The sequence below is a fragment of the Nicotiana tabacum genome, chromosome 1, assembly GCF_000715075.1.
Source record: "Nicotiana tabacum cultivar K326 chromosome 1, ASM71507v2, whole genome shotgun sequence".
NCBI lineage: Eukaryota > Viridiplantae > Streptophyta > Magnoliopsida > Solanales > Solanaceae > Nicotiana > Nicotiana tabacum.
In genome coordinates, this window is record NC_134080.1 from 160127870 (window position 1) to 160199958 (window position 72089).

The following is a 72089-nucleotide window of genomic DNA, read 5'->3' on the forward strand; positions in this document are numbered from 1 at the left end:
TAGTCAAGGGTCTCAAAACTCGGATGAACCCCCCAAATTTAGGGTTCTTGCCATTAACCGAGTGCAGAGATGAAAGGGCAAGTGATTAAGGGAAAAAATACTAATTGAAATAGGTTCAGAGGTCTCAGAAAGGAACTGAGACCTTTAACATGCTCTTTTAGTTGTAGGAACTCATGATAGGCATAGTAAAAGAACAACATGCAAAACCAATAGAAGAACTAGTAGAAGAAACAAATAAGAACATGGTGAAAAAAAACTTAACAAGAACACACTAGGAGAAAACAAGGTAGACAAAACACACAAAGAACATAGTAGAAGCAACATAGTGGAAGAAACACACAAAGAAAAAGAAAATCAGAGAAACATACAAGAGAAAAAAAGAAAATCAGAAAAACATAACTCAAAAACCCTAGATCGGAAGAAATAAAGGTTTTGAAAGCATAGTTTTAAAAGAAATCGTTTTAAAATTTTAGGGAAAAACATGGATCTAGAATAGATCTAAGGAAATCAGGAGAACTTCAAAAGCTAGGGTTTCAGAGGAACCCAAACGGTGAGAAAGACTTGGATCGTCATTGATCTAAATAGGAGGAGTCGAGGCCAGGCTCGAACAGACATGGCTTGCTGGAGATAGCCATGTAACTCGAATCAAACAAGGTCTGGACCCAGGTTCTTCGTGGTCAAGTCATGAGTCTTTAGTAACCAAGCTTGTAGGAACCATAGCAGGCTGGTAGGTGGTTAGACCACCATGGATTTAGGCCAGGAGGTGGCCAGAGAAGGTGAGTAGAGCTCATCGAAGCGGAGGGGAAGGGGGAAGGTTCTAGAGAGAACCAGAGATAGAGAGAGAGAGAAGATAGTCAGTTGAGTGAGGAATGAGAGGGGTTTGGGGGGTCGTTTGGGTTTAATTTAGTAAGAGTAAATCTGGGTCGTTGATCAAATTTGATCAACGGCCAAGATTTAATCCAGTTTGGGTCGGGTAGATTTAGGGATTGGGCTTGGGTCTTGGGGCTGGTTTAATTTGGGTTGGGGTCTAGTGTAATTTAGGCTAGATTATAACTAGTTATAAGTTAAATAGCCCTATTTCCCCATTTAATTTATAAAAATAGTAAATGAATTTCTAAAAACAAATTGAAAGTGCTAAAATGGTTTATAATATAAAGCTAATAATTTAAAAATATAAGACCCAATTTTATAAACATAAGATGAATTTAAACCTAAAAATGGCTACTATTGCAATTATGCAATTTTATCCTTAAAATACCAAATAAATTTGTAAAAAAATATATAAAAAATATATTATCCATATTTCAGTGTAAACATAAGACTCCAATAAATGAATCACCAAAAACATAATTTTAGGGATAATTATTGGGTTTTTCTTGATAAAATAAGGCAGTAAATTTATTTAAAAATCCTTGAAAAATTAGGAAAAAATAATTGGACCTTGGGACATACCTATATATGCATATACATGCTATTTTGAAAGGTATCTTGTTCATAAAAATATAATAAAAAATTGGGTATCAACATCCTTCATTCAATGGTTTGGCTTCAGAGAGCGCACAGGGTTTTATAGAGGAGTGCCATCACATTCTCCACACTATGGGTATTGTTGAGACGAGTGGGGTTGTTTTTACTACGTTTCAGCTTAGGGGAGCGGCTTATCAATGGTGGCGGGCATATAAGTAACGTAGCCCGACCGATGCAGCTTTATTTACATGGGGTCAGTTTTCAGATATATTTTTGAGAGAGAGTTTTCACCTCAGTCCCTGATGCATAGTGGGTGGAATTTGAGCAGCCGCACCATGACACTATGTCAGTATTAGAGTATGCCGTCAGATTTAGTGATTTGGCCAGACATGCAACTGCCTTGGGCGCTACAGTTAGAGAGCGAGTCTATAGATTCATTGAGGGACTCATGCATGATATTCAGCTCAGCATGACTCAGGAGTTGGAGTAAGATGTTTCGTTTCAGTAGGTGGTAGGGATCGCTCGCCGGTTAGAGGGCATGTGGGACCGGTAGCGAGAGGATAGATGAGATCAGGAGAGAGAGTTCGGGGAGCGAGGAGGCCTCGTAGATCGTAGAGATCTGCTAGTCTTTATTTTGGAGGTAGGGTGCGACATGGTGGAGGTTTCGTGGGTCAGCCAGTTCAATTCACTTCAGGCTTCGCACTGTGATTCAGGTGTTCATGGGTCTCATACCATCCGTACCGCACAGTTTCCACAGCCACATTAGCAGCGAGGTTTTTTGAATGTGGAGATACTAGCCACATGGTGAGATATTGTCCCAGACATCAGACAGATGCATCGCAGCAGTGTATTCAAGCGAGTAGAGGGTGCCCAAGAGGGGAAGGCCCGACCCGTTGATGTATTTCATATAGTAAGCTTAAGGCCGCTATGCCAGATGATGTCATTCAGGTATGATTTTGGTTCGTTATACAGGAGCACCATCCGTAGTTCATTACAGTTCTGTTTATCGGGGCGAGTTCCCCTATTTGTTGCTCCACTTATGGGTGTGTTTCATGACTAGCACTCTATTTATGTGTTACCCTGTTGGGAGGTTCTATGAGTGATAGCTGTATCTATCGTCTATTGCTAGTCATTGTTGAGAGTTATGAGACTAGTAGTAAATTCTTGTTGTCCATTTCGGTAGGTTTAAAGTGATTACTGAGTTTTTTTTGCTACGAGCTGTGATTTTTTTTTGTGCTCCTCCGATGTAGGATCCAGCACTAGTTGTAAATTGTGATGGAATTGATCTAGTGAGAGGTTCTAGCTGGTTTGATGTATACCCTACTTGTGATTCAGAGTTGAGGGCGGGACCCTCGTGATTTCATGTGATTTGATGTGTTTGAACTGGACTGTGTACCGCGATGGAAGTTATATCAATACGAGATCCTTGTGATTTGTTCATATGCTTTGATTATTTTCATGTTATATTGTTTTTTAGGTTAGTACTGATAGAAAATTATGCATTTCGAGCTTGTTTGATAGTTCACTTATGTGTTTCTCTTTCAATATTCAGTCATTTTCGTTCTGTGCTTCTTAATTCTTAACTTACGGGGTGTGTACCCATTTATGTTAGTTGTGGCTTGTAGATTAGAGTGTTAGTTATGAGGTTTTCATAGTTCTTGTATCATCGTCAGTATTGTGGAGGTTTGAAATGGGTTCCTATTAAACATGAGGCTTATGGTCGGTGTATGATCAGAAATGTTACTGTCGGCCTATGTGTGATGTGTCATGTTGTGTTGTTGTCCTCTATGGGTATCGGTATGAGTTAATGCAGCCGGTTGAGACTGATACCAGTTATGGATTTAGAAACAGGTCTTTTGAAAATGAATGGAAGGTGAGAATTCTGGATCTAAGGCTTATTTGTATTGGTAAAAAGGCTAAATTTCAATTGAGATGGTGTTGTCGGACTTTTGTGGATTGGGGCGACGTGGGATCACCCGCGGGTGTATGTTAGAAGTGTGCATTCAGTGATTTGAGGACTTTGAGGCAAAAGTTAGCACGTTCGAGGACGAACGTCTGTTTTAAGAGGGGGAGGATGTAATAACCCGGCCGGTCGTTTTGAGAATTTAAGCTTTGTTCGGTGGCGTAAGGTCTTGAACAGCTTCATATTATGTGTGGGATCCGCTCAAGGACCTACTGGTTTAGGTAAATATCTAATGCATTCCCCGAATTGCATGCATGGTTGATATTCAGTAAATGTTAGGCTTACCTAGTCCCTAAGACTAGGTGCCATCATGAAACCCAATGGAAGGGAAAATGGGTCGTGACAATAAGAATTCCAAAGTATTAGATGAGATTAGGCCATCATTCTTAAGATAAACAGTAATGAGGAAGAACTAAAGGACAGATTTATACATATAGGAGAAGCAGCGAGAGAGTAACCTGAAGTTGGGGAGCAAACCTCGGTAATAATAAATTGAAGTAAGTGTTATGGTATAGTATAACGTACCTAGATGTAGTAAAGCCATAAGGATAGATATACAAGGCTACAAAACAAGATATAGAAAAAGTTGTAAGTTCGACAAATTACCGAGCGAAGAACTTCAGTACACCTATATATACCGGGAGAAACAACTTGTTATAATTCTGTATATGTTCCCAAAGTGAGGCCTAGAGATTGGATAAAAGCTGGAGGAAAAAGAACAAAAGAGTCGTATAGGCGCATATACAAGGACAAAGTCATACAGGCTGCATGACAGAAGGTCACAACAGTTACAAGATTGGAAGAATTCTAACAACAAGTCGTGGGGTAAGAAAGAGGCATAAAGGGGGGAATGCCCTGGCCTTCGGATTTATTCACAGGACAGTTTCCTAGATGGAAAGGATAGTATTAGATATTCATAACAGCTATGGGATATGAGACTGATAAGCACATCAACCAACATTCGAGGACGAATGTTCCAAAGGGGAGAATGATGTTACACCCCCTATTTTCGTATGTAAGAGTACGTCTTAAGTCAATTGATGTAAGCTCATAAATGAGATTATCATTGAAAGTACATAAAGTAAGTTAATAATATTACCATGGATGTTACAAATATTTAAGATCATGAATACCAAGTACCAAGAGGGTTGGAAGGCTTCGAAGCTAAAGGAATTGAAGAAAATAAGTTTCATCGAAAGTCGACAAGTTGGAAATGTTATAACATGTACTTTTGGGGTGAGAATAGGATGTTTAAAATTATAAGGAGATTATGTTATGAGTTACTTTAGTCGTATGTTATGATTTAAAGTTAAGCGAGTCGGGGAACAAAAGTTGAAAAAGGTCATCACAAGTTACATTCATAAATGTGTTGAAACTTAGATCAGATGTAGATGAACTTTTCTCCCAATATACCTGGAATTAGGGTATGATTTAACTACTAAATTGAATATATAAAAGTATATTTTTTAACACATTAAACCATTCATTGATACGACATAGGAGGAGAGAAATATTTGCAGTTTCGCGAGACTGCGCAGACTTCATAGGTGACAAGTAGGTGTGTCACTACAGCTTTTTGAGCAGACACTTTCGTGTGATATGTGAGGTATTTTTGGGACATATTATATACCAAATTAAAGTTCTTGTAATTTAATTTCCAACACTCTCAATCGTTCATACATACGACATATGGATAAAAAGATATAAGCGTCTGAAGATAGGCCAATGAAAGGGTGCCAAGCTAGCACCTCCTTGACTTTTCAAAAGTTGGTATATAATACCTATCTCGTTTTTTCTCTTCATTTATCAATTGAACACGACCAGAGAACACCTCTAAACTTAACTTAAGCTCTCTTCAAGGGTTTTAAAGAGGATTATCATCCCGGGTACAAAATCAAGAAGCGATAACACTAGAACAATCCCTACGACGTAAGTATCATTATACCGCCTCTCTTTTTTCTTTGTAGTTCGATTTTTGGAAGGTACTTCAAAGTTAAGAAAAGTCTAATCTATGTATTTAAGTGTTTAAATATCAAGTAATATTGATAAATTTGTTTGCTAATAGTTAGAACTCACGGGACGGTTATCGAAAGCCGTGAGCTCGAGTTATTTGACTTGTAGTGGACTATTTGTGAGTTGTTTTGTGTTGGCATCTTGTGCTGATTTTTTATGGAGTTTGGAGGAGAAAAGGTGTGGTTAAATAACACATAATGACGGAATGGTAGGCTGGTTGTTCGTCGTTACTTTTTTTAGGTTGTTTGGCACTACTTTCGTTGTCGTTTTATGTATGAAGTTATTAGGGTATGTGGGCTATTTTGTGGTATATTGTGATGGAGATATGGTTAAAAAATGATTCATACATGTTTTTATTGTTGTGTTCTTGTTGTTGTTGGTATATGGTATTGGAGGAGGGCCTTCTTTACTAGTTTAAGTTTCGAACTTAGCTTTGACTCAGCACTAATTTTGAATCTCCTTATGCTGTGGCAGATTGAGCTGAGTTGTTTGAAGAATTTCTAGGAAGGTATCAAGGACTCAAGAGAGTTAAGATATATTAAGGCTAAGCCTTTCTTTCATTTTGGCATGATCCAGTAACTCCATGTGTTTGATAACGAGACATAAAGAGAAGTTCATAATCCTGATTTATGTACAGTGTTTTAGTCTCATAAGTTACAACATTGTTCCTTATTGGGACATCATATTTACTTTAGTTTTATCTTCTGTCAGGCAAGAGAGTAGAGAGTCTATACATATACAGTATTACAGTATTTTCACCACTATCGAGTTATAATTGATGGGCAGACTCTTATTGGGCAACCTTTGATCAGATGGTGAGTTATATACCGAGCCTACTATGGTCGAACGTCTATGAGTGAGCCCAGATGGCCGAGATACAGAGCCTAGTATGGTCGAGCGCCTATGAGCGAGCCTACTACGGTAGAGCGGTTACACATACCGAGCTTTATAAGGCTGGGCAACTATTTTACTTACTATATTGAGAGAGTTGAGTAAGTATCAGCAGGTAAACGTATCTTCAGATTATCTTAGACTCCCAGCTACTTTCGATTATTATATTATCAGTTCAGTTTCAGTTTAAGTTGCCTTACATACTCGGTATATTATGACTTTCTACATCAAGAACAATATTATTTTGTTATGGGTTCCACGAAAATAGAGAGACGTCACCATATATTAAGCATTGATACTTCCCCAATGATAATAAAAATAATAATTAAAGGATGAATACCAACAAAAATAGAAATATTTAAATAGATCGGTTTCACCAATCAGTAAAGCAACATATATGGTTTTTCAAAAAAGCTATCAAATTAATACAGTTGAATAAATAAATGCTTATAACCCAAATGAAAACATTGCAAGGAAAAGAATATTGTTAACACAACAAAAAATAACATGACTCTAAAGAATATCCCCTTGAATTACAGTTTCATAGTCAAGATGTCAAGGAAAGAGGAGTTATAAGTACATTTTGTTTTTGTGATGTAATAACGTTGGGGAAGAACCTTCTAAGAATTGAGATTTTGGAAAGATACAATGTTATAATATAGATATTTGACCTTTTGTTAGCAAATTACACGCATTTAATAGTGACCTTAAATGGGAAGGGATAAAGAACCAAATTGGTTTGGGCTCTATTGTCCTTGGAACCAAACCATCATCATTAAGCTTCTGGAAAACAATGTCCTATACAAACCTCAAAATCAAACTAAATGCAATTTGGCAACTCAACAAAAACATCAATTTAATTAATCTAGGATATGACTACTACCTAATCAAATTTCAACAAACAGAAAATTTTAATAAAATTCTTCAACATGGACCTTGGTTCATTGGCTCACAATATTTTACTATCCGCCATTAGGAACCCAAATTTAACCCCGCTTTAGCTCACACAAACTATACTACTATGTGTAACCGACTACAAGAACTTCTTACTAAATACTATGATTTACAAATCCTTTAGAAAATAGCAGCGTTTATTGGCACCCTAATTAAAATAGACACATTCAACGTGTACACTTCTAGAGGCCACTACGCGAGACTTTGCATATTAGCACTATTAGTGGAAAATTTACCTACTAAAATTCTAGTTGGTATACATACTCAACTCAATCATTACGAAGATTCCTCAATAATGTGGTTGTTTAGGTCATACTATTCATTACGGCACAACCATCACCAATGCTTCTACCTCAACACAAGCCCAAAATATCCCAACCCAATCTACAAGTGATCTAAATGATCCAAGCCCATGGAAAATAGTAAGTTACCCCAAAAAAAATAGTTATGGTAAAAATGTCGTGCCTACTAATCAGTATTTTAACCTTACACCACAAATACACTCAAACACTCCAAATATCACCGTTTCAAACCTAAAGTCTCTAATACCTCCCATATCGCCGTCACTCCTAACACTACTATTCCTCTACATAACAAATTTACATTCTCTGAAAATGAACCAATGCAGGACCCACAACCCATCATCATAAACCCCCTGCATGCCAACCATACTAACCCTACTATCCACTCCATTAACCCTATTTCCACCATTCTCCATCAGTTATCATCACCTTCCAACACCCCAACACCCACACACACTATTGCACACCATGAGGCCATGACATGCCTCATGGAAACCACCCTCCTCCCTTAAATCCATTAATCCATAAAACACTACACAAACGCCTTCCACAAAAACCATACATTCCCATACCATCCTCTAACGTAGTTGCCAATCATGACACTACCCCATCAGATCTTCCTAATACTACAGCTACTCTAAATACAGCCACAACAACTGATGCACATTCACAATACCTTATAACACAACACCAAATCAGCACCATGCCTACACAGTCACAACCAACAACGGATATGCACCTTCTGCCCCATAAATCTCCTAGATTTTTCACAAATTCTAAAACAGCTACTCCGATGACATAACCCTCTGTTCCTAACATTTTTACTCCATTAGCAACATCCCGCAGTAGCCATACAGTCACTCCTTCTTCTGATCCACTCTTGGTTATCGCAGAAGCACAGCACGACACTCAAGCTAATTATAATGAACATCGAAAAACTACCACCGATACATCTCCTAACACCCACGCGCAAGCCATTACTTCAAATAAAACTCCATTACACCATTTTCTCCATACCAATACCACTACTTTCATTTCCCTCAAAATACCAACAACATCAAAAATGTATCGTCCACACCCTCCACGACAGCACCACCATCACTACAGAAAATGCCGCTACAACAACAATGTCCACATTAACCATTACCATCACCAACCTCTACCACAGCTCCTCATTCAACACCGACCACCTCAATTTGAGCATTGGCCAGTGCTGCTACCTGTTCAACACACCATGCAGCTACAACCAATTATTCTACTACCACCACCCCATCCTATGCAGCAACGTCCCTACATGGATCTACAACTGTTGCAAAAACATGTCACTCTGCTACTAGAAACCTCGGAGGAGATGGCCTTCGCACCACAAGAGGGCATTCCAACTGTGACAACCCTGCCCGTCGTCACGTGAGTTACTGCCTCGTTTCCCCCATTTTATGCTTCTTCATGTTTCTTTATCGGTATTCGGTGTGTTATAGTTAAATCGGATTGGTTTTGATAGGAAATGAGACACTTAGTCTCTTTAAGGAAGGCTTATTTTGGAAAAGTCAACCGGATATTGACTATTGAGTTAGAGGGCTTGGATGTGATTTCAGGTGATTCAGTTAGCTTCGGGGGTTGATATGTGGCTTAGGAGTGTGATCGGAATTGATTTTGGAGGTCCGGAGTAGAATTAGGCTTGAATTGACGAAGTTAGTATTTTGGCAAATTCCGGTTGGTAGGTGAGATTTTTATACGGGGGTTGGAATGGAATTCCGAGAGTTGCAGTAGCTTCGTTAGGTTATTTTGGATGTGCATGCAAAATTTTAGATCATTCGGAGGTGTTTTGGTCGGGTTTTTGATCAAATGCGTATTTAGGAAGTTTTTAAGAAATTTAGGCTTGAATCCGATGTAATTTGATGGTTTTGGTGTTGTTTGTGGTGTTTTGATGATTGAAACAAGTTTGAATGATGTTTTAGGATGGGTTGGCACTTTTGGTGGAGGTCCTGGGGGTCTCGGGGTGATTTCGGATGGTCAAACGGACCAATTCTAACCTTTGAAGTTGCAGATTTTTCAGCTGAAGTGTTGCAGACATTTGTTCTATGCGATCGCATAGAAGCATTTTTGAAAGGATGTTTGGTTGTTCAATGCGATCGCATAGGGAGGCATGCGATCGCACAGTGTAAAGTTAATCCGGGATTTTCGTGGAAATTTGTTCAATGCGATCGCAGGAGCAGATGTGCGATCGCATAGGCTAAGGTCATTGTGCTATGCGGTCGCAGAGTATAGGATGCGATCGCATAGGGTTAATTCTGGAGCTGTAGATTTTTATGCTATGCGATCGCAGAGTATTGGGCCGCGATCGCATAGAGTTAGCTACAGTGATCTGGGCAGAATGTTAAAAAACATTTCATCCGCGAACCCAAACCTATTTCCTCAATTTTTGAGTAACCTTGAGAACTTTTGACGAGGATTAAAGAGGGTTTTGACTGGGAATCGATTGGAGGTGAGTCCTATGGCCTAGAAACATCATTTAATTGTGGATTCAACACTTAAATTCATGGAAATTTGATTAAAAGGGGAAGAATTAGGGCTTGACTTTTTGAATGTAAATTTGGGGTTTGAGGGAGCATTTGAGCTCGGATTTTGGTAAATTTGATATGTATAGACTCGTGGCGAGATAAGGAATCTGGTGATATGAATTTTCTGATTTTTCAAGAAGTGGGCCCGGGGCTCGGGTTTTGCCAACTTCGTGATTTCGATACTTTTCGAGTCTTTTCGATTGGGTTGTATTACATTAGCCTATTGTAACATATTACTTGTGGTTTTGATCAGATTCGACGCTCGAGGAGGTTGATTTGCGAGGCAAGGGAGTAGCGAGCTAGGATTTCGGCCTGCTTGAGGTGAGTAATGGTTATAAATGATATTCTGAGGGTTTGAAACCCCGGATCACAACGTGGTGCTATGTTGAGATGAGACACACGCTGTATGATGAGTGTGGGGTCTGTTACTACTGGGGATTTGGACTCGGTCCATCCCGTTTGATGACTCTACTGTACTTTTGACTGAGACTTAATTAATATCATTATATTATGGGCTAGTTGCCATGTTTGGGGCCTTGTGCCGATCTTTAGAACCCTTAGGGGGAATTTGTATTGGTTGACCTCACTTTTCTTGTCGAAATCATACCCTCAGTCATGTTCTTAACTGATAAACATAATATGAACCAGCTTTAGAAATTGTTAAATCCTAGTGAGAGTAACGTGCGGGTTGAGAACCCCGTCTTATCTTAGTGTGCCCGAGAGGCCAAGTCTATATTGACTGAGAGGGGTCGAGAACCCCATTGTGAGGGTATTTGATATGCTATGGATCGGGCTGCACGTCGTAGTAGTATATATATTTATGCGGATCGGACTGCACGCCGCAGTAGTATATTATATGGATTAGACTGCATGTCGCAGTAGTATATTATATGGATCGCACTGCACGCCGCAATAGTATATTATATGGGTCGGATTGCCCGCCACAGTAGTTTAGCGCTTGGGCTGAAGGAGCCCCTCCGGAGTCTGCACACCCCCAGTGAGCGCAGTCGACTATTCTTGGATCGGGCTGCACGCCGCAGCAGTATATATATATATATATATATATATATATATATATATATATATATATATATATATATATATATATATATATATATGGATCGGGCTGCGCGCCGCAGCAGTATACTATATGGATCGGGCTGCACGCCGCAGCAGTACAAATATGAATTCGGTTATCGTGAGGAGTAAATGAAATGAATACTGGCTTAAAGGACCTTTAACTAACTTCTTCATTCAGTTGTTGTCTTTGATATTCTCACCGTTTTAATATAGAACTGTGTAGTGTTTTTACGAGTTTTCTTTCCATCAATCATTATTTATTACTATTACTCACTGAGTTGGAGTACTCACTTTACTTCCTACACCATGTGTGCAGATACAGGTATCCCGGAGGCATAGTTTGAGCTTTTTGCTGTTGTTCAGCTTATTCCGGAGTCATCGAGGTAGTTGCCGATTTCTCCCCTTATCCTCTTTATTTTCCGCATTCTAGACAACTCTATGTATAGGTTGCTACATAGACTTGTATTAGAGGCTCTTGGCTCGTGACACTAGATCGGTGGGATTTATATTGGTATTTTATGGATTTTCCGTACTATTTATCTATTGCTACAGAGTTATAATTAGGTTAATTTGGCATTAAATCCTATTAATTGGTAATGAATTCTACATAAGGGATTGTGAGTGACAAATTGGTCGGGCTTGCCTAGAATAGTGTTGGGCGCCATCACGACCGGGGATTGGGATCGTAACAAGTTGGTATCAGAGACTAGGTTACTAGGTCTCGCGAGTCTTGAGCCGGTTTAGTAGAGTCTCGCGGATCGGTACGGAGACGTCTGTACTTATCCTCGGGAGGCAGTAAAACCTGTTAGGAAAATTCCACATTCTTGAAATTCTTGTCGTGCGAACTCGTTGATTCAAATACTAAATTTCTCTTTATTCCATTCTCTCACAGATGGTGAGGACTCGAGCTACCGGACGCGCTGGACGACCACCAGTACCACCTACTGAGGCTACTAAAGGCCATGGACGCGGTCGTGGTCATGGTTGAGGTAGAGCAGCAGGGACAGCACCTGTGGATCCTTTAGTTGCCCCAGCTCAAGACCAGGCTCCAGCAGCACCAGTGAAGGCACCAGCTGTGCCCATTGTGATACCGGGTCTCCAGGAGGCCTTTGCACAGATCTTGACAATTTGCATAGGCCTGGCTCAGGCAGTTTCGGCCACCATAGCAGCAGCTACTTCACAGGCCGAGGGAGGCAATCAGACCCCCGCTTCTCACACACCTGAGCAGGTAGTGCAGAGACTACAGATGCCAGGGGCACCTCCAACTCAGCTAGTGGTACCCGTTCAGGAGTACAGGGTTCCAATTATGCCAGACGATGAGCAGTGTCGTCTCGAGAGGTTCAGTATACTTCAGCCTCCTTCTTTCAGTGGTGCTCAAGGCGAGGATGCCCATGGTTTTCTCGACAAGTGTCAGCGTATGCTTCGGACAGCAGGGATTCTTGAGTCTAGTGGTGTGGCATTTACTACATTTCAGTTTACTGGAGTGGCCTTCTCTTGGTGTGAGGCGTATGAGCGGCATAGGCCGGAAGGTGCAGCACCTTTGACTTGGCAGGAGTTCTCCACTCTCTTCTTGGAGAAGTGGATACCGTAGTCTCAGAGGGAGGAGCTGCGTAGATAGTTTGAGTGGCTTCGTCAGGGAGATATGACTGTGTCTCAGTATGAGGCGAGCTTTTCTGAGTTGGCTCGTTATGCCTCATAGATAGTTCCGACTAATCGGGAGAGGATTAAGAGGTTTGTGGATGGTCTTAATTACCATCTTCATATTCTGATGACTCGAGAGAGAGTTCTGGGTATTTACTTCGAGGATGCAGTTGATATTTCTCGTGATATTGAGACGGCTCACCTTCAGGAGAGAGAGGAGAGGGAGGCTAAGAGGCCTCGAGGTTCTGGCAATTTCAGTGGCGCTTCTTCAAGGGGCCAGTTCCAACAGGGTCGGGGTCGTTCTTTCAGGCCCGCTCAATCAGCTCGACCTGAGTACCGAGGTGGATCTTCTGGTCGTGGTTATCAGGGTTCTCAGCAGAGTCAGCCATCTCTCAGCTCTCTTCCAGCATAGAGTTTGTCTCATGCTCCATCTGCTCAGGGTTCTTCCAGGCCGAGTGCATCAGCTAGCCACTCTGGCACGAGGGGTTCCCTTCACTCCCAGTTCCCAGCACCCGGAAGTTCCTATGAGTGTGGAGTGTTCGGGCATATGCGGAGGGAGTCTCCTCGTTGTGCTACTAGCTCATCTCAGCAGAGAGGGGTCAGCCCTTGACTTTTGCTCCAGTTATTTCACCACCCGCCCAGCCAGCTAGGGGTGGAGGTCAAGCAACCAGGGGTCGCCCTAGAGGGGGAGGTCGATCATGATGTGGTCAGGCCCATTTCTATGTACTCCCAGGCAGACCCGACGCCATTGCTTCGGATGCTGTCATTACAGGTATTATTTCAGTCTGCCACAGAGATGCCTTTGCATTATTTGATCCCGGTTTCACCTATTCCTATGTGTCTTCATATTTGCTCATCATTTGGGTACGACCCGAGGATGTCTTGCCTTACCTGTTCATGTATCTACCCCGGTGGGTGATACCATTGTTGTAGACCATGTATATCGTTCGTGTTTGGTAACTATTGGGGGTCTGGAGACCCGAGTTGATTTATTGCTGTTGAGCATGGTGGACTATGATGTTATTTTGCGCATAAATTGACTATCTCCGTGTCATGCTATTCTTGACTGTCATGCTAAGACAGTCACTTTGGCTATACCGAGTGTTCCGAGGATCGAGTGGCATGGCGTGACTGACTATGTGCCTAGCAGGGTGATTTCTTTTCTAAAGGTCCAGCGTATGGTTGGGAAAAGGTTGTCTATCATATTTGGCTCTTATGAGGGATGTTGGAGTTGAGACTCCTAGCATTAATTCTGTTCCAATTGTGAGGGAGTTTCTCGATGTGTTTCCTGCAGACCTATCGGGCATGCCACCGAACAGGGACATTGATTTTGGTATTGACCTGGTGCCAGACACTCAGCCCATTTCCATTCCTCCATATCGTATGGCACCGGCAGAGTTGAAAGAACTAAAGGATCAGCTTCAGGAACTCCTGGATAAGGGGTTTATTCGGCCTAGTGTGTCACCGTGGGGTGCACCGGTTCTATTTGTGAAAAAGAAGGATGGCACAATGAGAATGTGCATTGACTACAGGAAATTGAACAAAGTAATAGTGAAGAACAAGTATCCCCTGCCCCGTATCGATGATTTATTTGACCAGCTTTAGAGGGCAAGGGTATTCTCCAAGATTTATCTTCGTTCAGGCTATCATCAATTGAAGATCAGGGATTCAGATATTATGAAGACTGCTTTCAGGACTAGACATGGGCACTATAAGTTTCTTGTTATGTCCTTTGGGCTGACTAATGCCCCAGCCACGTTCATGCATTTGATGAACAGTGTATTTTGGCCATATCTGGATTCATTCGTGATTGTTTTTATTGATGATATATTGGTGTACTTGCGTAGCCAGGAGGAGCAAGCACAACATTTGCGAGTGGTATTACAGAGATTGAGGGAGAAGAAGCTTTATGCAAAGTTCTCCAAGTGTGAGTTTTGGCTTGGGTCAGTGGCTTTCTTTGGACACGTGGTGTCCAGCGAGAGTATTCAGGTTGATCCAAGGAAGATAGAGGCAGTTCAGAGTTGGCCTAGACCATCCTCAGCCACAGAGATTCGTAGCTTTCTTGGGTTAGCAGGCTATTATCGCCGGTTTGTTCAGGGATTTTCATCCATTGCATCGCCCTTGACCAAGTTTACTCAGAAGGGTGCTCCATTTGTATGGTCGGACGAGTGTGAGGAGAGCTTTCAGAAGCTCAAGACAGCCTTGACCACAGCTCCAGTGTTGGTTTTGCCATCAGCTTCGGGTTCATATACTGTGTATTGTGATGCTTCGAGAGTTGGGATTGGTTGTGTGTTGATACAGGAGGGTAGAGTTATTGCTTATTCTTCTCGTCAGTTGAAGCCCCACGAGAAGAACTACCATGTTCATGACTTAGAGTTGGCTGTCATAGTTCATGCTTTCAAGATTTGGAGGCACTATTTATATGGCGTATCTTGTGAGATATTCACAGATCATCGCAGTCTTCAACATTTTTTCAACCAAAAGGATCTTAATTTGAGGCGGCGGAGGTGGCTTGAGTTGTTCAAGGATTATGATATTACCATTTTGTATCACCCCGGGAAGGCCAATGTGGTGGCTGATGCGTTGAGCCGGAAGGCGGTTAGCATGGGGAGTTTGGCGTACATTCCAGTTGGGGAGAGGCCCTTTGTAGTTGATGTTCAAGCTTTGACCAATCGGATGGTGAGATTAGACATTTCAGAGCCTAGTCGGGTGTTGGCTTATGTGGTTTCTCGGTCTTCCTTGTATGACCGCATCAAAGAGCGCCAGTATGATGAAGCGCATTTGCTTGTCCTTAAGGATAGAGTTCAGCATGGTGATGCCAGAGATGTGACCATCGGTAATGATGGTGTGTTGAGGATGCAGGGCCGGATTTGTGTGCCCAATGTGGATGGGCTTAGAGCGTTGATTCTGGAAGAGGCCCATAGCTCGCGGTATTCTATCCATCCGGGTGCCGCGAAGATGTATCAGGATTTGAGGCAGCACTATTGGTGGAGAAGAATGAAGAAAGATATTGTGGGATTTGTAGCTCGGTGTCTCAATTGTCAGCAGGTGAAATATGAGCATTAGAGACCGGGTGGCTTGCTTCAATAGATGGTTATTCCCTAGTGGAAGTGGGAAAGGATCACTATGGACTTTGTGGTTGGGCTTCCTCGGACTTTGAAGAAGTTTGATACTATTTGGGTGATTGTGGATCGGCTGACCAAGTCTGCGCACTTCATCCCTATGTGTACTACCTATTCTTCAAAGCGGTTGGCAGGGATTTATATCCGGGATATTGTTCGGTTGCATGGTGTTCCGGTCTCCATCATCTCAGATAGAGGTACTCAGTTTACTTCGCAGTTTTGGAGAGCCGTACAAAGAGAGTTGGGTACTCAGGTAGAGTTGAGCACAGCGTTTCATCCTCAGACGGACGGACAATCTGAGTGCACCATTCAGATACTGGAGGACATGTTGCGCGCCTGTGTTATTGATTTCGGAGGTTCTTAGGATGAGTTTCTGCCGCTTGCAGAGTTTGCCTACAACAACAGCTATCAGTCCAGCATTCAGATGGCACCATATGAGGCCTTGTATGGGAGACGGTGTAGATCTCCAGTTGGTTGGTTCGAGCCTGGCGAGTCTAGGATGTTGGGAACAAACTTGGTTCAGGATGCCTTAGAGAAAGTGAAGGTGATTCAGGAAAGACTTCGTACAGCTCAGTCACGTCAGAAGGTCTTGCTGAAGGTTTCGCCCATTAAGGGTGTTATGAGGTTTGGGAAGAAAGGCAAATTGAGTCCGCAGTTCATTGGGCCTTTTGAGGTGCTTCGGAGGATTGGGGAGGTGGCTTATGAGCTTGCTTTGCCACCCAGCCTGTCGAGTGTGCATCCGATATTCCATGTTTCTATGCTCCGGAAGTATGTTGGGGACCCGTCTCATGTTTTAGACTTCAGCATGGTCCAGTTGGATGATGATTTGAACTACAATGTGGAGCCAGTGGCTATTTTGGGTCATCAAGTTCAGAGATTGAGATCAAAGGATATCGCTTCGGTGAAGGTGCAGTGGAGAGGTCGGTCTGTGGAGGAGGCTACCTGGGAGACCGAGCAGGAGATGCGGAGCAGATATCCTCACCTGTTTGAGGCTCCAGATATGTTTCTTGACCTGCTCGAGGACGAGCGTTGGTTTCAGTTCGGGAGGATGTGACGACCTGGCCTGTCGTCACGTGAGCTACTGCCCCGTTTCCCCCATTTTATTCTTCTTCATGTTTCGTTATCAGTATTCGGTGTGTTAGAGTTAAATCGGATTGGTTTTGATAGGAAATGAGACACTTAGTCTCTTTAAGGAAGGCTTATTTTGGAAAAGTCAACCGAATGTTGACTATTGAGTTAGAGGGCTTGGATGTGATTTCTGGTGATTCGGTTAGCTTCGGAGGTTGATATGCGGCTTAGGAGTGTGATCGGAATTGATTTTGGAGGTTCGGAGTAGAATTAGGCTTGAATTGGCGAAATTAGTATTTTGGCGAATTCCGGTTGGTAGGTGAGATTTTGATACGGGGGTCGGAATTGAATTCCGAGAGTTGCAGTAGATTCGTTAGGTGATTTTGGATGTGCGTGCAAAATTTCAGATCATTCGGGGGTGTTTTGGTCGGGTTTTCGATCAAATGCGTATTTCGGAAGTTTTTAAGAAATTTAGGCTTGAATCCGATGTAATTTGATGGTTTTGGTGTTGTTTGTTGTGTTTTGATGATTGGAACAAGTTTGAATGATGTTTTAGGATGGGTTGTCACTTTTGGTTGAGGTCCCGGGGGCCTCGGGGTGATTTCGGATGGTCAAACGGACAAATTCTAACCTTTGGAAGTTGCAGATTTTTCAGCTGAAGTGTTGCAGACATTTGTTCTATGCGATCGCGTAGAAGCATTTTGAGGGGTTGTTTGGTTGTTCAATGTGATCACATAGGGAGGCATGCGATCGCACAGTGTAAAGTTAATCCAAGATTTTCGTGAAAATTTGTTCAATGCGATCGCAAGAGCAGGTGTGCGATCGCATAGGCTAAGGTCATTGTGCTATGCGATCGCAAAGGATAGGACGCGATCACATAGGGTTAATTCTGGAGCTGCAGATTTTTATGCTATGCGATCACAGAGTATTGGGCCGTGATCTCATAGAGTTAGCTACAGTGATCCGGGCAGAATGTTAAAAAACATTTCATCCGCGAACCCAAACCCATTTCCTCCATTTTTGAGTAACCTTGAGAGCTTTTGACGAGGATTAAAGAGGGTTTTGACTGGGAATCGATAGAAGGTGAGTCCTATGGCCTAGAAACATCATTTAATTGTGGATTCAACACTTAAATTCATGGAAATTTGATTAAAAAGGGAAGAATTAGAGCTTGACTTTTTGAATGTAAATTTGGGTTTTGAGGGAGCATTTGAGCTCAGATTTTGGTAAATTTGATATTTATAGACTTGTGGCGAGATAAGGAATTCGGTGATGTGAATTTTCTGATTTTTCGAAAAGTGGGCCCGGGGCTCGGGTTTTGCCAACTTCGTAATTTTCAAAACTTTTCGAGTCTTTTCGATTGGGTTGTATTCCCTTAGCCTATTGTAACATATTACTTGTGGTTTTGATCAGATTCGACGCTCGAGGAGGTTGATTTGCGAGGCAAGGGAGTAGCGAGCTAGGATTTCGGCCTGCTTGAGGTGAGTAATGGATATAAATGATGTTCTGAGGGTTTAAAACCCCGGATTTGCACAATGTGGTGCTATGTTGAGATGAGACACACGCTATATGATGAGCGTGGGGTCTGTTACTACTGGGATTTGGACTCGGTCCATCCCGTTTGATGACTCTACTGTAGTTTTGACTGAGACTTAATTAATATCATTATATTACGGGCTAGTTGCCATGTTTGGGGCCTTGTGCCGATCTGTAGAACCCTTAGGGGGAATTTGTATTGGTTGACCTCACTTTTCTTGTCGAAATCATACCCTCAGTCATGTTCTTAACTGATAAACATAATATGAACCAGCTTTAGAAATTGTTAAATCCTAATGAGAGTAACGTGCGGGTTGAGAACCCCGTCTTATCTTAGTGTGCCCGAGAGGCTAAGTCTATATTGACTGAGAGGGGTCGAGAACCCTATTGTGAGGGTATTTGATATGCTATGGATCGGGCTGCACGCCGTAGTAGTATATATATTTATGCTTATCGGACTGCACGCCGCAGTAGTATATTATATGGATCGGACTGCACGCCGCAGTAGTATATTATATGGATCGGACTGCACGCCGCAGTAGTATATTATATGGGTCGGACTGCACGCCGCAGTAGTATAGCGCTTGGGCTGAAGGAGCCCCTCCGGAGTCTGCACACCCCCAGTGAGCGCAGTCGACTATTCTTGGATCGGGTTGCACGCCGCAGTAGTTTATATATATATATATGGATCGGGCTGCGCACCGCAGCAGTATACTATATGGATCGGGCTGCACGCCGCAGCAGTATACTATATGGATCGGGCGACACACCGCAGCAGTACAAATATAAATTCGGTTATCGTGAGGAGTAAATGAAATGAATACTGGCTTAAAGGACCTTTAACTGACTTCTTCATTCAGTTGTTGTCTTTGATATTAATATAGAACTGCGTAGTATTTTTACGAGTTTTCTTTCCGTCAGTCATTATTTATTGCTATTACTCACTGAGTAGGAGTATTCACTTTACTCCCTGCACCATGTGTGTAGATATAGGTATCCCGGAGGCATAGTTTGAGCTTTTTGCTGTTGTTCAGCTCATTCCGGAGTCATCGAGGTAGCTGCATGGCGTCCGCAAGACCCGATTTCTCCCCTTATCCTCTTTATTTTCCGCATTCTAGACAACTCTATGTATAGGTTGCTACACAAACTTGTATTAGAGGCTCTTGGCTCGTGACACCAGATCGGTGGGATTTATATTGGTATTTTATGGATTTTCCGTATTGTTTATCTATTGCTACAGAGTTATAATCAGGTTAATTTGGCATTAAATCCTATTAATTGGTAATGAATTCTACATATGGGATTGTGAGTGACGAATTGGTCGGGCTCGCCTAGCATCGTGTTGGGCGCCATCACGACTGGGGATTGGGGTCGTGACACCAACACAGGCTCATCAAAACCAGGTGATGTACCTAAATCATAAAAAAGATATTACCATCCTCCAGCTATAACACATCATCACTCAGTATCAACAATGGCAGACTCAAATTCTCCATCACCCTACTTATTGGGGTATACCCCAACAAACTAACTTTTGGCCATGGTTAGCACCACAACAACCAGTTGAGGTGCATCAAACTCCATCAACAGGCCCCACACAGCACCAAGTGATCGACATATCACACAACAACTCACCACCTCATTCTCCACAACAGAAGCTTCCACAACATGTAGAAGAAGAGAACGATCTATCGGAGACTTTCATGGAATCAATGGTGCTGAATGATTTTCTGACGATCTCCATGCCAGAAAACATCGGGGAAAAATCTCTCATCTTCATTCCCCACGCTCTTCAGAAAACCTCCTTGAATATACGCCTCGACCCCTACCCCTTGGATGAGAGGTATGTGATTCTTATGATCCCCACTCTTTACGATAATCTTCTCCCAGCAGCACTCTACCTCATCTGTTGTTGCACCTGGAACTCTCACTCCCACATCAAGGGGAAAACCCACAGCTTGAAGGTCTAATGAAGATAATGCTTTGGAACTGTCTGGGAGCTCACAATCAAGAATTCCGTCAGAACCTGCAATTTCTCTTAACATGGAATAACCTGTCAGTTTTATGTCTCACAAAAACAAAAATGGCAGATCACACTGATCTACTCACCGAGAACAACTACATTGACCTAATTCAAGTGGCAGCATAAGGGCAATCAGGTGGCATAGTCCTACTATGGCGTGCTAATGAACTGGCGGTGAATCCAGTTGCAATTACTAGCCAGGAAATCCATGCCTCCGTCCAGGTAAATAAGGCACCTCCTTAGTTGTTTTCATTAATTTATGCAAGTAATTTTTATTGCAATCGACAACACATGTTGCAAAATTTACAAACTGTTCATGTTAACCATAATAATGCAAGTCTAATATGTGGTGATTTCAACGAAGTGTCCAGTTCATCTGAAAAATTCGGAGGAGCTCCTATTAATGTTAAATGATCTTCAACTTTTAATAACTGCCTTAATCTATACTATATTAAAAGCAAGAAGGCCCTTAGCAAAATGTCGTTCGCCTTTGTTACCCTTTAAAAAAGATTTTACATTGGATAAATTTGTAATTTTAAGTTGCTTTCCTAAATTTTAGGACTTTAAAATCAACTAAAATTTGTTTTATTAAATCTTTCCTTATTAAACTAGATAGCAAATCCACTATTTAGCACTTTAAATTATTAACCTTTTTACCTTATATGAATGTCCTTATTTGACGTCTATTAATATTAACGCTTTAAGACCTTATATGAATATCCTTATTTGACGCTATTAATATTAAAGCTTTAAAACTATAAGATTTTCTTATTATTCAAAACTTTAGAAATTATGCGAAATATTTTCTAGAAGTAAAAAAGCACAATAATTCTAGAAGCACAAAAACGAATCAAAATTGACATATTAATGAGCAATGATTTCGGAAGCACTAAAACGAATCAAAACTGACATACTAATGGTTTTTAACTATTTGAAATCAAAAATTCTATTCAACAAAGTTCTAATTATAGTTAAATTTTAAAATTGGGATGAACTAATATTAAGAATTTGATAATAAAAGTTAATTTATTTTCTTTAATGTCGAAAATAAATAATTAAGTTTTTGAATTAACTAATGCAAAAAGAGTTCAAGTTAATATTTTTTAAAATTCATTATATAAGTAAGTTTATTTGTCACGTTGACAACTCTTTAAGGTATATAAATTAATTTTTGTAGGAAGAGCATTAATAGTGAAAGAAATTAAAAAGTCAATTTATGACATAAAATTAAGAGTCAAATTGATAATAATATGAATTTGAAGCAATAAATATGAAATAGTAGATGACCAAATATATTATAAATGAGTTGTCATTTTTTATTCTTTCTTGCATTCGGTTATTCAGTCTTATAGGTGACAATGTCTCGCTATATTTTCTTTTTAAATTAAGTTAGTTGTAGTAAAATATTATTCAACATTAGTTATTTTTTAAACTTTATATTGTCACTATAAATTTTTAGGAGGTATAATGTCAACTTTCATCCTAAATTATTAGAAGACCAAAAGATTTAATTTTAATTTTCAAATTTTCATATAAGTCATTTTTAAATCACAAATAAAGCATCCGAAAAACTTGTATGGTATATGATATCTTTATTTATTGAGCTAGCTAAATGAGAACAATATTTATTATGTTAAAAAAAAAATTTCGAACGTTTATTTTATAATTTTATATAACTCAAATAAATTATATTCAATCACAATTCAAAAAGTAGTAAATCTTTTAAGAAGATATTATTGTCGGAAATACATATATAGCAGCTACATAAAGCTCTAATTCATGGCCAAAAAAAGAAAACTGAATTTAAATTCAATCCACTATTTAACAAGATCTAATGATTTGAATTGATTTCCTTACGAAAATATATTGGTATAATTTTAATTTTTAACATTCGAATGTACTAAATTTTATTTGACAAAAAAGTTGGAAAAAAATACAACAAATACATATTTGATTGCCAGTAGGACTATAATTTGAAGTCAAATTACCTATTGATTTAATATTCAGAAACCTCTTTTTTTTCTCTCTTTTTCGGTCTAAAACTTTCCATTATTTCGACACATATATTGCTATTTTGTTTGTTCCTAAGCTTCCATGGTTAGTTATTAATTGTTGAATAGACTTTTGAAAGTTATTTAGTTCTCTTTCTGATAGGTTTTTACATAAAAGTTCGATTTTCTTCTATTATATTTTTATATTTGATATTTATTTATCTGATGAATATAGTATTCATATGATTTTGGGACGAGTTTAGGAGGAATGAATTTTTTTAGTCTTTTAATTTTTTTTTAATGTGCCATGTATTTCATAGTTTTTGTAAATTTTTTATTGGCATGATAACTTAATCATATTAATTTATGATCTAAGCATTAATTATTAAACTTCATGTCGCTTAGTATTTTTTATGTTCGTCTGTAACTTTATTCACATATTTGATATTTATTTATATATTGTCGCCAGTGTTGGTTGTACAAACATTTATGAGAGACGACTCAAGAAAGGAATAAAATGGTGAGAATAACCCTACATTTTTTAGATGACTATATTCATTTTTCTTATTCCAAAACTCTAATTTTTCATATTGTTTTCTAAATCTTCCCCCTCCCCCCCCTTAAATTACAACAATTGAAAATGTAGTACAAGCTAAGGTTAGTATATATGAAAATTATCACAAATATATCAATGCTAAATTGATAAAAAATATATATAAAATTGGGATGAAGCATTTGTAGTCAAAAATATTATTTTTGTACATATATTTACTTGACGCGAGGTACACGTACAACACACGTACACTAAACTAGTAACCTTAAAATGCTTGACCTAGGTTTCGCAGGACTACGCTGTCACTACTGAAAAATTGGTCTACGGTAACAGTTGAAAAACCTTCCCCACAGACTGCCAAACCGTTGTCGTAGAGATTTTCGAACGGTTTACAGACCGTCACATCAGCCGACGTACCCATAGGTCTATTGGAACGGTTCTTGCAACGGTTTGCATCGCTGTGACAATGATACGTCTATCGCAACGGTTTTCCCTTTCTCTGTTGGAACGGTTATTTTTTTAATTGTTATGGATTTAAATCGTTACTATATTGTTTATACAACGGTTTTTAACTGTTGCCATATTATTTAAAGCAACACTTATGTAAGCTATTGCTACGGTTATGTTGGATATAGCAACGGTTTCTTTAAGCTATCGTAACGGTTACATTTGTATTTGGAATGGTTTGTAGATCATTTTGGAACTGTTTATGGGACCTATTGCAACGGTTTACATTTCCTACCGGAACGCCATTTGTGTCCTATTGCAACGGTTCTGGTAGGCTATTGAATCAGTTCAATTAAAACCAAAATATAGCACCTGTTATAAATAAATATTTATACGTATAATAAATTATAATAACACTAAAATTTAAATACATCATAGAATGAAACTATTAATTATACAAAATTATCCATCAGGCAAATAATATCCATAAAGCAAATGTTTTACCTCATGAGTGCATAAGTTTAGTACATTTCAAGAGTGTAAATAAGTTTCAAAAAATGTTGGTAACAAAAGATTCCTAAAACATTCATCTATAACAACTAAAAATTCATCTCAAGTAAGGTCTAGTTCTTCATCGTTTTCATCATTCATTTCTTGATCTATTCCACCTACAAAAGAGGATAAATAAAGTTATTACCTTTCAAGAGAACCCGATCTAAGAATACTCAAGCATTTAACTATTTTCGTTCTTCTTTTATTAATCCAACTTATTCATCTCAACAAACTATACACAACATTATAACAATCTGATATTATTCCCAAGGACCAAGACTTTCAAACTATCAAGCTATGATGGCAAAGTAAATAATAATGCATAAGAAGAATCACAAACATAACTAAAAAATCAGCACGAACGTTGCTGCATCTATGTTGAAGATAAATGTTTGTTGTGAGTGAAGGAAAAAAAAGTGACCAAAATTGTAAAGATGAAAGTCTTGAAGATAAGTTAAACATATGGCCAAATTAACAGCTACTGTTCTATTTGTTGGGAATGATATATTGATCATCGCACATGCTCGAGAATTGCTTTTACCCCCATCCTAATACACGGAGAAATACAGATCAAGCAACAAGCTAAGTGATTTTCAGATGGAGACAATCTTAAGTGACTGTCTCAAATGGAACATACACTAGTCAGATCATCAAAACGAGGTTACTCTGCTTGAACAGCAAAGGAATTATTACCCCATCTTTTGTTATTCTCATTATTTGATGTCGGTCAACTAACTGCTCAAGCATTTCTAGAATTAGCTCAACATAAGTTATTTGCACCAGATGGAGACCCAAGACCCAAACATAATCTCAAACAAGATCAAATTAAACCAGTGATTTCCCACAAGCTATTGATCTTTTCTAAGTACTGTTACGTTTGATCCAATTAAGTTTAATCGTGACTCATATACATTTTAATCCTTACAAGATCAAATTATTCACGAGCCTCTCTAATTTTCAAAAAATCATTCCCAATTCCTTGGGTTTCCTAAAGAAAACTTCTTATAACTTTTTAAACCCTCAAAGAAGTTTGGTATTTCACCGTAAAAACCAGAACTTTGTAACAAAAGTTTCTGAAGCTTACAAGGTTTAGCAATATCTACAGGAATCTCACTTTCCAAGAATGGATTCTGAGACAAATCAAGAACCAAAAGCTCAGTGAAGTTACCAAGAACCACTGGAACTTCACCTGAGAGCAAATTTCTACCAAAGTTAAGAACTTTAAGCTCTTTTAATAACCCTATGCTTTCTAGGATTCTTCCATCAAGATGGTTTCTACTAAAGTCAATAACTTTGAGTTAACCAAACTGAGAAATCTGTTCAGGAATAGAACCCCAAATGAGATTGTTGCTAAGATTCAGAGTTTCTAATGAACCATACTGTGAGAGATACAGAGGTATAGGCTGGTTAAATAAGTTATTTGCAAGGTTGAGATGAGAACAATTGGGAAGTTGACATATAGAAGGTGAGATTTCACCAGAAAGATTGAAACTTTGGAGGTTAATAGTAGAGATGGAAGATGTACAAGTGATACCAGTCCAACTAAAGCTCTAAGAAGAAATAGAAGAAGATGTATAACATTTGTGTCACGATCCCAAATACTCGGTCGTGATGCCGCCTATCTCATTACTAGGCAAGCCAACCTAAACCATTAACCACATTGAGTTTCTTTTATAAAATTATTTTTCTAACACAGGTTTAAACCACAATTGTTTTTCATAAGAAATGTATAAAACAACTAAAATGTGCGAAAATCAACAAAACATTAAACCAACACAGCCCAAACATCTGATGTCACGAGTCTAGAGCCTCTAAATATACAAATCTGAGTATCTGATACAAAATAAGTCTAAAATGCGGAAAAACAAGGATAGAGGTCTGAAAGCAGTGACGAGCAGTTAAAACCATAAAAGGAGTAAACAACAGAATAATAGATCAAACTCCACAGTTTAAAACCAGTTTCGTCATAAAATCTTCAGTTTCAATTGGAATTACTTGAAATCATCTACTTAACAATTTTCAACAGAGGCTTATTTTAAAAGGAGAGTGAAATCAGTAAAAATATCATAAGTGGGCCCCTCAGGGTCAAGGTATCACTCATAATATGGCCTCTCGGGCAGCCTCTCAGTCACTCGTGACTCAACTCTTGCCATTTGGTACTCACTCTCAGCACGCAGGCTCATTAATATCTCATAATAATAATTATCACAATAACCGTTGCAGCGTGCAACCCGATCCATAGTTTATAGTCGACTACGCTCACTGGGGGTGTACAGACTCCAGAGGGGCTCCTACAGCCCAAGCGTCATATCGCTGCGGCGCGCAGCCCGATCCAATATATATCGTTGCAGCGTGCAGCCCGATCCATATAAGTATCGATGCGGCGTGCAGCCCGATCCATAATATATATATATATATATATATATATATATATATATATATATATATATATATATATATATATATATATAATCCTCACCATTAGGTCCTCAACCTCTCTCAGTCATTACCCTCACAGCCACTCGGGCATAACAGTAGGATTTAGAGAAGCTTAGTCCAAACAGTCCTCACATTTAAGAAGTAGAGTAATAAAACCTGTTTTAAACAATAAACAGATAAAACATGATTGAGGATATTCTTTCAAACAAATAGAGTGAGGAAAAACAGTAAAAATGCCCCTACAGGTTTCAACAAGTCGGCACAAGGCCCCAAACATGGCATACAGTCCATAATACAGTGTAAATATCTCAAATACGGAATATTATGAGATTTCAAATCAAATACGCGACTTAATAGTCGCTACAGGACGGACCAAGTCACAGTCCCTACCGGTGCACGCCCACACGCTCATCACCTAGCATATGTGTCACCGCATTTATCAAAACAATTCGAATACCGAGGTTTCATACCTTCAGTTCCAGATTTACAATGGTTACTTACCTCAAACCGGATGAAAATACTACTCCGCGATTCTTTTGCCTCTCACCTCATCCTCAACACGTGCCTAATCTACCCAAAATCAGAATCATAACATTAGAATAGGCTAAAGGGACCAAGCCCATGCGAAATAAATCAAATTATACCAAGAATCCCGAAATGGGCCAAACCCGACACCTGGGACCATGTCTCGAAACTCGATAAAAATCACAACAACGGAATCTTTATCCTCCCACGAGTTCATACATACCAAGAACACTGAAATCGGAATTCAAATGACCCCTTAAATTTCCATTTTAAGGTCTCTTAATCTCAAGCCCTAATCTCCAATTTTCTTCCTTAATTTCCACTACTACCATGATTAAACAATGGAAAAATGATCATAAACCCAAATAATGAAGCTTAGGGAACTTACCCAACTTATTCTCTTCGATTTTCCCTTAAAATCATTGCCCTAGCTCGCTTCCCGTCTTCAAAAATGGAGAACTTAGCAAAATTTCGCGAAGGAAACAATATATACCTTCTAGCCCAAGGATTTTGCACCTGCGGCCAAGATGCCGCTTCTGCGGTACCGCATTTGCAGTCAATGAGCCGCTTCTGCGGCTTTTCACTTAAATTCCCAAATTCCGCATTTACGCCATCGCAGGTGCGGTCCCACAACCGCTTCTGCGGTTCCTGCCTTTCCTAGGCTCTTCCGCTTCTCCAACCATTCTTCTGCATTTGTGGCGTCGGACCTGCGGTCCTAAATCCGCAGGTGCGGAAACAACAAAAATCTGCAGCTCCTCCAAACTCCCAAACTCTCCGTCAACCCTCCGAAATCACCCCGAGGCCCCCGGGACCTCAACCAAAAGCACAAACATATCCCATAACCTTATTCAAACTTATACCAATCTTCAAAACACCTCAAACAACATCGAATCAACCAAAACACATCAGATTCAAGCCTAAGTTTTCAAAATCTTCTAAATTACGCTTTTGATCAAAACCCAACCAAACCATGTCCGAATGACATGAAATTTTGCACACACATCCCAAATGACCCAACGGAACTACTGCAACTCTCGGAATTCCATTCCTACCCCTATATCAAAATCTCACCTATCAACCAGAAAACGCCAAAAATTCAATTTCGTCAATTCAAGTCTAAATCTACTCCGAACCTCCAAAACACATCCCGATCACGCTCCAAAGTACCAAATCACCTCCCGAAGCTTTTCGAACTATCGAAACTCACATCCGAGCCCTCTAACTGATAAGTCAACATCCAATTGACTTTTCCAACTTAAGCTTCCTCAAAAGAGACTAATTGCCACAAACCTTGCCAAAACCTCTCCGAACCTGAACCGATCAATCCAATGACATGAAATACAACTGAACAATGCAATAAGAAGCAGAAATGGGGGAAATGGAGTGTTAGCTCATGAGATGACTGGCCAGGTCGTCGCAATTTGGTACGTACTGACCTTGATTGTTACTACCAGCAGATGGTCGACTGTTTAGTTGAACACCAGCTTGTTGTGCAGAGGAAGCATCTACAAGTGAACGTGCACTGAGCCTTAACATGTCAGGATCAAGTCACAAATCTGGGTTCAAACACTGAAGTCGTGCGATGATGTTCATTGTAATATTTTGTTCCACAGCATTCTTTTGTTTGTTCAACTTTTCATGCATTCTTTGTTGCATCCTCTCTTCCATTTCCTCTATTTTCTATTGCATCCTCTCATTAGCATCTAAAGAAGATCCAAGATTCCCTTTTTGCCCTTTTAACAAAGTCTTGGTAACCCCTCGTCCATACAATCTCACACCACTTGGATGTTCATGTCCCATGACTGATGCAAAAGTGTCAATTGAATGACTGTCATCTTTACTTTCCTGAGTTGATTGTATTCTCTCCATTTCAGCCTACAAACCAAATACAAGAGAAAAGAGTTTTAAGTAACTAAAATTGAATCAATAATTAAGAACAAATAAATAATCACGACAAACTTTAAATTAGAAATCTCGTACAATTTTACTAATCGTATTGACATATGAGTTTTTGTATACTCTACCAAGTTTTCTTTTTCTTGTAGCCACAAAGATGTCCTTACTTGACAGAGTATCTGAAGTATCAGAGATTTCCTTCTTTTTTTCCTAGTTACATGAAAACAGGTATAAGAATCTTTCCATATAAAGTTAGCAAGTTCATAATTTAAAAAAAAAAAAAAATAAGAAAGATAAAACATCAAACCTTGCGAATTAGAGCAAAAGGTGTTCTGCCAGTAGTGTGCGGACACTTCAACTTACTTCGATTCTATGTATTGGTTTCAGACATTTTCTGTAAATAAACGAGTCAACCAATTGCAACCAACAGTTATGCCTATTACCCACATCAAGACCCAAGACTACACTCATAGTATTAAAGCTTGCTTGATTAAGTACTATCACAGCTGAACTTTACATTAAAATCTCTCACATTGCATTTAAGATTTGAACCACACATATTTGAAATAATTACTCACAATGAGGGTTGCAGTGCAAGCAAAGCAATGTCTGAATCTGATGGCACCCACAAGAAGAATGCCACCAGATTCTTACAAACTGAAGTCCTTTAGGAAAAGATCAAATATCGGCTGTGTTAATCTTCAACAGCAGCAAGACAAGGTGGTGAAGCTGCAAACGCTAATCCCAGGCGCTAGACAACTACATTCTCATCAACTGCTTCTTGAAATTGCTAATTACATTATGCAATTAAAGCTGCAAATTCATTTCTTGCAATCTCTTTTAATTTTCTCTTCATCGCCAGAATCATCATGCTAGCTAAGCATCTTAAAATATAGCCTATTTTGCTTTCGAGGGGTAATTCTTTGTAGTTTTTTTTCATGTAAGAATCTCATTATGGTCATTTCATCAGAAAACACATATAGCATTAGGACATAAATTATTTTTGTGCTCAATTGAAATTAAAATGTACCTTCGTACTTTGACATGTTACTACAAAGTTTCCCCCCTCAAAATGAATGTTTGAAGTATTTAAAACTTCTCTGTTTCCTTATATTGATAATATAGCTTTATTGCAAGTTTTCTTAGAATTTGGGATTCTCAACCCTACTCATGGATTGACCGTTGTATTATCGGTGATTGAATACTTCAAAATATTAACTAAATATCCTTATTTTACTCTCTATGTATTGGTGTATAGTACTTGTTAAGTCTATTTTTTCATCCAAGTGTCCTACAGATCGAGCTACCTATATATTAATCAAAAGCCAATTATTGCTATCTCTCTCGAGATTAGAATCCTATTGATGCAATTTCATTATTCAAGAGTCTAGAGAAGAACAACACAAAGAGGAGAAAGTAAAAGAAAAGGGGCAAAAAAGAGAACACAGAAACACTACAAAAAAAACAGCGTTTAGCGACGGCCATATTTCGTCGCTAAATCAATGTTTTCCGTCGCTACAGTTGTTTAGCGACAAATTAGCGATGGATTCAAGTTTGTCCCTAAAATGCTCGTAGCTAAGCTCATAGCGACGAAAAAAACCAAATCGTCGCAGAATTGGCGACGGATTAGCGACGGAATATATCTGTAGCAAAGTTTTGCGAGGGAAATAAGCGTCGCTGTATTGCTTGTTTCTGTCGCAATTTTGACGCCTTTCGTCGCTGCAATACATAACAAAATTCGTCGTTTGTTCCTATAGCAACGAAATCGTCCGTCGCTAGATGTGTTATAGCTAATTCTCCCGGCATTTTGCAACAAAAATCTTTCGTCGCCAATTCGTCGCAAGATTTAATTTTACGCGATAATTGTAGCTACGAAAAGCATCCGTCGCTAATTTATTTTTAATATATTGTTGTTTTTAAAAATTCTTTTTATTTATTATTTTAAATGTAATCTGTTCAAGCATATTATATAAAAGCTATTAATTAAATACATTTAATAAAAAGTCACTGATATTAATATAAATTAACAATATATTTAACAAGGTCCAAAATATATAGCATAATGCATATAATCGTATCATTAAGTACAAAAATCCATAAGGACCAACAATAAAGTCCAAATAAAGTAGGCTAACTATGTGAGGCTGGAGAGTTACGGTCATCATCAGAACCCAATGGATGAACCTCATCAATGTTAGCAGCAGTAGAGGATGTAGGAACTGTAGGTGCCACATCAGTATTTGGCTGATGCGAGGGTAAGGAAACTAATTCGCGTACCCGCTCAATGATTACAGGAACTATATGATCTGTCAGTGCAGGAATCAATCGCATCACTAACTCATCCAGATTCCCTATCGGTGTTGATTGAGCATTTGGAGGTGTTGCTGACGATGTAGCATCAGATCCAAAAGATCCATGAAGATCTGGCCCGTAGTAGCATTTTTCTTGAGATCCAAGATCATATATTCTTCTTTTCTTTTCTCCTCCCGCGGCTTGATAAAATGCTTTACACTGATTAATATCATATTGAGTTTGCGTTTGTTGTTGTAATATCTCCTGATATTTTTCCCGTAGAAAAGTAAATAATTAGTGAAATAAAAAACTAAATAATATTGAGCATTCAATTTACAAAATGAAAAAATATATATGAAAGTAAAGTCAATAAAATTATTTAAAAAGTTATCTTACATGTACGATTCGGGATTTCTCAGCAACAAAAGATGTTCCATCAGTACTATGTGTATGGACGTGCAAATGCAACTCACTTGGTGTTGGATCTCGACCATTTTTAACAGCCTATACAAAAGTTATTCAATTAAGCAGCTTCTCAATAATTGTGCTAGAATTTTCACTCTGGTGCATTCTCTCTAAGTAAGAGATGTATCACAAGACCATATATCACAAGACCTATGTCAGGTTGTGCTATTACAAAATACTATTGCTCAATACAGCAGCATGAATAAATTCAATGCACCTACTTTTATGAAAGATCAACAGTGATGTTATACTTCAACCACGTCTCATTTCATAAGAAACCTCAATCCCGAGCAGCCAACTTACTTGTATCCAACAAAAACAAATAAAGAGATAGAAATGTGCAATGACATGGAGAATATTAGAATAATAAACATTAGAGAAAGAATCTTCACACAAAGTTTACAGATAAAACCAAAATATCTTCTCTTTTTAGTTCAATCCTTCATTGCAAAATTGAGGACACTTATATAAACTAACAGAGGTAAGTGCATTTTTATGCCTCATATACATAGTATAAGATTGGAATTTAAAGGCATAAAAGTACACAAAGAAAACTAATTTATGAGACAAATAAACAGTCCCAGGCTAAACAACTGAAATGGCTAAGATTTAAGACCACAAAAAGATTGTCTTTTTATTTTTATTTTAGAAGAAAATTTGCAACAAAACCCATGAAAACTACACTATACTGGAGCTTAATGTTTATTATACATGTAAAGTTTTTTCCTTTTTTGCTTTTGGTCAACACACCATTAAGGAACTGCATTGAAACAAAACACATAAACAGAATCTCAAGAACCCCATTTTGACAAGGAGATCTCTCACACACACGCTCTCAAATACACACACACACACATATATATATATATAGAGAGAGAGAGAGTCGAATGACTTACAAGAAGGGAAGAGACCAACATAACTCCATTGAGAAAAAACAACTTATTTTTATCAGAAGCAAAGGCAGACAAGAATTCCAAGAAGGTGAAAGAATAAAACAAGAAAGAACGGGACATGTTTTTATTGATCCTAGAGAGATCAAATATGTAACTGCATAATAACATATCAAGAAAACAAGAAGTATAATAAAGGATGATACTCCTAAATCTGACAAGTGAAGGAATGGGAAGTATGTTTACCAATTAATGAACAAGCCGAGATAAAAAATTACTCAAAGATCATTAGACTCCATACTTAAAAAAAACTCACGTGACTGACTGCAAAAAGCACAAGTCCTATCCACTTACATGTCTCTTGCGATGCTCCCTAACATTGATAGAGCCACCTGTGTGAGTCCCAGTGGCAACTCCGCTCCCAGCACAACGATTTTTTGAATTTATTTCTGACTTTTCAACACACTTAGGATCTTTCCAAAGTCTCAACCAACTTTCCCACACATTATTTGGAATAGTGCCCAGTTGCACTCCATTTGATTTTAGTTTGCTAACAAAATCACTGTATCTTTTTGCTGCCCTACGCTCCCATTGGATCCGCACCGCACTATCAATTGAAGAATCCCAGTAGAATACCTTCTGAAATAATTTTATAAAGTAATAACATTAATAAGTTACATATAAAAGTTAATATACTTTCTAAATCCAATTGTGATGGATTATACCTTGAATTCTCCAAAATAAAAGTTTTTTATCTCATTTGAGACGCTTTTCTAGTTGACTCCATTAGGATCAAGTTCATGCTTGAAAGACTTAGTTATACACTCGGAGCATTCAAATGAAGGCTCTAACCTGAACAAATTAGAAGACATTATTTAAAAGCATACCATATATCAATAAAAATATACCAAAAGTAATAGTACAAGAATGGACTAACCCTGCAGGAGAAATAGTAAGAAGCGTCCGCGGCCCGCGGGTACTGCTACACTCAGTTTCGCCTATTATGTTGCTTTGAGAAGATGTACCCTCGCCTATTGTTTTGCTCTGATTAGGGGTATTTGGAGATGGTTCCAAATTAATAGCTGGGGTACTACCATGGCCTGATGTTTGAATAGGTGGCGTACTACTAGGACCTAATGTTTGAACTTGATTGATGTGATCTGGTCCACCTGAGGAACTCGTACCACCTTGTTGAGGAATGATTGTGGGAATGGGAACAGTAGGCATATTTTCACGAGTAGCAAAATTACCCCTAACTGAAGATTTACCTACACGGCCTGTGCTACCTCGATCTCTACCTCGAGGCATATCTACAAAATAAATAAATTTGCCTACAGAACCAAATCTTTCATTAACAGATTAACAAACAAGAGACTTTGAGTTATCTTCATACCACATGGGACACAAAGAACGTACCTTAAGTTCCTCTTGACATTCCTTGTGCTTTATTTTATCATCCAACACTTTCCTCTACAAAAGAAAACATCTTTTTGATAAGTCACAAGAAAACCATGAAGAGTATTTCTTCCCTGAATGACCAAAGGGCTGAAAACCATCAGTACATAATCCCAACCTCACATTTTTTGGTTCAGCAGCAAAAAAGGGATGAGTTTTATTGAAGTGCTTCCAAGCCTCAGAGTCTGATGGATGACGCATGATGCCCTCCTCTTGTATGTGCTCATGATGCCATCTCATACCAGCGGCTGTAGCATGAGATGCATATAATCTCCGCAATCTAGGAATTAAAGGAAAATAATATATTTTTTTGTAAGGGATTAATTTCCTCTTACAAGAACCGACACGACGTTTGTACCTCTGGTGGCCACAAAACTTGCAAGATGTGAGGTCCTCATCTTCACCCCAATACAACATACATCCAGAATTACATCAATCAATCTTTTCAACTGGCAAACTCAAGCTACGCACTAGCTTCTTGGTCTCATAATAGTTATCAAGCATTGTGTTATCTTCTGGTAAAGCCTCTTTCAACAATTGCATCATTTGATTATAACCTCTTTGTGATAAAGTATTCTCCATTTTAATATTTAGCATCCTGGAAACTACTGCGAATTGAGAGAGGGAAGAACCAGGGTATAATTTTGTGTCTGCGGCCTGTAGCAAATCATAAAACCTTTGGCACTCAAGATTTGGCTCCTCCTCCATTGAAGGATTAGGCTCCTCCTCCGTTGAAGGATTAGGCTCCGCCTCCATTGAAGGTTCATAAGAATGAGATGACTCAGGTTTAGTATTATTATAAGACTGCCCGTTCAAACCATGGTCAAAATTGCGTCCAGCTGCATCCAAGACCATTTGTCGATATGGATTCACATATCCCGATTCAAGTTGAGCGCCACCATGCAAATCACCACTAGAAGACATCTCACCGGTCACATTTTTTCTCCTTGATACTTCCAAAGAAAATAGTTCTCAACAAATCCATACTGATAAAGGTGCAATTTAACAGTTTCAATATCCATGTATTTAATGTTGTGACATTTTTTACAAGGACATCTAACATTGTCACCACTCATGCGATTGCGTTGAGAACTAGCAAACTGGAGAAACGTGTTCACACCAGTTATGAAACTTGAATTAATACCCCCTCGGCCATCCAACCTTTTGTACATCCAATCACACTCTAGATTATCCATGTTCCTATTTAATATTAAGATAAACAAGACCTTAGAGTTCTTTATTTAATAAGACATCAGAATGCTTTCTAAAATGAATAACAAGTTGACATCAGAATAAGCTGAGAATTACTAACACCCCAATCTTGGAATGAAAACAAATCTTGGAATGCTCAGTTCCTTTCTTTGTCCAAAATAAGAACCTTAAAGACAAATGAAATGCTATATATTGAGGAACATAATCTATATGAAAGGGAAATAATGAACAGAAAGGAAAATAATTTTTTCCTGATAATAAACCAGTAAAATTAGAATGAGAATAAAAGAAGATAGGAGTAGTAAGAGGAACAATTTCTGAGCGCCGCCAGTGTAATCATTCAGAAGATAATAAAGTTAAAAGTAGTATCTGTCGCACTTTGGTCCTGTAGTTTTAGAAATAAGTACTGTTGGGTTAATTGAATTTTGAAGTATATGGTGAATATTTGAATGGAGAATTGTAGAGAAATCATCTAAGTTTTTGTATTACTATTATTTGTAATCTGGAAGCAGACTCTTACTATTGTCTAATAAACTAGCTAAAAGAATGTTGGTCATGCTTTATCATTTCACTATCAGTATTCTTCTTCATTTAGTTAGAATTATTTCTTTCAAATTCACATAAACATAATCTTCTTAGTTCATTTGTCTAAAAAAAAAATTAAAATATTTACTTGTGGGGTTTAAATAATGGCCATTGATATGTTAATCTGAACCATTTTAGTATCCCTCTTTTACCTTCCATTTCTGAAATACTACAACAAACAAAAGGAAACAGAGTATAGAACTGAGTTCAATGGTGTTTATGTGCTAGTTATGATGATCTTTTCCCTTTTACTTTTGTGGTAATTGGAATATTAATGATTGTTACACTTATAAAAAAGGAGTTTATATGTGGTAACTAGTTTCGTTGAATGATTAAACAGTGATATTGTGGATCCAAAACGGAGCAACACCAAGTTCTGAAAATCCAATAGCACACTATCCAAAAGAACATAGCTAGTACCCGATACCCACCAACACCAAAACTACGGTAGCAATAACAAATTACATTGAATGAAAGCAAGAATAGAGAAAAAATCACCAAAACTGAACAAAATAAAGCGCACACAACAGATAACTTGGAACAAAAATTGAGAAATTTTAAAAATAAAACCCTCAATTACAGATGCATGGGACGCGCAACATTTACCAACCAAGTACGAAGAAGTCATTTAAGCAAATACTTAGATAATGATAACCATGGGCAGCCCCAAAAAAATACCACTGAGATCCGTAAAAACCAACTTTGAAGGAGAAGGTAAAGTACATTTATTTTCAATTAAAGGATAAATAAAAATATGCAGCGAAATTGGTATCAAAGTGACGATTAACTCACATCACTTAGAGCAGGTTGGGGGACTTGCTTTGATGATTTAAAAGAATCTAGCATTGGCCTTACAACTGCAGGAAGGAAAAGCCCTGAAAGTTGACAATACAAGAAATGTAAGACCAGCTAATTGACAGACAAAGTCAAAGCAAAATTCAAGCAGCGAAGACAAGGAAAGGTGCAATTCAAAGACAATATCAAACTTGCACTTCAAAGTATCTAATTAGTTCACCCATTCATCATCCCTATTGACCAAATTGATGAATATGTCAACAGGAATCAACCCATCACTAAGAATGTTAGATTCCAGTGCAACAAGATCATATGTATTGGGGTGATGTAAACTAAGATATTACGAAAAGAGATCCTAAGTGGTAAATTTTTCAATTGCAGATTAATTTTATGCATAACAAGTTAATGGATTTAAAGGCCAATTTGCCGAAACCCTAAACTTATATGGGAGAGGAATCTAAACAAGCCCAAGATTCAGATAAAAAAAATAAAAAATTGAGTGATATGGCGTGAGTAACATTCAGAACTCTCCAAAGCTCCCATGTAAGGCTTGACCTAATAGCCTGTGCCACACAAGAAAATAATACACTAAGCACTACTGACACCAACAAGATCGAGGCTCCGAAATTGAAGAATTTCAGAGTTCTGCAACAAAAATCTTGCAATTTCAAAAGTTTTCTTCTATTTTTCAGACATTAACCCTAGATTCACGCCCAATTTTTTGTATTTGAAGTAAAAAACTCACATTATTGAAGAATATTGAGAGTGGGAGTCTGTCTGATAGAGAGGAAAGAAAGTGGGCGTGTTGCCCTAATTGTATTGAGTGTGGGAGTCTGATAGAGAGGAGTGGGCGTGTTTTCCTAATTTCATTTTTAGGACAAATATTTAGCAACGGAATTGGTGACGAATCGAATTTCTGTCGCTTATAATAGCTAATGAAATTTTATTTTAATGGAACTAGATTTTTAGCAACGGAAATAGCGACGGACCTAATTTCTGTTGCTAATAATATCTAATATTTTAAGGAAACTAGCGACGAAATATTTCGTCGCAATCAACTGTGGAATGTCTTGATAAGTAAAATCACTGCAGCAACGGATTTTTTGACATTACATCCGTCGCTAGGTTTTAGTAATTTTTGTCGCCTCACTTTCATCGCTAATTTTGTAGGTAAAATAAAGGCGCTAACATTTAGCGCCAATTTTAGCGACGAATTTAAGTTTTTGTCGCTATTGCGGCGCTATATTTTATACGGATTCTTTTTTTTAGCTTATTTGGTGACAAAGTACAAAATGCGTTGCTAATCCGTCGTTATTTAGCTACGGAATATCGCTTGTCGCTAAATTCCGTCGCTAAACGTTGTTTTTTTGTAGTGAAAGGAAAAACACATGTAGAGATAGCAGAAGTTTGTGATACCATTGCTTTTTTAGGACTTAGTATATACATTACAGTTTCACAACAAAAACTGTAATGTTCGGTACTATTTTACTTATAATTCTTTTGACTCGGGCACCAAAAAATAATTATGTTAAAACAAGACAAGAGATTCTGGACGTAATTACCTTGTGTGGATCGGAGTTCCAATATTTAAGAAGATCCTTAAAGTGAGATTCCGGAACATCTACTGGCCTATCATCATTCTCATAGGCTGTGAAGTGGGTTGCCTTCAATTGACTCTTATACTTTCTCCAAGCACTACAAACTGATTCAAAAACCCATTGTTTCGCCTCGTCAGGAATGTCATATTTTTCCTACAAATTTAATGCAATTGGGTTAGTGTAAGAAATAAGAAATATCATCCATGTTTATTGGACATTGGGAACTTCATACCTTGATATATTTCCACATATCATCTTTTGGGTCTAGTATCCTCCAATTAAATACATTAAGAGGACAAAAAGTCTCACTCCTTGCCAATGTGCCGAGGAAGCTACCCAACTCTTTTACAACCTCGTTAGTAGGACCAACGGGTTGATTATACTCATTTAGAAAGAATATTTTACGCTCCTTTCTACCATGAACACTTGGCATTTGAGTACGGCCTCTTTTTCTTTTTGGTGAGGAGGGGCCTGCAATAGTACAAAACAAAGATAATCATTAATCACTATTTTTAGTTAAGTTTATGATTAAAATTTATATATATATGCCTTGTTCCTCAAATTGTTCAACTGCTTCATGAGTGGTAGAATCATCAGATCGTTCATGTACTCCCTGTGATGCAGGAGTGATGGAATCCAAATTCACTTGTTGCACTTGTTTATATATTCTTTGTGTTGCCGAAGAGGTGCAATTCTGTGGCACTTGCTGCACTTGTTCTTGCAATTGAGATCCACCTTCGGATTGTTGTTCTTCATTTGTATTTGACCTTAGAGATTTCAAGGCGGTTTTTATTGTCAACAACGAAACCTTTTGGTTTCGAAAGATGAAGGTAATCCACCTTCTGATTGTCGTTCTTCATTTGCATTTGACCTTGTAGCTTGGAAGGTTCTTTTTGTTGTCAATGACGAAACCCTTTGATTTCGCAAAGATGCAAGTCACCCAGCTGGAATGCGGTTGGATATTTTCTTATTTTTGCTTGAGCATCCTTCTTGATTCATGGCTATTCAAATATTTTTCAGATTCTGAAAAGCAAACACAATATAGGTTAGCAAAAACAGTAAACATAGTATATCATTTCTAAAATATACTGGTCCGTGCAGCACCAAACTTCAGGGTTTAAGTAGTACTCAAGTGAGCCTTTAACAACACGCTTAGATAATACTAACACAATCTCATATTCTGCAATAACTCAACTGCCAACTTCCAAAGGTTGTTTCAGAAAGAGTACAACTGACAGAAAGCTAGGCTACTTTAATTTTAATTATTTCTATGTCAAAATCTAACAAGAGTAAAAGAAACTTCTGTCAAAATCTAACAAGAGTAAAATAATTTTAATTATTTCTCCTAGAGCAACTTTAAAGCCCATCACTAAGAGGAGTAATCTAACAAGAGTAAGATCATTTAAATTATTTCTCCTAGAGCAATTTTAAACAAGAAACTTCCGTCAAAAAGTCACAAAGCACAAAAAACCCAGTGCCTGAAAGAAAGATGCTAACAAGAGCAAGATAATCTTCATATATTAACGACGAAAGCATGTGCAAAAACTGTAAAACTCAAGCAGTAGTGCAGCACAAAGTAACAAAGTAGGACACAGACAATTAGGCCAAACAAACTCTAACAGAATGAATCACAGGTTGCCTTTAAATTTGAATTCAATTTTTAATTAAAACAGAAAATATCTAGGCTTTTAATAATAAAGTGTTCAAAATCATATTTTCCTTCAGTTGTGGGACAATTCCACTTTATAGTATACTGTAAACTATCTAACAAACATGGCTGTTAGAAAAAATTCCAAGAGGATAAATTCCCAAAAAGTATAATTTCCTGTACGTCAGTGCGTAGAATAATTTACCAAGGGAGAGTTCGACAGTAGAAAATTCAGATCTTAATTGCACTTCAATAGTGAATCATGAAATTGAATACCATGTCAGATGTAACCACACAAGAGCTCAAGCATAAACATAATTATGAAAGAATTAACGTATCTGCATTTGCAAAGGACAAAATATAGGATTCTGAGAGTAAAAAAAGGTGATGGAATGTTATATGTGAACATACGATTGCAGAAGAGAGACCACAACATTCTAAAATAAATTAAGATGCAAATATGTCTTATTCCTTATGCACTATACCTTATTATAATTTCTTAAGACATTCCACATCAGACACTGAAATAAATCTCTTTCTATTGACTTACTACGTATTGAAACCCAAATGATAGGGAGCAGATAAATGGATGTCAGTTGAATGAATAATGTGAATGAACGAAGCCATTCCGCGTGAGAATGGCGACCAAATATCATTTATATTAGCTATAATATTGCTATAATTTTATGGAGGATAGAAATTGACAACTAAACCAAAGAGGACGTGGGAGAAAGGACGGGCCTCAACAACCGAACAAAAGTATCCGAAATCTCTCTCAAATCCTGCAAAATTGAAGCATGTCAGAATAATTTTCTAAAGGATATAAATAAAAATAGTCATAAATTTTTATAAACAAAAAAGCCATTATCACTCACTCAAATAAAATTAACTTAAAAGAATTTCATAATTTTGTTATTTAATCATCTGCTTCCATCCAATCTCAATCAGTATCATCAAACCCATCCTCCTCCTCCGATGTTTCCACAATTGTATCATGTGAATTTTGTGCATGAGATGGAATATCAATGATATCAACGGGTACATCTTCTTTTGACCATCTAATGTCTGTTGCGGAAGCCAAATGTATAGAGTGTGAATAAGTCACAACTACTATACCAAAAATTATGACAACCACCAAATAATAAATAAGACAATAAAGCAATAATAAAGGGAACACCAGAATTTACGAGGTTCGGCTAATTTTGCCTACTCCTCGGACACAACCAAATATTTTATTCCACTCCAAAAATACAAGTGAAATAATACTAAAGAGAGAAGATACAAATGCCTTAAACAGATGAGAAGGCAAATGAGAGGTGTGTTTCAATCCTAAACATTAGGCCTTCTTTTATAGGGGAAAAATCCCCCCAAACTTAACTCCCAACCAATGTGGGACTTTGGCATTTTGCCAAACTTCAACAAATCTCCACCTTGGCAAAATTCCACATTTTCAATTCTCTCTCAATAACAAATTTTGGTTGTGTCTTCATCTTCAATCTTCAGTGTTCAACAATGTTGATCAAATCCAAACAATGTTGAAACTTGACCGCAGTCACCACCTTTGTCAGCATATCAGCAGGATTCTCTGTAGTATGAATTTTCTTCACCGTGACTCCACCTTCTTCTATGATTTCTCGTACGAAATGATACCGAACATCAATGTGTTTCGTCCTTGCATGATAAACTTGGTTCTTCGCTAATTGAATAGCACTTTGACTATCACAAAAAATTGTGATACCTTTTTGTTCAACACCAAGCTCCTTTAGCAATCCTTGAAGCCAAATTGCCTCTTTCACAGCATCTGTAATAGCCATGTACTCTGCCTCTGTTGTAGACAAAGCAACTGTTGACTGCAAAGTAGACTTCCAACTAACTGGTGCCTTTGCAAAAGTAAACACATAACCAGTAGTTGATCTTCGTTTGTCCATATCACCCGCAAAATCTGAGTCACAATATCCAACTACAAACTGATTGTCTTCCTGCTCAAAAACTAACCCGACATCTACAGTATTATGAATATACCGTAGAATCCACTTCACAGCTTGCCAATGCTCCTTCCCTGGATTGTGCATATATCTGCTAATAACTCCAACAGCTTGTGAAATGTCAGGCCTTGTGCAAACCATTGCATACATCAAGCTACCAACAGCATTTGCGTATGGTACCTTTGACATATACTCTCGTTCAGCTTCATCCATTGGCGACATAGTAGTACTTAGCTTAAAATGGGAAGCAAGTGGAGTACTAACTGACTTAGTCTTGTCATCTATGCCAAAACGTTGAAGTACTCTCTTCAAATATTCCTTTTGAGATAAACAGAGTTTCTTTGAACGTCTATCTCTAATTATCTCCATGCCAAGAATTTTGTTTGCCTCACCCAAATCCTTCATCTCGAACTCCTTCTTCAGTTGAATCTTCAACTTATCAATTTCTTCCGAATTCTTGGAAGCTATCAACATATCATCAACATATAGGAGAAGATATACAAAGGAACCATCTTTAAGCTTGTGCAAATACACACAATGATCGTATTTGCTTCTCTTGTACCCTTGCCGCAACATAAACTCGTCAAATCGCTTGTACCATTGTCTAGAAGATTGTTTCAATCCGTACAACGATTTTTCAAGTTTGCACACCATATTTTCTTTTCCAGCAACTTTGAATCCTTCTGGCTGAGTCATGTAGATTTCCTCCTCCAAGTTTCCATGTAAAAATGCAGTTTTTACATCCATCTGAACTAGTTCCAAATCCAATTGTGCTACCAAAGCCAACATAATTCTAATGGAGGAATATTTTACAACTGGAGAAAACACTTCATTGTAATCAATTCCCTCCTTTTGAGCATATCCTTTGGCCACCAATCTTGCTTTGTAGCGAACATCTACTTGGTTAGGAAATCCTTCCTTCTTTGCAAATACCCATTTGCACCCAATTGCTTTCTTTCCCTTCGGGAGATTTTCCAATCTCCATGTATGATTTTGATGAAGGGACTGTATTTCATCATTCATGGCAATCCTCCACTTATCTTCTTCTGAACTTTGGACAGCGTCTTTATAAGTAGTAGGAACATCATCAGCTACAATTGAGGTTGCACAAGCAACCGTCTCTATGAGACGAACAGGTTTCGTTATTGTTCTTTTTGGCCTGCTGGTTGCTATTGATTCAAGTTGTTGTTGAGATTCCTGAGTTGGAATCTCTTCTACTGGCTCTCCTTCCAGAGGGTAATCTTCATTTGTTTCCTCCTCTGCTTCTTGTGTAGGAAAAATAAATTTTCCCTCAAACTCCACCTGCTTAGAAGCACCTTCATTTTGTTTGGTATCTTCTGTTACCTTATTTACCATAGCAAATTCATCAAAGGTAACATCTCTGCTGAATATTACTTTCTTTGTCATAGGGCACCATAAGCGATATCCTTTGACTCCAGAAGTAATTCCCATAAAAATAGCCTTCTTTGCCCTTGGATCCAATTTTGACTCGGTCACATGATAATATGCAGTTGAGCCAAACACGTGCAAAGAGTTATAATCTACAGCAGGTTTTCCGTACCATTTTTCAAATGGTGTTTTGCCATCAATAGCAGCAGATGGTAGACGATTAATGAGGTGACATGCATATGTAATTGCCTCAGCCCAAAATTCTTTGCCCAAGCCAGCATTGGACAACATACACCGTACCTTCTCCAGCAAGGTCCGGTTCATACGTTCTGCCACTCCATTCTGTTGTGGTGTATGTCTAACAGTGAAGTGTCGGACGATGCCATCATTTTCACAGACCTTATTGAAATGATCATTTTTGTATTCACCTCCATTGTCTGTGCGAATACACTTGATCCTCCTGCCTGTTTGATTCTCCACCATCGTCTTCCATTTGAGAAAAATTCTCAGCACTTCATCTTTGTTTTTCATTGTATACACCCACACTCTTCGAGAAAAATCATCAACAAAGGTTACAAAATAGTGCTTCCCACCCAATGAAGGTGTTTTGGAAGGACCCCAAACATCAGAGTGTACATAATCCAAAATGCCTTTAGTATTATGGATCGCTGTACCAAATTTAACCCTTGTCTGTTTCCCTTTGACACAATGCTCACAAAACTCCAAGTTGCAAGCCTTTACTCCTTTTAACAATCCTTGATCTGATAGAGTTTTCAAGGATTTTCCTCCAGCATGTCCCAAGCGCATGTGCCATAGCTTGGTTGCTTCTGCCTCTTTGTCGTCACTGGATGTTACTGTCGCTGTCCCAATAACTGTACTGCCATGATAGCAGTACATATTATTATTCTTCCGATTAGCCTTCATTACCACTAGTGCACCGGAGCATACTCTCATCACTCCATTTTCTGCAATGATTTTGAACCCTTTTGATTCTAGGGCTCCCACAGAGATGAGATTTTTCTTCAAATCCGGTACATATCGAACATCTATCAATGTTCTGATCATTCCATCATGGTTCCTTAATCGTATTGAACCAATGCCATATGAGGTAAGAGAGCTGTTATCCGCTGTGTGGATGACTCCATATTCTCCTTCTTGAAATTCCATGAACCAGTCCCTGTTGGGACACATATGATAGCTACAAGCCGAGTCCATCAACCATATGTCTGATGATGTTGATGACTCTGTTGTAACTAATGAGAAGTCTGAATCATCACAATCAGCTACATTTGAATCCATAATGGCCTTTCTATTGTTATGTTTGGCCTTATTCTTCAACTTCGGACAGTCTTTCTTCCAGTGCCCTTTTTCTCGACAAAAGGCACATTCATCTTTGCTGGGTCTGGATCTTGACTTGGATCTTCCCTTCTTTGTCCTCGTTTGATTTTGAGGACGACCCCTCACAAATAGTGCTTCTCCTTCTCCGCCCTTCTGTTTTTCTCGCTTTCTTTGTTCATAGCTGTACAAAGCCGAACAAACTTCTCTGAGAGAAACTTCGTCATTTCCATGGAGTAGAGTAGTTTCAAGGTGCTCGTACTCATCAGGAAGTGACGCCAACAACATCAAGGCTAAGTCACCATCATCATAAGTTGTATCTATATTTTGCAAATCTGTAACCAACTTATTGAAACTGGTGATATGTTCATTCATCGTGGTACCAGGAACATAGGTGAAGTGAAACAGTCTCTTCTTCATGTACAATTTATTTTGACTGTTTTTCTTCAAAAATTTATCCTCCAGTGCTTTCCATAATTTACTTGCAGAAGTTTCCTTTGTGTATGGATATTTCTGCTCTCTAGCAAGGTAGGATCGAATGGTACCGCAAGCAACACGGTTGATAATTCTCCAATCTTCTTCTCCAATAACATCTGGTTTCTTTTCTTCAATGGCCAGATCTAGCCCTTGTTGAAAAAGGACATCTAGAACCTCGCCTTGCCACATCCCAAAATGTCCGGACCCGTCAAATATTTCGACCGCAAATTTCGCATTTGACACAATTCTTGTCATAAGCGAAGATGCCAATGATGACGTATTGTTGACACTTGATGTAGATTCTTCTTGTTTATTGTCTCCCATCTTTGACACAAATATTATTTAATAGCTGACGACACAAATCAAGATTATTTCCTTTCTGGTGTGGAAGATCAGACTAAGCTGCAACCACAGAGCATACTCAGACAGAACCTTGACTCAGTTACCAAGATAAATCTTTTCTGATGTGGAAGATCAGACTATGCTGCAACCACAGAGCATACTTAGACAGTACCTTGGCTCTGATACCAATTGTTGCGGAAGCCAAATGTATAGAGTGTGAATAAGTCACAACTACTATACCAAAAATTATGACAACCACCAAATAATAAATAAGACAATAAAGCAATAATAAAGGGAACACCAGAATTTACGAGGTTAGGCTAATTTTGCCTACTCCTCGGACACAACCAAATATTTTATTCCACTCCAAAAATACAAGTGAAATAATACTAAAGAGAGAAGATACAAATGCCTTAAACAGATGAGAAGGCAAATGAGAGGTGTGTTTCAATCCTAAACATTAGGCCTTCTTTTATAGGGGAAAAATCCCCCCCCCCCCAAACTTAACTCCCAACCAATGTGGGACTTTGGCATTTTGCCAAACTTCAACAATGTCTTCATCAAGTAATCTAGATGAGGAACCAATGTCATTATTAGGTTCCCGCCAAAATGTGTCTCCAATATTGGGACAATTCTCTTCCTCCAGATCATACAAATCAACATGTATTTTACTCCTTGCATAATAAACATCTTTCTCAATTGGATTCTCCACATAAAAAACTTGATAAACTTGTGATGCCAACCCAAAAGGGTCATTTGTACTGCATAATCTATTGAAGTACACCCGAGTTAACCCATAATCATCTATTTCATTACGAAACCAATCACATCTAAACAGTACAACACTAAAACAACCCCAATAATCAATCTCAATGATATCCTTAGTCGCTCCATAATGGATAACCTCACCATCGATGGGATTTTGGTCCCTAGCACTAGCAAAACTATCTGTTGTTGCCGATAAAGTCACTCTACTATTTTGATTCTTGCCTCGGGAATCCCATTCTTTAGTATAAAATCGGTATCCATTAATAAAATATCCCGTATATCTTTTGGCTATCATATTAGGTCCTTTGGCTAGCCATCTTAAATAATCTGGCAATACAATATTTTTAACTTTTTCTTTAAACCAATTGCTGAATTCCCGACTATGATCCCTCGCTCTTACCCATGCATTTGATCTACTATGATTAATAATTAAATTCTTATGTTCCCTGCAATCAAGAACATTTCAAGTTTAATCATATAATAAAGAAAAAATTATATAAAAAATAAATAAATATTAATATAATTTATCTTACTCGATAAACTTTTCCATTTGTTCATCTCCAATATTGAACAGAGCATATCGGTGTGCTTCAAAGAATAACTGCGAATCCATGACAAAAGTATTTTTTTCTTACTTCCAATTGGATGGCCTATATTAGGGAATATAGGTGACAAATTTTGAGAGCACTCATCATCCACAGTTTGGTATCTACTAAATTTTGTCTTCACGCCATCATGTAGATATCTCGAACAAAAAGTCAAACACTCATTGGCCAAAAACCCCTCTACTATTGACGCTTCTGGACTAGATCGATTATGTACAAATTCCTTGTACTAACATAGGTTCCTCTCAATGGGATACAACCAACGAAGATGAGCCGGACCCCCAAGCTTAATTTCATTCACCAAATGAATAGGCAAATGTGGCATTATGTCAAAAAATGTTGGATGAAAAATCTTTTCAAGCTCACATGTTATTTCAACAATTTCAGACTGCATTGTTTCAAGATCTCTTCGCCTTATGACCTTACCACATATAGCTTTAAAGAAATTTCCCAACCTAATCAAGGCCAATAAAACATTCTTGGGCAACACTTTTCTAACAACAACCTGGAGCAAGTATTGCATTATAAAATGGGTGTCATGACTCTTGTACCCTAATATTTTTATCTCCTTCACTTGCACGCATTTTGAAATATTCGAAGCACACCCTTTTGATAATTTAGCATTTTTCATGACAGTACAAAATAAGCTTTTCTGTTTTGGTTCCATGTAGAAACAAGATTTAGCCAAATTTATAGTTCCATTATTATTTCTTCTTGGTTGCAGCTCCTTTCGTATCCCCATTCTTGTAACTCATAGCGAGATTTTTCATGATCCTTTGATTTTCCATCTATTTCTAATAAAGTCCCAAGCAAACTATCACATATATTTTTCTCAATGTGCATCACATCAAGATTGTGCCTCAATTTGTTATGCACCCAATATGACAATTCGAAAAAAAATGGATCTGTTTTTGCACGGACCCTTATCACTCCGAGGCCTTTTTTGGAGCTCTTTCCAAAGATATTGTTGAATTCAAGCAGCTCTTCAAATACTTCTTCACCCGACAATGGAGCAAGTGCAGGTCTATTCTCCTCTTTACCATCAAAAGACATCTTATCTTGTCGGAATGGATGATCACGAGGCAAAAATCTTCGATGGCCCAAGTAACACATCTTATGACTATGTTTGAGATATTGAGAACATGTGTCATAATTGCAAGCGGGGCATGCCAATCTCCCCTTAGTGATCCATCCTAAAAGCATTGCTAATGCAAGAAAGTCACTAACTATCCACATTAAGGCAACACGCATTCGGAAAGTTTGGTTGGTTTCAGCATCAAATGTGTCTATCCCAATTTCCCATAATTCCTTCAATTCTTCAATTAATGGTCGTAGGTACACATCTATATCATTTCGTGGAGATGATGGACCTGGAATGATCATAGACAACATTATATACTCCGGTTTCATGCACAGTGATAAATTATAGTTCATTAACATAACATGCCACGTGCTATGAGAAATGCTCATCGTCCGAAACGGGTTGAAACCATCACTTGAAAGACCCAATCTAACATTCCTAGCATATCTAGAGAAGTCTAGGTGCAAAGAATCAAAAGCCTTCCAAGCTTCCCTATCAACACGATGTCGTATATTCCCATCATTGGGTCGTTCATTAGCATGCCATCTCATTGCAGCAGCCGTTTCAGGACACATGAATATCCTCTAAAGCCTAGGCTTTAAAGGAAAGTACCTTAAAACCTTTGCAGGGATTTTAGAGCTTGTTTTAGTCAAAGGACAACCACTTTTCCATCTTGAAGACCTACAAATAGAGCAATTATCGGCATTCACATTTTCTTTCCAAAATAACATGCAATCATTAGTGCATGCATGTATTTTTTCATAATGAAGACCCAAATCTGTTATCATGTTTCTAGCCTTGTTGAAAGATTTCGGTACCTGAGCAAAGGGAAATGCCTCTTTTATCAACTCAAACAAATCACAGAAAGGCACATTACTCAACCCATGCAAGGATTTAAGCAAGTACAATCGAATAGTGAAACTTAGTTTACTGAAATTTTCACACCCCGGATATAACTCTTGTTTTCCTTCCTCCAGCAATTTGAAAAACTTCTTTGCATCTTCAGATGGCCTTTTCCCAACTCCTTCTTCATCCCCTGTCTGACCCTCTATATTTCTAAATGTATCATGAAGTACTCCTTCAATATCGTCACACATGGCAGAACCTTCATCACCATTGCTTGGATGAGGTGTATTTCTCGAGGAAAATCCTTCCCCGTGGAAAACCTATTTGGTATAACCATCAACAAATCCATGAACAACCAAATGATCCTCCACCATATTTTTATAATACCAATAGCGATTCATGCACTTTTGTAAGGACATAGTATTTCATTTCCTTGGAGTTGAACAAACACTACTAGAAATCCGGTAAAAAGCGACCAAAGTTGGTCGCATATAGGCCTAAAAGCGACCAAACATGCCTGATCGCAATATTGCTGGTCCCTTTATTTTAGGGACCAAAGTTGGTCGCTAATTAGCGACCAACTTTGGTCTCTAAGTTAAAAGGACCAAATATTCTGATTTTGACTTTAGTGACCAACTTTGGTCGCTATATTAATTTAATAATATAAATTTGGCGACCAAAGTTGGTCTCTACATATGAAATAAGTTGTTTTTAATTTATCATTAATCATTAGAAAGCGACAAACTTTGGTCTCTAATCCAAATATTATATTTTAAAATCTGGACAATAGAGACCAAAGTTGGTCGCTAAATTCAAGAATTTAATTTTTTTTTAAAAGATAAGCGACCAACATTGGTCGCTATATTTCCAGAAATTGTATTTTTTTTAATAGAAATCTGGGCAGGTAGCGACCAAGGTTGGTCGCTATTGCCCAAAAAATTATTTTTTTTATAGTGAAATGCGACCAAATAGAGACCAAAGTTGGTCGCTTTTCTTGGTATATTTTTGGCAGAAACTGCCTGTTTTGGCAGCTACACCACCTGCCAGCTTACCAAACATCCTAAATAGGCATTTTATGCCAGCAACAACAACAACAACAATTAAAAGCAGCAATCAATAGAACTAACACATTAAGCCAACAAAACTAAGTTAACGCTTATTACAAGACCATTCGAACTAAAAAGAACTAACACAATAGAACTAAATTTTTTTATCTAGTTCTTTCAGCATCCTCGTCCGAAAGTTGGATTGCCTCACCCGATTCATTAGGTGGTTGACTGCGTATGAATTCCCCCACGTCAGCTGCATGTGAAGCGAACCTATATGAAAAATTATATATATTGAATTAGTATTTCAAAATTTATATAAAAGTAAATCAAAATACTTAATGAAAAGTAAAAAACTTACATGTATATAGTCAAGGCTCGACCCTCCTTTCTGAATCAGTCTCTTTCTTCTTCTTTACAATACGAGTTTCATTGAATAGCTCATCTTGCTTTATTGGCATCATAAAGCTGTCTGGTGGCTTTGGTGATTATCCTCATGGTACTATTACTCGGGATGAACTTGGATACAGTACCTGGAAGGGTGTGTCTTTGATCAATTGTTGATCTCTATAGCTACAATGATAATGAGAAGGCAACGACATGTGTTTCAAAATAGTGATGGTATAGGTAGGATTTAACATTTCCTAAGTAGATAAAAGAGGTTATAGAGGAATTCTCTACTTCACTTTCCAAGAGGAAAAGAAGTTTGATTGATAGTGACAACGTTGATGAAGACGGAATGTTTTCCGTTGGTCATGGCAGTTCCCATAAAGCGGGGATCATAAGACTCTATGATAACAAAGATTATAGGAAGTTTTGTTCTAAACTTTCTTCCAAGTCTGATCCGTACAAGCTTAATATGATATTGGTGATATTTCTTCGGATTCAGACAATGATTTGACCGACAAAAATATGGAAATGCTCTTAAAAAGAATTAAAGGTTAAATGTTTTTCTTGGTAGAGAAGGATGCTGAAAAGATTTTACCTTTAATTCTTTTTAATAGCATTTCCATACTTTTGTCGGTCAAATCATTGTCTGAATCCGAAGAAATATCACCAATATCACATTAAGCTTGTACGGATCAGACTTGAAAGAAAATTTAGAACAAAACTTCCTATAATCTCTGTCATCATAGTGTCTTATGATCCCCATTCTATGGGAACTACCATGACCAACGGAACACATTCCGTCTTCATCAACCTTGTCACTCTCAATTAAACTTCTTTTCCTCATGGAAAATGAAGTACAAAATTACTCTATAAGCTCTTCTTTTATCTACTTAGAAAATACTAAATTCCTACCTACACCATCACTATTTGAAACACATGCCATTGCCTTCTCATCATCATTGTCGCTAATGAGAAGAACAATTAAAGGCACACTTTGCCAAGTACTGTGTCTTAGTTATTCTTGGTGGAAGTTCTATTGCATGTCTAATAACGTCATCAACCTCTTCTAATAATCCTCCGACAATCTAAAATTCCAAAACATAAACTAAAAGTTCAATTCATATCCTAAACCTTCAATTCATATCCACAAAAGTTCAAGTCATATCCTAAAGGTTCAACTCATATCGTAAAAAGTTCAAGTCATATCGTAAAATTTCAATTTATATCGTACAAGTTCAATTCACAAGAACAAAACCTAAAAACTAAAAGTTCATCAATTCTTATCCTACGAGTTTAAACATAAACTAAAAGTTCAATTTATATCCTAAAGGTTCAATTCATATCCACAAAAGTTCAAGTCATATCCTAAAATTTCTATTTATATCCTAAAAATTCAACTCGTATCCTAAAAGTTTCAATTTATATCCTACAAGTTCAATTCACAAGAACAAAACCTAAAAACTAAAAGTTATATTCATATCCTACGAGTTTAAACATAAACTAAAAGTTCAAGTCATATCCTAAAGGTTCAATACATATGCTAAAGGTTTAATTTATTTCCTAAAAGTTCAACTCATATCCTAAAAGTTTCAATTCATATCCTAAAAAGTTCAAGTCATACATAAAATCAATTTATATCCTACAAGTTCAATTCACAAGAACAAAACCCAAAAACTAAAAGTTATATTCATATCTTACGAGTTTAAACATAAACTAAAACTTCAAGTCATATCCTAAAGGTTCAATTTATTTCCTAAAAGTTCAACTCATATCCTAAAAGTTTCAACTCATATCGTAAAAAGTTCAAGTCATACATAAAAGCTTCAATTTATATCGTACAAGTTCAATTCACAAGAACAAAACCTAAAAACTAAAAGTTCATCAATTCTTATCCTACGAGTTTAAACATAAACTAAAAGTTTAATTTATATCCTAAAGGTTCAATTCATATCCACAAAAGTTCAAGTCATATCCTAAAATTTCTATTTATATCCTAAAAATTCAACTCATATCCTAAAAAATTCAATTCATATCCTAAAAATTCAATTCACAAGAACAAAACCTAAAAACTAAAAGTTATATTCATATCCTACGAGTTTAAACATAAACTAAAAGTTCAAGTCATATCCTAAAGGTTCAATACATATGCTAAAGGTTCAATTTATTTCCTAAAAGTTCAACTCATATCCTAAAAGTTTCAATTCATATCCTTAAAAGTTCAAGTCATACATAAAAGCTTCAATTTATATCCTACAAGTTCAATTCACAAGAACAAAACCTAAAAACTAAAAGTTATATTCATATCATACGAGTTTAAACATAAACTAAAAGTTCAAATCATATCCTAAAGGTTCAATACATATGCTAAAGGTTCAATTTATTTCCTAAAAGTTCAACTCATATCCTAAAAGTTTCAATTCATATCCTAAAAAGTTCAAGTCATACATAAAAGCTTCAATTTATATCCTACAAGTTCAATTCACAAGAACAAAACCTAAAAACTAAAAGTTATATTCATATCTTACGAGTTTAAACATAAACTAAAACTTCAAGTCATATCCTAAAGGTTCAATACATATCCTAAAGGTTCAATTTATTTCCTAAAAGTTCAACTCATATCCTAAAAGTTTCAACTCATATCGTAAAAAGTTCAAGTCATACACAAAAGCTTCAATTTATATCGTACAAGTTCAATTCACAAGAACAAAACCTAAAAACTAAAAGTTCATCAATTCTTATCCTACAAGTTTAAACATAAACTAAAAGTTCAATTTATATCCACAAAAGTTTAAGTCATATCCTAAAATTTCTAGTTATATCCTAAAAATTCAACGCATATCCTAAAAGTTTCAATTCATATCCTAAAAATTCAACTCATATCCTAAAAGTTTCAATTTATATCCTAGATTTCTATAAACCCTAGATTTTTATAAAATGTTAAATAATGATAAATACAACCTAAACCCTAGGTTTCTATAAAATACAATATTAAATAATCAATTGAAACACTAGTCATTTGAAACTAATTCATTGCTAATAAACAAAACATTATAAGCTTATACAAAAGATATAAATTGTAATTATAACCTAGAATTTTTAGGAGGTGGAGAAGGAGAGAGACGCAGCAGCGGCAGAGGTGACGACGACGGGGCGACGGCAGCTGGGCGGTGGTCGTTGGTGGCGTGGGTGGGGCCTCTGGTGCTGGGAGTTGGAAGGGGGGGGGGGTTTGAGTGTGAGAGAGAAAAGAGAGATTTTGGGAAATTTTTAGAAAGAATGGGAGGGGATCCCGGTTTTGACACTCTGGAATTAAAAATAGCGACCACAGTTGGTCGCTATTTTGGTAGGTAAATCAGTTTTGAATTTTTAGAAATAGCGACCAAAGTTGGTCGCTATTTCTAAAAAAATTATATTACTCTTAATTCAATTTAAAATTATATATATATATATATATATATGTAGTATAAATTTAGGATTTTAATTCAATTTAAGCTATATATATATATGCATATATATATAATACAATTTAAAATTATGTACATATGTAGTATAAATTTAGGATTTTAATTCAATTTAAGCTATATATATATATATATATATATATATATATATATATATATTCGATATAATACTACCTAATACACTTATACTTAGTGCATAGTATATATATATATATATATATATATATATATATATAAGCTATATTCGATATAATACTACCTAATACACTTATACTTAGTGCATAGTATAGCGTAAGTATATATATTATATATATAAGCTATATTCGATACAGTATTACCTAATACACTTATACGCAGTGCATAGTATAGCGTAAGTATATATATATATTATATATATATAAGCTATATTCGATACAGTATTACCAATACACTTATACTCAGTGCATAGTATAGCGTAAGTATATATATATATATATATATATATATATATATATATATATATATATATAAGCTATATTCGATACAGTATTACCTAATACACTTATACGCAGTGCATAGTATAGCGTAAGTATATATATATTATATATATATAAGCTATATTCGATACAGTATTACCTAATACACTTATACTTAGTGCATAGTATAGCGTAAGTATATATATTATATATATAAGCTATATTCGATACAGTATTACCTAATACACTTATACTTAGTGCATAGTATAGCGTAAGTATATATATATATATATATATATATATATATATATTCGATACAATATTACCTAATACACTTATACTTAGTGCATAGTATAGCGTAAGTATATATATATTATATATGTAAGCTATATTCGATATAATATTACCTAATAGACTTATACTCAGTGCATAATATAGCGTAAGTATATATTTTATATATATATATATATATATATATATATATATATATATATATATATATATATATATAGAGAGAGAGAGAGAGAGAGAGAGAGAGAGAGCACGATTCGTAGTACTATTCATCCCTTGTATTACAAAAGTATTAACGCCTTATATTTATATTATTTAGATAGTAAATACAAAAGTGATTTTTAATTTTGACCATTGTTGACCTGAATAGAGACCAACTTTGGTCGCTATTTATTCAAGAATTTAGTTTAGCGACCAAAGTTGGTCGCTATATTTAAATCAGATTTAATTATATTTCATATAATATTTAAATTAATAATATAATTATTAAAATTGTATAACTGGGCCCCATTTAAGCGACCAAAGTTGGTCGGTATCTGCCTACCCTTTAAGTAGCGACCAACGTTGGTCGCCATTTTTATATTATATATATTTATATTTTATAATTTTTTTAAAATAATAATATAATTATTAAAATTTTGTAGGTGGGTCCCACTTTAGCGACCAACATTGGTCACTAATCTCAGTAAATGTTTGACCAAGAAAGTCTGACCAGTCCAGTCAATATTTTGACTAATATAGCAACCAAGTAGCGACCAACCTTGGTCGCTATTTTGTTTCTTTTATTTATTTTATTATTTTCGCTAGTTTAGCGACCAACTTTGGTCGCTTTTTCCCACAGACCAATTTTGGTCGCTAAATTTTGGTCGCTTTTTTCCGGATTTCTAGTAGTGAAGCTTGGCAGATTCATCTCAAACTTAAGAGTGTCTATAAGAATCTTTGCTCATGGTGTAGAAAATCTATTGAAAATATATTTGACAAGACCAAGGAACTACAAAATAGACTTGTAGAGCTTGAGGATAGATTTTTGAATGATAATTCAGAAAGTAATAGGATGGAGTACAACAATATGAATGCTCAGCTCATAAGGAACATTAAGAATGAAGAATCCTTTAGAGGCAAAAAGCAGGATTGAAGTGGTATTCGGAGGGGGATAATAACACTAAATTCTTTCACTCTGTAGTCAACTTCAGAAGGAAAAAGTTGCAGTTAACAAGAATTACAAAATTTGATGGCACCTGGATTGAGAATAATGATTACATAAAAGCGGAATCTGTCGAATTTTTCGAGCAATAGTTCACAGAAGAGATCACATGTAGGGATTTCTACGTTAAGGCAGCTTCCCAGAGTAATGGATGATGATGATAACCAGACATTGGGGGCCATTCTTACCATATTGCAAAGCTTTGTTATAGTTTTTCAAGTCTTGAACTATTGGAATATAAGAAAGCTCCACTTTAATATGATTGCATGGATCCTTTGACATCTGAATTCATTTTTCTAATTTTCTCTTTGCTTCATACACTTAGTGACTATCTTTTTACATTTCAAAAGGAACCAGCAAAGGTTTCAGAGCTAATAGCTAGTACAACTTGCCTTAGCGTTGGCTACATTCTGAACCTCTTAATTATCTGCCCGACTGAGCGTAATGACTAAGAATATCATTGACTTGCGTGAAAGTTTGGCTACTCAAGCAAGTTTTAAATAATTGTACAAAAATTAATTTGATAGCATAATTGTGAAAGAGATACGGTGATTTTAAGGTGACATGTATTGTTGTTATCAAAGCTATAATGATGATTAAATTTATTTTATCTTTTGAAATTTCAGACGAATAAATTATCTCCTTAGAGTTTTTGAGACAATTGTGCATCAACCCTACCGTTATACTGTATCCCGCATCTGTTAAATTCTCCAACCTATAGTTTAATAAATACTATGGATATAACTCAAACTCAAGAGAGACTGAAACCCAATAACAAATGTATCAATCATTCTTATCATTGACATCAACATTGTTACACTTGTAGGGCAACCTTAATCTATCCGCAAATGATAGGCCCCCAACTCAACGATTTCTAATTACAAAGTATCCGCTGGACAAAACTCCTACACCTATGAATCAAATAGTGACATATCTAACAAAATATAGAATCAAAACCTATCAATTGTACCAAAGGAAAGCATAGTTTCAATGAAATTCACAATTTCAAGCAGAATGAGAAGACATGCACTAGTGTGTTTAATCTCCCTTCAATCACATTATGTCTCTCAAATACTCCCAAAAATAAAAACCAGTTGAATCAGATAATAACAAACATTAATACTAAAATCTTCATTCAAAAACACAACTATCGAATGTGGTTATCTAAAATTTAAATTAAAAAGAGATTAAAAAAACTTACCGCGATTTATCCCACAGCTATCAGTTCCAATTTCTTCCTCACTAATGGAATCTGCAAATTATGGTTCAACTATTGAGAAATAGCAAAAGGAGGTGGTCGAGCTTAGTCGAGAAAAAGCCCTAAAATTTTGGGACTGTTTGAAAATGTGGAGCTTGGATTAATAAAAGGAGGTGGTTGTTTCGGGTGGAGGAAATAAAGTTTATGGGTGAAGAAAAAAGAAAATTAAATCTCGGAACTAGTCGAAGAGCTGGAACGATTTTGTTGACGGTGGGATGGTGGTTGTTGTTGACGACTGTAGAAGAAGGTGGTTGTTGACGGTCGTAGTTGTTACAGAGTCGGAGGTTCTACTGCGGAGGTCGACGGTGGTATAGTGGCAGAGTCCGAGGTGGATGGCTGCCTTTCGATAGTTATTACAGAGTCGTCTTTCTGGGTGAAGTCAGGGATGGCCTTTCGATTTAGTTGTTTTTAACTTTATTAGGTATAGAAATTAGTTAAGACAAAAAGAAATTTATGTAAAAAAAAGGGTTCTAGCGCGAGTTTACGAAAAGTCAGGGGGCCAAAATTTTAGGAGGGAAAAAACAAGGATTCCCATTGCATTTTTTTCAAGATCCATGGCAACAGATATATTTATTGGCACGATTTGGATAAGCGTTGTAAAAAATAAAACCCTATGGGAATGGTTTCTAATTAATGGCAATGGTTTTATAGCCAAAGTGTGCAAGTATCATCCATGTAATATTGCAACGGTTAGAACCATTCCAATAACTGATATGTAGGAATAGTTTCGGAACCGTTACAAAAACGTCTGTTGCAATAGGCCCATTTTCTTGTAGTGTTTATGTGGACTAACAAACCTAATTACACTCATAATAAAAATCCAAATAATAAAATTATTATAAAACGTCTAGATAAATTTTTTGCCAATACTAAATGGATAATTATATCTAGATTCAACAATCCAACACTTACCTCGTACTCACTCTGCCCACTGCCCACTTCTATTTAATTTAACTAAACCTTACCCCTAAACCCTCTTCTTCTTTTAAATTCGAAACCATGTGGTTACAGCATCCTCAATTTCATGATATTATAACTCAAACATGACTTAACCAAACTAATTATCCAATAAGATTAATTTTTATTTACTGATTTAGCTACTGATTGGAATCAACAAAGCTTTGGTTACATGTTTTATAAAAAAAGATTCTACTGGCACGACTAAAAGGCCTCCAACTAATGAAACCAACCACAAAAAAAATTATTCTGCTATAATTTAGAAAACCAACTCTTAACGGATTTTAACAATTTACTACGGAGTGAGGAAGCATTTTCAAAATTAAAATCACGAATTCAATGGTTAAATGAGGGTGACGCAAACACAATTTTTTTTTCACCTTTCCACAATCCATAGACGTCGATGTAATTGTATACTAAGCCTTCATGACACAGTAGGTAACTGGACATTTGACACCAAACTAATCCACCAAACAATCCTCACTTATTTTCAGGACCTCTATACAACACAACTAATATATTGTCAAAATAAACATCCAACTACTTATTTAAATTTCCTTACTCCACAAGATATTCGCTCCCTAAACCGTCCTCTCTCAAACGGTGAGATTGCTACTGTCGTCCATTCTTTTAAACCTTTAAAAATACCAAGCCCGGATGGTCTCCACCCTATATTCTTCCAAAAATTCTAGCATGAAACAAATCAGACAGCAATCCACACTTGTCAACATGCGTTCTCTACTTCCTCTATTCCACCGGAAATTAATAAAACTAACATTACTCTTATCCCAAAAACAAATTATCCTGAGTCTATTACTCAATATAGACCAATTCGGCTTTGCAACATAATTTATAAAATTATTACTAAGATTATAGCCAATAGAATACTCCCACTGATGCCTAAACTAATAAACCCAACTCAAAGCAGCTTCCTAAAAGGTCGTAGGGTTGCTGATAATGACATTCTCGTTCAGGAATTAATAGACTCATTTAGGAGACAAAAAGGTAAAATAGGCAACATGATGTTTAAAATCGACCTAGAAAAAGCTTTTAACCTCTTGGAATGGTCCTTCATCCGCTACTCACTTCAACAACTACACTTTCCACACACACTAATCAATCTCATAATGTCATGTGTCACTACTTCTTCCATTTCAATACTTATTAGTGGTACACCCACCCCTTTCTTCAAACCTTCCCGTGGTATTAGACAAGGAGACACTCTATCTCCTTATCTATTCATCATCTGTATGGAATCCTTGTCCCGTATAATCGAACACAATGTTGATATTTGTTGTTGGACACCCATACAACTAAATAGAAATGCACAACCTCCCTCACATCTCATGCTTGCTGACGATCTCGTGTTGTTAGCCAAGGCAACAATGTCCAATACTAAAATCATTATTAACATTTTTAACGCGTTAAGTGCAAAATCAGGGCAACACACCAATTTTTAAAAATCTAAATTACTTTTCTCCGCAAATGTAGATACCAACCTTAGTCAATCCCTATCAACATCCCTCAATATCACAATTGCCACAAATTTTTGTAAATACTTGGTTCTCCCAATCACAACACATCATCCTAAAACATCTGATTACCAATACATTATTGACTGAGTTAACTCCAAATTATCCAGGTGGAGATCCAAATTTCTTACCCTGACGGGGCAAACTACTCTTATTAAGTCAGTTTTAAAATTTACCCAATGCAAACTAACTTACTACCACATACAATCATAAAACAACTAGAATGCATTCAACGTAACTTCTTATGAGGTTCCTCGGCACAGAAGCGTAAAATACACATAATTAATTGGGATAAAGTTTCTTCTCCTAAATCGAATGAGGGGTTAGGCATGCAAACTTAGCCCCCAAAAAATCAGGCTATGATCACTAGTCATCTATGGCGTTACTCCCATTCCACTAACTCCATATGGCCTAACATAATTTTCGCTAAATACAACTGTCAGCATACTAATACTAATAATTATTTGTACACACTGTTGATACCTATTTTTTTTTATATATTTTTAATACATATATATACATTCAAAATAATATATATGCATATATAAGCACGCATAAGTATTTTTATAATTTTTCTATAATTTTTAAAGACTTCAAATTGATTTATTTCCTCCCTTTTTATTCATAAAATTTCCAATAATTATCTTTCAAACTATTATTTTGTGGTGATTTAGCCATCTAAATTCTATATTGATGCCAAAATATTGTTGAAATATTTTTAGTCCAATTTTGTAATTGCATTTATATTTTTTAAGTCAATTTGCATATATTTGCAATACTAGTCCTATTACAGAATAATTATGTTTTTAATACATAAAATGGTTTTTTATATTTTTAAAATGTTAAACAACTATTTTAAATCATTTTAGTACACGAAATTATTTTTTCAGAAATTATTTTTTCATAAATCATTTATCATTTCTTATAACTTATATAGTGTTAAAATGGCTATTTAAAATCTAGCCTAATTTCATTTCAATTTCAGCCTCTATATCCAGCCCAATTTTTTAGATTAAATTACCCAGGCCCAAACCGCTACCTTCCCGACCCAATACCCGGCCAAATCCTGGCCCAGATTTTTCCTTTCCTAATTAAACAAGCCTATACCCCCGCAAACCTAATTCATTTCACCACCAACCCCGCCGCCCTAAAATCCTCTCTTCTCTCAAACACTCTCAAGCTAAACCCTAATCTCCAAACACTGACCCCCATCTATGGCCATCTCCGATGACCTCTCACCATCTCTTAGGCCTCCAATGGCTTCTCTCGTGTCATTCTTGCCATCTCTAAGGCCCTCAAGTGACCAGGGCCATGTCGACTTGCATCTAGGGTTCATCGCTCGCCTGTTCCTGGCCATTCCAGTGTGATTTTGAGTGAAATCGTCCTATACTAGCACGATCTATGGTTTTCTAAACAGGTTTCTTCATCTTTGTATGGTTCTCTTCGAGACCCTAATTTCGTTTCTAAAACTCCTAGATCTGTACAAATCAAAGACGATTTGAGTTTGTTCCTTGTGTGTTTTACAATAGCCTTGAGTTTCTTTACAAGAATCGTATGATTTCAAGTAATTTTTCATTTTTTTCTAAAATTAGTGATTCCGAAATTTCTTTTGAAACTCTGTTTAATGATTTTTTGTGTTTAAAATTCTGTTTCTCACATATTTTGACTGATTCTATGAGTCTACTACAGCCTTAAATCGCTTGTGCTGAAAGCCCTAATTTTTAGGGTTCTTCGTTTGGTTTCTAAGTATTAGTATATCTGAATGGTTCCTGCTTTGGGTTCTTGTAACTTTCTTGCCTTAATATGCTTCTATTGAGTTTCCTAGTTTGAGCTTTCACTGATTCTATGTGCTTGTGTTCCTCTTGACTATTCACATCAATACTTGTATACTTCTCCTTGCATCAGTGTTGTTTAACTTTTGTTTGTTAAACTTATGTATCGATCCGTACCCACTACGAAAAAATCTGGTTTTAGCGACGGACAAATTCTGTAGCTAAATAGAAAAATTCGTCGCTAATTTCATTTAGTGACAGATTAGCAATGGATTATCAAGAAATTCTGCTAGCTACGGGAGTTTTAGCAACAGATTATCGACGACGTTCGTAGCTAATTCTATTTTTTTTGTAGTGACCTACTCATGCTTTACCTCATTTTATATGCTAAGCATGCTGATCCTTCCATGACTCCCTCTTTGATTGAACCCTAGATTATTTTGAATCCCTTAATCTCTGGTTTAATTGGAATACTTTCCTTTAAACGTTTGATTCATACTTCTTTACTCAATTTGATCGAATTTACATGCCTTAATTGTTTTCCCTACCTTGTTTGAATTCTGCTGTTTGTTATTGATTTATTTCCTTAATTAAACTGTTGTGCATTTACCCTTAATTACCTATTTTATACCTAAGCTTTACTTTATTCCTTTCCTTAAATACTAAGTATACTTCCGTTGGTTGAGTTGTCCCTTGATTAAAGGAATTCTTGTTGATTCATCTATGGTTTCCCTGATTTACTACTTAATTGATTTATTGCCTTATTTGTTAAGTTTTTGATTCCTATATAAACCTCATCTTCTTTTAAAAGAAATAATAACAAGGAACTCTAGTTCATCTACACTATTATACTCTCAAAGCTCTCTACTCTCTTCTATTCATTGCAACTCCTATTAGTTCAGCCGACTATAAGCCAAGGCTGATTACTGGCATTATCTTTACTCTGTATTCTGCATACTCTCCTTAACTGGTATGTTCTGATTCAATTCACATTCCAAGCTATGTGTTTACTTTGTTCCTGCAGTTTATCAATCTTGATTTCCAGTTTATGAGTTATCTTACTTAGTATACAATTAGCATGCCTAGATTATTGTATCACAAAGCATGTTTTAAGTTTATGGTTTTATACTACTTAGCATGACCAAACCCTGCTTGTTCTAAAATCTTGAATGTTTTTCTAGTACAGTTTGTTCTAATGTAATTCTGTTTGTGTCTTAAACCTATGTCTTCTCAACTTAACTTTTCAACTACCATCTATGCATTTGATTGCCATCACTAAGGTGTATGCTAGGTGTTCCCCTACCTCTTTCCCTTGTGTGAGATATGTTATGAAGCTGTATGTTCTCTAGCTTGCTTTCTGACTATTTTTTGAATATCTTCTTAAACTATTCCTACTCTTCACTTTGTTCTGACTTTCATAAACGTTCTTTCTACTATTAAGATCTTCTTTCTCTGTCTACCAAACTCTTTCAAAGTCATTATGCACTCCCACATTAATCCTAGAGTATTAGGTTCTGCCCCTCTGGCATGTGTACTGCCTTGAGATCCTTGAGATCTTTCTGAACTCGGGCATGTCAGAGCTGGCCCTTCCGCACTGCACTTAAATCAGTTATTATTGAGAAAGGGTCTAGGTGTGAGTACTTCCCGGGATCCTTGAGGTCCTTAGGGAACTTTGACACACCTAGACATGATATTGTCTATGGAACTTTGGTATTGAGGCTATCAGAGGCTTGGGAAGTCATTTGGGCCTTCTTCAAGCTCCCTATAGTTAAGTTCTTCTTTTTCTTCTTTATTTGTTTATGTAATTTATTCAGCTGGCCTGTAATAATTATTTGTAAACAATATTGGGGTGATTAGTGAAAAGGGATGGGTAGTTATATCTGTTAGGATAATTCGAGTAGATACCATGCCTATATGATTGTGTTAATACACTTACTATGATTGATTTACTTTCACAACATTAGAAATCATGTCTATAGGATTAAAATCAACTTTATAATTAGAAATCGTGCCTGTAGGATCTAAATGGCTTTATAATTAGAAATCATGCCTGTAGGATCTAAATGGATTTATAATTAGAAATCATGCCTATAGGATCTAAATAGCTTTATAATTAGAAATCATGCCTATAGAATTTAAATGGCTTCAATAACTAGATACCATGCCTATAGAGTGTAAAGTAATCGAGTTCAATTTTAGCTACTGCATGTATTTACATTTGTTTCACTAGAAATCATGCCTATAAGTTCCAACATCAGCTCTTAACAATTAGATACCATGCATATAGGAATTAAAGTTAGAAATTCTGTCTACAGAACTAAAATCAATTTGGTTAAACAAGTCAGTTTAATTCATGTCTAATTCGTGTTCAAATTGGTTCAATTACTGTCTGTTTCTTTAATTCCAAACACTGACTTAATTTACTACCTCTAGAAAACATGTTTATAGGATCTCAAGTATCTGTTTAAAATTGTTCGCTATTTTACTAAATCAATGTAGATATCCTGCTCTTAGAACATCACTGTTTGCGTTTAGGCAAGCCTATAGGGCGATTAAAATTCTGCAACTCGGAAACTGTGCTTTTGCTATTTAAAACTGTCTAGATTTAACAAGTAGGAAAGCTAAATAGGATTTTGACACTTTGTCCTGATTCAAGGCTGTGTAATCCGCACTCACCTAGATACCATGTTCTAGGATCTTCTCTTAAATACTTGACTGTTGTTTGAAGACGTGCATTTACTTGTTATATTTGTGGAGGTAATTATGGGCCTATAACTTGTTCCCTTTAAATGCAATCCTAACGGTTCTTGATTGACGCCTAGACTTTTATCTTTTAAAACCTTAGGAGGGTCTAGAACTGTCCAAAAGTATAGGTCCTGAAATACCTCCAGGGCCACGATGAGGGGACGGGTAGTGCACGCATAAGACATTTTAAGGTTATTAGAACGCTTTAGGTTATGACCAAAGGCAGAATTGGGTAGCAAATGATATAATGACTATGCGCTAATTTCACATGTAGCCCCTCATTGAGGAGTGTTTACCGAGCATTGTGTGGGGTAAGCCTGTAGGCTAACCAACCTAGGACCCCTCTTTCCCTAATTTTCGATGTTTAAACTTTACTTCTCTCTATATATGTGCAATTTGTTCATGTTTTTCCTTTTGTTACTTAAGTCATACAATGCCTTTATTTGCAAGTATGTATTAAAGTTATTTATTTGTCAAAAGGACTAATTCATAAGTATGAGTTCGGCCGGGACCCACTATTGTGACCGAGATGGGTGCCTAACACCTTCCCCTCAAGGTTATTTCGAGCCGTTACCCTAAATTTCTGGTAATGCAAACTAGTCTAAGAGTTAATTACTCTAGCTTCCCTAACGCACCATAAATCCGTTAGGTGGCGATTCTTCAAATACCCAAATCACAAAAGGAAATGAGTTATTACCCCCATGAACGTCGGAACCCAGACTTCTCTCCGCGGAGGGAAAAAGGGGGGCACGACAGCATGGCGACTTTGCTGGGGATATCTTAGGGTCTTACCATAACGAACTTATTTTTTATGAATTAGTCCAAACATGCTTTATCCTGAACCCTTTCTCCTTATTTTGAATTTAACTGCCTATTTTAAGCATTTATGTTTCTTTTATTCATGAAACTGACTTGTCTCTTTGTTTTCTTTTTCTGTATCTGTCTTTCAATTATTTAAATACTGTATTTATTTTTCCTACGTGCAAATACTTGACTACATGCTATTTATTATTGCATATATAATGCTCCACATCATATTCCACTCGTGCGTATTAAATCCTATAACAACACTTGATGAGTGGTTGCGCTCTTCCTATTTATTACCCTTGAATTCGGAAAGGCTTATTTGCAATAAAACTAGTCGATCAGCGGTGCAGTCGATGGTTCCGTACCTTTCCCCCTCAAGTTGTCCACTTGAGGGTACCAGTTTAGAACCCCATAGTAACCTTACTCTGACTGAAATTTTGCATGCATCATAGTCAAACCTAGTCGGATCAATTATGTTACCTAAAATTCCACCGGGGTTTACACAATCCCAATGGACACAACCACGTTCTATGCATTAATTTGGAGAAATAAATGCCAAAATGCTAATCATGAATGTATAAATAGTCAAGTCTGGTGGGGGAGAAGGTCTTAACCCTTTTGTTTTGCAGAAAATGAGGCATGAGGTCCCCAGATTTGGTATGGTTTGCATACCCTCACTCTTGCTAGACTGGTGGAGGAATCTTCTATCAAGTGATCAAATCAATGAATGGAAAGAGAGGGCCGTGAAATCTAGTGAAAAGCTGGAATATCTGGAATATAGTCTAATGGAATTGGAAGGAAAAGTGAGGAAGAGAGTCACCGATTGCCAGAACGCTGAGGGGAACGAAGGAGGACATTTGGCAAAGTCATTCTTACCGATGAACCTACACGAGCTGGAGGATTTGATCGACAAAAGAGTTCAGCCTGAGGAAGGTCCTTCCGATACCAAAAAGATTAGGTTTACCTGCTTTCCTGAAATATAATAAGGCCAAGTGCCAGTAGTGACTTATTTTTCTATTATCTTAGTGTCATTTGGGATTCGTCTATTTTTAAATTATGAAATGAAGCATTTATTGGCATCTAAAACTCTCCAAAAGTATTTGTCGCTAGGCTACCTCGGACACAATGAGGCTCCCAAATTAAGACATGAATTTACATTTCCGTAATGCGTGTTTAAATACTACACACATTTCAAAATCCTCACTGACTTGTTACCTTTTTGTTTTTTCCTTATTTTTATTATTCCCATCCCCTTAGGTTGGTTCGCTCATACTGGCATCATCAGTGTATCATACCAGATCTAGAGGCCCTCCACCTCTTCCTCTTCCAAGCAATACAAAAGACAAAGGAAAAACAAAAATGGACGACTTAAGTGGTATTCGAAAAGAGAATGTTGAGAATGCAGAAACTTCAAACGGTTGGAGTACTCTGGCCCCAAATGATCTAGTCTTGAGATTGGAACAAAAGATATTAGAATTGCAAGGAGAACTTGAGCAGGTTCGCAACTTGGCAAACTTGTCACTCACCCTGAATGCCCCCGATATCAATCAACAGAACACAAAGAACCCAATACCTCCCCAAATTACACAAAACCAACATCCACAATATCCTCCGCACCAAATCAATACGCAACTCCATCCCAAAATCTCAATCCATTGCCAATACCGACTCTGCCGCAACATCACCATCAACCAATTCAGTACCCACCAACCACCATTTGCCACACTCCCCAAAACACACCACAACCTATTCTCGATCCCGAAAACTCCACTAACGACCATCACTACAGCCAAGTCCCCGGCACCCATCAAAGCAACCCTATATACATAGAAATCGTACCTCACTCCATCCAAACCATCTCCTATACACCAGTATCCTCCGAAAATGACCTGCTCAGTAAAAACATGGCTGAAGAACTCAAGAAGTTGACAAGTCGAGTTCAAGGTGTCGAAGTAATAGAAGATTTGAATTATGAAGACCTATGCATACAACCGGATGTAAAACTACCAGAGGGATACAAACCTCCTAAGTTTGAGATGTTTGACGGCACAAGAGATCCCAAGGTTCATCTAAGGACTTATTGCGACAAACTTGTCAGGGTCGGAAAAGATGAAAAGATTCGTATGAAACTCTTTATGAGGAGTCTTACTGGGGATGCTTTGTCCTGGTACATCAGCCAAGATCCCAAGAAATGGTCCAATTGGGTAAGTATGGCGTCAAATTTCATGGACCGACTGATGTTCAATACAGAGAACGCACCGGATGTTTTCTACATTCAGAATCTTAAGAAGAAACCTATTAAGACTTTCTATGAGTATGCTACTCGTTGGAGGTCGAAAGTGGCCAAAGTCAGGCCATCGTTGGATGAGGAACATATGAACAAATTCTTCTTCATAGCACACGATCCGCAATATTATGAAAGGTGGATGGTTATCGAAAATCCTAAATTCTCTGATATTATCAAACACGGAGAAAGAATCGAAGAAGGAATCAAGAGCGGGATGGTAACGAATTTTGAGGCACTATAGGCCACAAATAAGGCATTACAATCAGGTGGCATATCAAAGAAGAGAGATGTTGTGGCAGTAATGTTGTCCCAAGGCCCGAAATCTCAACTTACATATCAAACACCTCCACCCACGTACCAAGCACCACCACCCATATATCAACCCTCATCTCCTAGATATTCCCAACCAGCCACTGTCCACCATATCTATAACTCCCAACCGTCCCATATCAAATCACCTCCAACTTGCCAAAACTTTCCAAGACCAAGACCCAACTTCGACCGCAAAGCCACCCAGACAATACACCACCATTGTTGATCCCATCGACCAGTTGTATGAAAGGTTGAAAGTCGCGGGTTACGCCACTCCTGTTCCCGCTGTGGCATTAGAAAACCCATCCCAATGGGTCAATCCAAACAAAACTTGTGCATACCATTCCGGTATGAAGGGGCACACCACTGCTGAGTGCCGAACATTGAAGGATAAGATCCAGACGCTAATTGACAACAAGGTCATATATGCAAAGGAAGTCGCACCTAATATCCGCGACAATCCCCTCCTTGATCATAGAGGTAGTGGAGTACATGTGATAGAGACGAATGAAGAGTGGGACCCTGAGGGGTCTATTGAGCTTATTCGAGAAGGCGATGACTTTAAAGTTTCAGTAACACTTACTCCTATCGTGGTACAGACTCAGTCACCAATCGAGTTTGAGGTAACTTCATCATTTCCATTCGAGGTAGAGGTGGCTCCTCCTGCGGCCACCCCCGCTCCATTTAAAGTAGAAGTGGTCACACCTTTCACTGTGACAGTATCAACCACACCTTCATTCAACTCAAAAGCAATACACTAGGATTATGTTGCCGAGGCTCGGGGAAAAGGGAAGGCCAAGGTAGAGGAATCTGATGCTACACAAGGAATGACTAGAACCAGAAGAGTCTATACACCTAAACATCTGGGAGGTTCAAGTAAGGATGCCACTACTAGGTAGCCTATCATTAAGACCGGACCTAATGACCTGTGGAGGAATGTACAAGCAAAGGAGTATTCCGTCATTAACCATCTGAACAAAACCCCAGCTCAGATATCTATCCTATCATTGTTGCACAATTCAGAGGCGCATAAGAACACTTTAATGAAAGTACTGAGCGAAGCTTATGTACCCAATAACATCAGTGGTGGAGAAATGGCTAATATGGTGGGGCAAGTACTGGAAAGTCATAAGATTATCTTCCACGAAGACCAGCTATCACCTGAGAGGTTGAATCACAATTGAGTATTGCATATCATAGTGCAATTTGAAGACAAGTTCATTGCCAGGGTCCTGGTTGACGGAGGTTCATGCCTAAATATTTGTTAGTTGGACACTCTGGAAAGGTTGGACAAAGGTTTCCACGAAATACGAGTAGGAAGCATGAACATGAAAGCTTTCGATGGGTTTCAAAGGTCCACAATCGAGGAAATCAACCTTTGCTTACCAATGGAGCCAACTTGGTTCGACGTCGAGTTTCAGGTGCTTGACATACCAGCCTCATATAATCTTCTATTGGGCCTACCATGGGTCCATGCCGGTTGAGATGTTCCTTCCACACTACATCAAGCCGTGAAATTCGAATAGAATCATCAGGAGGTGATCATTTACGGAGACGGGAGTAACCCCATTTACACTAGTCAAACCATCCCGGCTATTGGACATAGAAGAAGGCTAGGAGGGGAATTCTATCATCACATTGAATGGGTCAACGCCATCGAGAAGGATAGATGGCAGAGTGGTAAAATAAAAACCATACTTGCATGGTCTGGATATGAACCCGACAAAGGATTGGGAAAGAACTTTCAAGGTATCACTAAACCAATACAGCTAAAAAATCATGGTACCACCTTTGGGCTCGGATACCAATACACATGGAAAAAGTATAGAAATTGGTCGCCTCCATGTCGTGGACCGTACTACCCTCTTGAGCAACCAGTGCCATGCTTTGAACAAGCTTTTCACCAAGCTGATACAATATGGGGGACTGTAGAAGAGGAAGCACTAGCTAGGTTGAAGAATTTGTTCTTGAGGGATGAAGACATGGACTGCAATGCCATAATTGAGGAATAGGAGGAAGAAGGCCTCACCATTCATCCCGAGCCCGCCGAGTCCCTAGATAGCTTGGCAGATTTTACTTCTATAGCCATTGTAGGCATTTAAGATTTCTAGTAATTTTGTTTTAAAATTTACTTGTTTCAAAATAAATGCCCGATTCATCGAGCTATACTTGTCCGAATGATTTTTTCGTCTTAATCAAATGCATTTGCTCTTTATTATTCATTACTATTTTTACACTTTTCTTTCTACAACATTATTTATTACTTTTTCTGATGAACCCATGACTGTGACATGTAATAAGGCAACGCAACATGAGGATAGTGATTCATATAAAGAAGATGAGATACCCGAGGAAGTTATCAGGGAGGTTGAAAAATTTGATAATAAGCCTAAGTCCAATCTGGATGAGACTGAAGCAGTAAATTTGGGAGACGCCGAGATCGTTAAAGAGGTTCGCATCAGCATTCACTTGTCACCAATAGAGAAGGAAGAGTACATTCTCTTCCTAAAAGATTATGAAGATATTTTCGCATGGTCATATGATGACATGACCGATTTGAGCACGTCCATAGTGTCTCAAAAGCTTCCCACTAATCCCGCGTGTCTGCCAGTAAAGCAAAAACTCAAAAAATTCAAAACGGACATGAGCCTGAAAATCAAGGAGGATGTTACCAAGCAAATCAAAGCCAATGTTCTCAGGGTGGTTGAGTACCCAACCTGGTTAGCTAACATTGTGCCAGTTCCGAAGAAGGATGTGAAGGTCAAAGTATGTGTTGACTATTGGGATTTACATAGAGCAAGTCCCAAGGACGACTTCCCACTACCAAATATACACATCCTGCTCGATAATTGCGCCAAGCAAGAACTGTAATCCTTTATATATTGCTTCGTGGGCTATCACCAAATCTGGATGGACGAAGAAAATGTAGAGAAGGCAACTTTTATTATGCCTTGGGGTATATACTGTTACAAGATGATGCCATTCGGTCTGAAGAATGCTGGGGCTACTTACATGAGAGCCATGACAACCATCTTCCATGATATGATACACAAAGAAATAGAGGTGTATGTGGACGACTGGAGACCGAGCTGTTGATATATTTTCTATGGTATGGCTGAGGTTGCAATACCAGATGGTGTCATTACATACGGTCTTGAATTATTATAAAGCAACAATCTTCTTATTTTGATTCGGTTCTGAGTATCGAGGCAAGTCCTCCTATTGTGCTCCACTTATGAGTGAACTTCGTAATTCTGAAATCTGCTTATGTGAATACTACTATTGGGAGATTCAATAGAGATAGCTATGTCTATCATTCTGTGTTGTGATTTTGTTAAACGAAAAATTATTCAAAAGAAGAAAGTGGAACGTTCCAATTTGGCACGATGTGCTTATTACTTGTGGTACAGAGTTGAGGACAAGATCCTCGTGTTTTATATAATGTGAAATATTTAAACCAGGCTACAAGCTGTGGTAGATGTTATATAAGGACGAGGTCCTTGCGGTGAAAAACAATTATATGTTTAAATGCTCCCTTTGTGAAATTAAAATTTGTATTATAGTACTTATAGGGAGTCATGTCTATTAGACTCATTTGAAAATTCTTGTATGAATATCTTTGTGCATAATTTGCCAAATTTATATTGTAATTATTGAGTTTTAGACTACGAGGTGAGTGCCCAGGGGATGTAAATTGTTACTTGTTAATTCAGGTAAGTAATTATGAGATCTTCATGCCTCGTTGTTAGTAAACTAGAGGTTTGAAATGAAATTTTGTTAACATGAGGTTAGTTAATGATGTTGTAATCTTTTATGAACAACTATTAAGGCCAGATATGTGGTTATGGTCATACATATGATGTATTTCATGTCAAGATATCATTGTGATAATATCGTGCTTGTAATGCGGAGATTAGTGTTATTAATATATACTTTGTGGTGCTTTGTTGGGTTGTGGACATGTTGTTAGGAGTTGTTTTGGTGTTAATCTGGCAGGTGGATAGGCCCAATTACAAGGGAGACTCTGCCGAAATTTCTGAAAAATTTGGGAGTTAGAAAAATTTGGGATATTGAGATGTGCAAAGAAAGAGATAAATTACATTATGTGTTTAAGGACATGTTCTACTTCTCATTTGAGGATGAATGACCCTAAGGTAGGGAGAATGTAATACCCCGTATTTGAAGGGTGCATAGGTACGAGTTGCTATAGCTAGTCGAGACTAATATCGTGTGTTGACGTGAATATCAAACTTTTCTGGAAATGATTGGAGTGTAAGAAATTTGGTCTTAAAGTTTACAAATATGGATAAAGGAAATAATCCCAATCGAAATGGTGTTGTCGGACTTATGTTAAATGCAGTAATGTAGGGTCAATCGCGAATATTTGTGTAGAAGTAAAATCATCAATTTGGTATCCGGAGAATAATTCTTAGTACGTTCGAGGACGAACGTTTGTTTTAGAGGTGGAGAATGTGATGACCCAAAATGTCATCTTAAAATTAAATAATCACCTCGGTATTTTACGACCTTGAAAATCAGTATCAATAGTTCATCGACTTGCGTGCGCAGTCCGTATAATTTTTTGGAAGGTTTTTATGTGAAAAATGTCTTAAGTTGTGAATTAGAGCTTTAAAACTCAACTGAGTTGACTTCGATCAACATTTTGAGCAAACGAACCCGGATACAAGTTTTGACTATTCTAGTAGTTCTGTATCGTGATTTCGGACTTGGTCATATGTCCGAAATCGAATTCGGAGGTCCCTAGATCAAATTATCGGCAATT

The 72089-nt window shown here is 37.3% G+C and overlaps 2 long non-coding RNA genes and 1 pseudogene across 2 annotated transcripts; all 3 read right to left on the bottom strand.

Moving 5' to 3' along the window:
- Positions 1-31016: 31016 nt before the first annotated feature.
- On the bottom strand, positions 31017-34327 carry LOC107822046 (uncharacterized; annotated as a pseudogene).
- Positions 34328-34517: 190 nt separating this feature from the next.
- Positions 34518-37602, bottom strand: LOC142181315 (uncharacterized). Its single transcript, XR_012709984.1, has 3 exons — positions 37464-37602; positions 36716-36798; positions 34518-35326 (listed from the first exon to the last, which is right to left on the bottom strand). It is a non-coding gene; the product is annotated as an uncharacterized LOC142181315 (long non-coding RNA).
- Positions 37603-49887: 12285 nt separating this feature from the next.
- Positions 49888-57389, bottom strand: LOC107769753 (uncharacterized). The gene is made up of 3 exons (XR_012711351.1): positions 56838-57389; positions 50200-51313; positions 49888-50111 (listed from the first exon to the last, which is right to left on the bottom strand). It is a non-coding gene; the product is annotated as an uncharacterized LOC107769753 (long non-coding RNA).
- Between the last annotated feature and the right edge of the window lie 14700 nt (positions 57390-72089).